The following is a 72,089-nucleotide window of genomic DNA, read 5'->3' as shown; positions in this document are numbered from 1 at the left end:
TATGCCCAAAGGTCTTATAAATCAACCATGATACCAAAAGACATCCTATTTTAAGGATTAGGAACTTACCTGACAAGCTGTTTCTTTCTCAACTTTGAAAATGTCTTCATATCTGTCTTCTCTATGTGGGATGTTGAAACACCCCTGCTTCTGAATTTATACACTATACTTTTCTGAAAGTAGTGTATGCTATGCAATGTGCATAAATTTCAATGCATGTTATGCAAATGATGGCCAACTAATTCATATTCAATGTATGGTACTCAAGTTTCTCAAGCTCTTTTTCTTGGGCATCATGCCTTTGATTCTTCGAAGATCCAATTACACTGCTCTTCTAAGATCGAACCAGTGTAGCTCATAATTGTCTCTTCCACTCACATTCTTCTTGTAAGAAATCTCTTCCTAGATTCAATGTCCTAATCAGGAGCTGAACATCTCGATTCTGCCTTTTTCACTCTTGACTTATTCAATGTAATGTAAAAATCTTTCATGTTGTTATTCATTCATCTATCATTATTTCAAACTCAAAAAGTAAGAATGCATTTGCACATTTCTTCAATGGTGGGGTATTAAGAAGAAAAGAATCTGAATGTCGAGAAACAGTCATAAGAAAAAGGCATAAAGAATGGAATAGAATGTCTCTTATTAGCAAAATGTTGGTAAACTTTGGTCAAGAAAGAATTACAAGGATAGGTATGAGGACAAAGCCCAAAATGAACAATTAGATAATCATGATAACACATCTCAAAGTTTTTTCTGAAAACTTAACCCTCTGATGTATTTAACAACTTGGAACTCTTTCGAATTTGCTAGTCTCCATATCAATGGACTTTAAAATTTGATACTGTATTCTCCTTATCTAAGCTATCTTTTCAGGTTTTCAACTTAGACAACCCCCTTATGATTCAAACCGCCCTTTTAGGGTTTTCGCCTTGAGTCCTCCTTTTTCATTCATTTTTTTTTTATTTTATTATTTTATTTATTTTTTCTATCATTTTTTCATTTTTTTTAATTTTTTTCAAGCATAGTATTTCTTCACAGCATCTGAATTTATAGGATGGGATAAATCATTTCCATCCATCTCAGTCAGTATCAACGCTCCACCCGAAAAAGCCCGTTCCACCACATACGGTCTTTCCCAATTCGGAGTCCATTTTCTTCTACTATCGTGCTGGATTGGGAGAATTCTTTTCAAAACTAACTTTCCTTCTCGAAAGCAATGGGGCTGAATCTTCTTATCATGAGCCCTCATCATTCTTTTTTGATATAACTGACTATGGCACAACGCAGTCAATCTCTTTTCTTCTATGAAATTTAACTGGTCATAACGTTCTCGAATCCATTCAACTTCTTCCAACTCGACTTCTTTTAAGACTCTCAAAGAGGGGATCTCTACTTTTACTGGTAGTACAGCCTCCATCCCATAAACCAAAGAAAACGAGGTTACCCCAGTAGAAGTGCGAACTGACATTCGATATGCATGCAATGCGAATGGCAACTTCTCATGCCAATCTTTGTAAGTCTCGGTCATTTTCTCTAAAATCCTCTTTATGTTCTTATTGGCTGCCTCAACTGCCCCATTCATTTTCGGACGGTATGGTGTCGAGTGATGATGCTTGATCTTATATTGAGTACATATTTCTTGCATCATCTTACTATTTAGATCTTGGCATTATCTGAAATAATTCTCTCTGAAAGTCCATATCTACAAATGATCTCTTTCTTTATGAACTTACAAACCACAGAGCATGTCACATTTGCATACGATGCTGCCTCTACCCATTTTGTAAAGTAATCTATCATCAAAAAAATGAATCTGTGTCTGTTAGAAGCCTTTGGAGTGATCGGACCAATGACATCCATGCCCCACATTGAAAATGGCCATGGTGGTGCCATAACATATAAAGCAGATGGTGGAGCATGGATCTTATCAGCATATATCTGGTATTTATGGCATTTACAAGCATAATCAATGCAATCATTCTTCATTGTCAACCAGTAATATCTCGCTCTCATGATCTATCTTGCCATCATATGTCCACTAGTATGTGGCCCACATATTCCATCATGCACCTCTTTAATGATTCTCTTCGCTTCAGTCTCATTTAGGCACCTCAATAATACTTGATCCTTGCTTCTTTTGTACAGGACATCTTCATCCAGGAAAAAGCTCATAGCCAATCTTCGGATGACCCTTTTATCACTTTCTGTTGCTTGAACTGGATACTGCTGATCTTTGACATACTGTAAGATATCATAATACCAGGGCTTTTCATCTTCTTCTTCCTCTACATTAGAACAATAAGCCGGTATATCCTTAACATCTAACTTGATGGGCTGAATGTTGGTATTATCATTAATTTGAATCATCGCAGCCAGAGTAGCCAATGCATCAGCAATCACATTCTCTTCCCGGGGTAAGTGATCAAACTGGATATCTTTAAATTATTTCGTCAGCTTTATAATATACTTATGATATGGAACGAGTTTTGAATCTCTCATCTTTCATTCTCCTTTCAACTGATATATGACTAGAGCTGAGTCTCTAAACACTTTCAGTACTTTCACTCTTCTATCTATAGCAGTTTGCAGGCCTATGACACATACCTCATACTCAGCAATGTTATTTGTGCAATTGAAATTTAACCTCGCTGTTACAGGATAGTACCGTTCTTCTGAAGAAATCAGAATTACCCCAATTCCACACCCCAAGGCATTAGTAGCTCCATCAAAGTACATTCTCTAACATTTTTCTACATGCTCCCCTTCCTCCAGTTGGGAAATAGTCATTAAGTCTTCATCAGGAAATTCTAGCTTCATCGGCTCATACTCTTCAGTAGCACGATCTGTAAGAAATTCTGTTATAGCGCCTCCTTTTATTACTTTTTGGCTCACGTATATAATATCATATTCTGAGAGCATTACTTGCCATCTAGCGATTCTCCCAGATAAAGAAAGTTTCTCGAAGATATACTTAATTGGATCCAGTTTTGCTATGAGCCATGTAGTATGATAAAGCATATACTGTCTGAGTCTTTTCGCAGTCCACGCTAATGCACAACACATTTTCTCCAATGAAGAATACTTGGATTCATATTTCGTGAACTTTTTACTCAGATAGTAAATAGCTCTCTCCTTTCGGTTGGCCTCATCTTGCTGTCCCAGCACACATCCCATTGAATTTTCACATACGATTAAATATAAGATTAAAGGTTTCTCTGGAACAGGTGGCACCAATACTTGAGGGTTCGATAAATATTGCTTAATTTTATCAAACGCCTCTTGACATTCTTCATTCCATTTCTCAGGATTATCTTTACGGAGAAGCTTAAATATGGGATCACATTTGTAAGTAAGCTGAGAGATGAATCGAGAAATGTAATTCAATCTCCCCAGAAAACCTCGAACTTCTCTTGGTGTGCTGGGAGGTGACAAATTCTGGATGGCCTGTATCTTATCGGGATCAACTTCAATTCCTCTTTCACTGACCACAAAGCCTAGCAACTTCTCTGACTTTACCCCAAAGGTGCGTTTGGCTGGGTTTAATTTGAGCTGAAATTTTCTTAACCTCTCAAATAACTTTCTAAGGCTAGTAACATGATCTTCATCCTCATAAGACTTTGCAATCATATCGTCTACATACACCTCAATCTCTTTATGCATCATATCACGAAAGAGTGTTACCATGGCCCTTTGATATGTTGCCCCAGCATTCTTTAACCCAAAAGGTATGACTTTGTAACAGAAAATTCTCCATATGGTCACAAAAGTAGTCTTTTCCATATCATCTGCAGCCATTTTTATCTGATTATACCTCGAGAAACCATCCATAAAAGAGAAAATTGAATGCTTAGCTGTGTTATCTATCAATGTGTCGATATGAGACAAGGGAAAGTTATCCTTGGGGCTAGCTTTATTCAAATCTCGATAGTCTACACATATTCGTACTTTTCCATCTTTCTTAGGAACTGGGACTATATTGGCTACCCATTCTGGATACTTGGCCACTTATAGAAAACCTGCATCAAATTGTTTCTTCACCTCTTCTTTAATCTTTAGCAGCATTTCAGGCTTCATCCGTCTCAATTTTTGTTGAACTGGCTTACATTCTGGCTTTAGGGGCAATCTATGCTCCACTATCTCTATGCTCAGTCCTGGCATATCCTGGTAAGACCAAGCGAATATATCTATAAATTCATGAAGTAGATCTACCAATCGTTGCCTATCTTCAGATGTAAGTGAAGTGCCCATTCTGACCTCTTTCTTATCTTCTTCATCTCTCAGATTCACTAAGTCCACCACCTCCTGATGGGGCTCAATTGGCCTATTCTCTTGTTCAATCATCCTCATTAGGTCTGGAGGCATACCATATTCTTCAGAATTCTCTTCATTATCAAGTTCATCAGAATTGATTGAATTCTCAAAGCTAACCTCTTGATTGTTATCATGATTATCTTCATGTTCATTTAAAGACCTGTAATTGAATGAAATGGGGATATGTTGGCAAGATGTGCTTGGAGAGATGGAAAAAATGAAGACACAAGAAGAAATGAATGAAAATGCATACTTCTTAATTTTTATTAAAAATAATAAATGATGAATGGCCCGAACAAAAAAGATCACCCCAATGCCTTGGGCAATAGCTATTGGAATGTTACAATTACATTGCATCTAAATCAAAAGTCAGAGGCATTTCGATGGCACTCTAATTGTTCAGCTCAAAATCTGGTGGACAAAGGCGAACCCACTCTTCTTGATTAACCCTCACTTTATTTTCGACAGCATTAATGGCTAATTGGGCAAAATCATCTTTCACACTTTTCCTTGCATCTGGGTACATGAATCCTCCAGGTTTGAAGGTTTCATACAAGTGTGGGATAAACATCAGTCTGGCTGTTTTTCTTGATGGCCTTCTTTTGACTTCTCACTCTACCATCTCATAGCCTAGGCCCACCCTATCGCTATTGTCTATCATTGTTGGAGGTTTTTTAATTCACTGCAAGTTTTTACCCAGCCCAAGTCTTGGATACCAGTCTTTGTTGATGACTTGGCTCACCACTATCTTTGAAAAAGGCTGACTTTGAAATCTTTCACCTACAATATTAACCAATTCAAAAGATCGATAGGAGCATTTCAATGCTTCTTCGGCAGCCTCTACATATGGAGTGTTCAATGGTTGGGTCACTAGCATATCTTCTTCCCCAACTACCACTACTAATTGACCTTCCATATTGAATTAGATTTTTTGATGCAAAGTAAAGGGCATAGCTCCTGCCATGTGAATCCATGGCCTTCCTAACAGACAGCTGTAGGATGGAGAGATATCCATCACTTGAAATTTTATATTGAAGGTGCATGGCCCAATTTGTAAGGGCATCTCAATATCCCCCAGGACTTCTTTTTTGGTTCCATCGAAGGCTCTCACAATCATCTGACTGTCCTTCATATGTGAGTAATCAATAGGTAACCTTGTCAAAGTTGACATAGGCATGACATTGATGGCAGAACCATTATCGATAAGGACTTTGGCTATGATATGGCTCTTGCACTTGACTGTGATATACAGAGCCTTAGCATTTCTTTTTCCCTTCAAAGAAATCTCATCATCACTGAATGAAATGTGATTTGGCATAACTAGATTTCCAGCCAAGTGGTTCACATATTCGATAGACACGTTATGTGCCACGTATGCCTGATTCAACACTTTTAGCAGGGCATTTTGGTGTGGCTCTGAGTTCAGCAGTAGTGATAATAATGAGATTCGAGCTGGCATTTTATTCAATTGTTTAACAACTGAATACTCACTATGTTTTACCAGCTTCAAGAATTCACAAACCTCCCTTTCTGATACTGGCTTTGACTGATCTTCTTCAGGCTCTATCTCCAGATTATTTCGTCTTTCTCATTCTTTAGCCTTCTCCCTTCTAACTTTCTCTAGCATTTCTGGGGTGTAACATCTCTCACTTCGAGTAATGCCTCCTACACTAGTAATATTGGAAGCATCGGCCTTAGAGACCTTTTTTTTTTGCCCCTGCACTATAGTGTCGCAGCCATATCTTCAGGGTACAACTTTATCATCTTTGTATGGAAAAAGAGTTGGGACTTTAAAAGTTATCGACCTGAGAAGAGCTTGTCTATGACTGACTTTGGTTTGTTCCCACACTGAATTGTCACCGATTTTAGAAACAGCATTTCTGGCCTATCAGTCATGTGCACTTCAACATTCTTCAAGTTTTCTTTTCCTTCATAAACCTCCATCTGATGTGAATCCAAGAGCCTTTGCACCTCTTGGTGAAACTGTTCACAAGTCTCAATGGAATGGCCCATTGCCCCACTATGATACTTACAACTAGTACCAGCTATATATGTTCCATGATAGCTATGTGGACTTACCAGTTGTATCATGTCTGCTCTTCGTAAAACATCAAACAATTGGTCGAGGGGTGTCTTAATATCTGCCACTTCCTTCCTCACATGGCGCTCCTGTTCTTCACCTATAGCATTCACATTATGATTTGGCAAAGGATTGCCACTAACATTTGGCGCAGTCATCCCTCCAGTGTCAAAGCAAATCATCCCATCCTTGATCAACTGTTGCACTTTGTGTTTCAGGGTAGTGTAATTTTCAGTAGAGTGACCAGCAATCCCATAATGGTAGTCACAGTGGGCGGTGGGATTATATCACTTGGGGTAAGGTGGCTTAAAGGGTTCCAATTTACTTGGAGCAATCAAATGATTGTTGTAGAGCTCCTTATACAATTTCGTATAGGTCATTGGAATAAGGTCAAAAACAGGTTTCTCACGAGTGGTTCGTTGCTCCCACGAGCCACCAACATGGTTAGTTGGGCGATTTTATGATCTTTGTAGACACCCAATTGGGTCCGGGCCCAGATCAATTGGGTCTGGCCCAAACGGGTAAGGCCCAATTCAATCCTGTATTTTTTTTTTCTTTTTTTTCTTCTTTTGTATTTTATTATTATTATTATTATGTATATATATATTTATTTATTTATTAGATTAGATTTATATGTATATAGTTATATATTTATTATTATTCTTATTATTATTTTTTTTTTTTGTAATATATACTTGGGTTTATCTTATTTTATTATTATTATTATTATTATTATTTTTAATTATCTGTTCTGATTTTTCCTGATTATCAGATATATTTTTTTTAAATATCTTTTGATTTATCTGATTATTATCTAGTATTTTTTTTATTTTTGATTTTGGAGGGCTAAGATTGAAGCTGAAGAATCCTACCGGGAATGGGAATTCAATCAAGAGAGTCCAATTGGATTCAAAGACTGAATTCCCGTTCAAGGAGGAATTGGGATTGATCAGAAACTCCTGATCAATCCCTATATAAAGCACCTCCTGGAACAGTTCAAGGACACACAGAAAACAGTAAGCAAAGCTACTGATTTGAGAGAAAAGGAGGCGTATAGGAAGCTAGGAAAAGTTTAGGAGTGGTCTGGGAGTGAGAAAAAATTTCTAGAAATTTTTGGCGAAAAAATTTTCTGGAAATTTCTGGGAAATTTCCAGATTCCGGCACAAATTCCGGCGAAGTTTGAATTTTTCGGCGATAGTTTCGGCCAAACTTGAAGTTTCCGGCAACCAGCCCAATTTCCGGCAAGAATCCCAGAAACCGGCGATCTTTCGGTAACTTCCGGCGAACTTCCGGCGAAATTTTCCAGATTCCGGCGAGAATTTCCAGAATCCGGCGAAATCCCACCGGTCTTCTTCAGTCTTTAGAGAGAAGGCAGAGGAAAGAAGGAAGAAGAGAGAGAGAGAGGAGGGGCGGTCTGCCGAAAAACAGAGGGTAGTGCCTTTTATACCCTCCCAAAACGACGTCGTTTTGGCTTTAAGTTAATCAGAGGATCCGCGCGTTTTGCCGAAAATCCGACCCGACCCGGGAGTCGACCCGCTTTCTGACCCGCGCGTGCAGCCCCTCCGAGCCGAGCCGAGCCGAGCCAAGCCACCAAGCCGCTTCCCCCGAGCCGTTTTCTCTTCCTTGAGCCGAGCCGAGCCGAGCCGCGATCCGAGCCGCTCCAGTTTTTTTTTTTTTTTTTTCTTTGTTTATTTTATTTTTTATTTATTAGATTAGGTTTATGTAATATTCTTTTTATTTATTTTCTTTAAATAAAAATAAAAATTTTCAAAAAAAAATATTTTTAGGGAAAAGTTGAAAGTATCAATTTTCCTTAGAAATAAATTTCCAAAAAATATTTTTGGGGAAAAGTTGAAAGTATCAATTTTCCTTGAAAATTAAAATTTTCAAAAAAAATATTTTTAGGGAAAAGTTGAGAGTATCAATTTTCCTTAAAAATAAATTCCAAAAAACCATTTTTGGGGAAAAGTTGAAAGTATCAATTTTCCTTAAAAATCAAAATTTCAAAAAAAAATATTTTTGGGGAAAAGTTGAAAGTATCAATTTTCCTTAGAAATAAATTTTCAAAAAAAGGGTTTTTGAGGAAGAGTTGAAAGTATCAATTTTCCTTGAAAATCGAAGTTTCCAAAAAAATATTTTTAGGGAAAAGTTGAAAGTATTAATTTTCCCTACAAAAAAAAAATCATTCTTTCCTTCCTTTCTATCTTAATTTTGATTTTGTTTTTTTCTTTAAATAATCCGACGACGGAGCCTCTGTAAGTGAAACAGTAGTTTTTCTTGCATACTCTTGAGGTGAGGGAATTTTCTCAATTTTCTGCTAAAAGTATTAGAGTTAATTGAGAAAAGTTTCCAATAATTAATTACTTGGTAAAATTTTAAGGCTTTTGGATAACACAAATTCAAGCTGGTACCATCTTTTGATGGGCGTTGTGAGGGTGCTATAACCTTCCTCACACGTAACCGAACTCCCGAACCTTGTTCTGGTTAGCAGACCTGAACCTATTCTTCTAGGGACCCTTAAACTTAGGTGTTCCCTAAAAGGACAGATTCCTTAGGTGACCAATCGCACCTAGATAAAAAAGATTGGTGGCGACTCCCTAAAGTCAATGTCTAGCGATAGATCCCCGGATCTAGACGTTATGACAGTCTTGAGATAGGTTGAATGTTAGGACTGTAAATGGTATTTTGGGGTCTAGGAAGCGTTTAATAGGTTTGGGGGTATGGTGGTTGTGTAAATGGTTGGTATGGGTGAAAGGAAGTGTTATTTACAGCGGGGGGATATGGCAAATATTCTGGTGGTGGGTAAGGTGAATAACCTTTGATTTGTCGTCTATCAAAGCTCATAGCTTAAGCTTCGGTTTCTTTTTTTTTCGGGACTCTTTTGCTAGATGCTTCATTTCCTTCTAGCTTGCCATTCTTGATGGCACTCTCAATGATCTCTCTCGAGATTACCATATTAGTAAAATTTTTTATTGCATTCCCTATCATTTTTTCATAATAGGGAGGTTTTAAAGTGCTAACAAACAGCATTGTATTTTTTTCTCAGTCAGAGGAGGTTGTACCTGAGAAGCAACATCCCTCCACTTCTGGGCATACTCTTTAAAAGACTCGTTTGCCTTTTTCTCCAGATTTTGTAAAGACAAACGATCAGGGGCCAAATCGATGATATGTCAATATTGACCGATAAAGTCATGTGCCATATCGCTCCAAGAGCGAATGCGAGTTCTGTCCAGCTGAACATACCATCTGGCCACAGAGCCAGTAAGACTGTCTTGAAAAACATGCATCAAGAGTTTTTCATTATGAGCATGAGCTGTTATCTTTCTGTAATACATGGTGATGTGGGTTTTGGGGTACTTTGTACCGTCATATTTTTTAAATTTTGGTACTTTGAATTTATGGAGGATAACCACATCAGGAACTAGACAGAGCCTAGCAGTATCAACTGACCCATAAAAGCTAAATCCTTCCACAGCCCTTAGCCTTTGCTCTAGCATGCTAATCTTGGAACTTTTCTCAGCTTTCACTCTCATCTTTTCCTTCTTCTTCTTTTTTAAATCATGTAAATCAGGAATCGGTTCTGCTACTTTTTCAGTGAATACAGGATTTATATAGCTATTATACTACCCTGGGTTGAAAGTTGATGGCATTCCAAGATATGTTGGATATGCAAAGTGTTGTGGCGGGGCCTCTTGAGCAGACTGGGCTTGAGGTGGGCCAAAACTTAGAGGGTACAAAAGGTCGCCACTTCTTGTAATGGGGGAACTTGCTGGCTTGTATTTCTTTCAACTTCTTTTCTCTTATTCATGTTATTAAGAGCCTCCAGAATCTTGCTTAGCTCACTTTCAATCTTCTTTTGTGCTTTTTCTAACTTTTTAAATCTATGGGAACTTTTCTCCTCCATTTGCCTTGCTTTGGATCTTGTATTGTATCGATGGACAGGATTTTCATTAGATGGAGCTATCCTGGGACCTTGAGTACCATATCTCAAAATTAGTAAATTTGCATGATCATCACATGATTGCTTTGTTAAGTGTAATGAATGAGAATGCAATGAATGAAAAATGCATGTATGCAAAGAACATTTGTCTTAAAACGGTATTCAACTAAAAAATTTCATTTATTCCAAAAAAAATTTTAATCTACATTGAGTTTATCATCCTAGAATTATAGCCATAAAATTATTTGATCTGTTCATATTGGGCATTGGCTTCTTCTATGAAGTTCAGGAGATGTGTCCATGTTCTCCTACTGGGGCCACCACTTATCTTAATGCCTCTGCCTCTTCCACCATCTCTCTTGCCTTGCACACCCCTTTATGAATTTGGGTTGTTAAGTGCTCAATGTATTTCTACCTTCCTAGGTTCTCTCTTTTACCACACCAAACTTGGTATGATAATTTTCTATGTTCTCTAACCAATGTAGCGATGTGGTCTCCTTGTTCATCCAACTTTTAACTTAGTCCGCTCAAATAACTGTTCAGCATGTTAATTTCTGCTTATGCTTCGGTGCTTTCTTCTTCCAGTTCGACATACTCTTGTTTCAATCTTGTATTTTCCTCAGTCAGCTCGACAATGGTTATTTTTTTGGCCCTTTCTCTCACACACAGCCTCTTATGCTCCTAGTGTAACTTTGCTAGATCTTCAGAAGCTGAATCACGTTCTCTAGCAATCTTGTGAACTTTAACTTCATACTTTTCAGCTCTACCTTTCCACTGGGCTTTTTCTTCTTGAAGTTCCTGAATCTCTTTCTTTAACTTGATCCTTTCAGACTTAAATTCTTTTGTTGCCAACTCTAACTCTGATGGTGCCTCTTCAAGTTTTTCTTTTATTGGTGGTTGAGAGATTTCATAAGTGAATACCATTTTTTATCTTCTTTTTGTTCTCCAAACCGAGTAACCTGGGGTGAATTTTTGGTGAATGGTCCAGGACTCACTCTTTGGGGATTTTTTCATGCCTTGATCATCTCATTCATCCTCTAAAATACTTTAGGCTCACTGTAAAAGAAATCTAACTGATGAAGCCATAAGTCATAGGAATGAACTGTTCTTCCCCCAATTGCCTTCTTACTAGGAGCGGTGCATAATTCGTCACTCCCTATAAACCCAGAAGTGGAACCACTATACTATCCTCACATTGGTATAACATAAGCTCACGATTCATCCATGGGGCTAACCATCTCACCTTGGCATCTTTCAACTTTTGTAAGAAAATTATCCATTCTGGTTTAGACTTCCGCTTTGACCATCCACTTTCGCAGAATTCTTTGATCGAAAAATGATTACAAATGTAAATCTTCGAGAAAGCACCATTTCCTTGTTCAAAATGACTTTTCATCCACAGGTACAATAATTGTATACATCCTATGAAGCGCCCTTCATTCCGATGACAATAACTCAAAGATCTGATAGTCTCTGTTAATATTACCGTTGAAGGATTACAGCCATTGATCACACTCTCGAAGAAATCAACTACCGCTATCTCAATATGTCCTAAAACCTTTAGAAAGATCACCAGTCCATATATAGCCAAGGCAAATATGTCTAACCCCTGTTCTTCATTGGCGTGTTGTATCAGAAACTCATGAAAGAACTTCTAAGGTAGGCAAACATGTTCTTGTTTCTTCTTTGCATGAGAATCCATAACTTTCTTATCTATCCCCATGAGTTGAGCCAGACTTTTACGCAATCTTGACTTATATTTTTTGACATATATCTTGTTAGGAGTCTTGAGGTGTAGACCCAACAAAACCGAGTATTCTTCTATGGTGGGAGTCATATCAGCTTCGTTAAAGATGAAACACTTGTATGCAGGATCCTAGAATTATGTTGCAACTCTAATTAGTTGATCATCAACAACCACTGCTAGAAGGTGTGCTATATGCCCATGTTTCTGACAAAACTGCTCTTGTCTTGACGGACTCATTTTCTTTCAGATATCAACCAAATCCTCTAAATTATTTTGTTTGAGGAGAATAGATGTTTCTTGAGACAGAGTAGAATCATACCCAATTGGCAAGCAATCTTCCATCTTCAGTTGAGTCTTTTCTGATAGAGCCCTTACTTCATTAGGTGTCCCACAAGGTGCTAATACTGATGAAGAGCAAACTAAGCGTTCATTGGTGTCCATGAAAAAAATTTGTTGAAGACCGTTTTTCAAGCAAATGTTCTTTATGCAACTTTATGATATACGCATGAACCAATACAAAAGAAAAAAAAGGTTAGTATACCCAGAAAAAGAATAAATAACTAAATAAATTTAAACATCACACAAAGTAAAAGGGATGAATCCTATGCTTTTGGTTAATTCTATAAGGGAAAAGTGATGGCTCTATCTATGGGTTAGGCACTCTTAAAGTTCACTATATGTGGTTTTAAGGGTCAAAGTCTAAAGGTCCTCAAATTGTTCCTTACATCCTTGTCCATCACAGACTAGTAAGGCACCATAATCCTCACCCATTACAGGCTACAAGCGAAAAAGGTTCAATTTGAGTGGGAGTATTTCGCTAGCCACTGCAGAGGCATTAGACCTCACGAAAGCAATAGGTACTTTACTCTCTCCTAGAGGGACGGAGCTCGGGTGTAGAGCTCATGTTATGCACATGCATATGAATGACATAATTAACACGGTAAATAAATGAATAATAACACATATATACAAAAAGGTTCAATTTTATTAGGCTTTTGGATAACACAGATTATTTGTTGGCCTGACTCTCAAAATTCCCCAGCGGAGTCGCCAAGCTGTCATAACGTCTAGATTCGGGGATCTATCGCTAGACATTGACTTTAGGGAGTCGCCACCAATCTTTTTTATCTAAGTGCGATTGGCCACCTAAGGAATCTGTCCTTTCAGAGAATACCTAAGTTTAAAGGTCCCTAAAAGAATAGGTTCAGGTCTACTAACCAGAACAAGGTTCGGGAGTTCGGTTACGTGTGAGAAAGGTTATAGCACCCTCACAACGCCCATCAAAAGATGGTACCAGCATAACTTTGTGTTATCCAAATAGCCTTAAGATTTTACCAAGTAATTAATTATTGAAAATTATTCTCAATTGACTCTAATACTTTTAGCAAAAAATTGAGAAAATTCCCTCACCTCAAGAGTATGCAAGAAAAACTATTGTTTCACTTACAGAGGCTCCATCGTCAGATTATTTAAAGAAAAATCAAAATCAAAATCAAAATCAAAATAAAAAGGGAGGAAAGGATGATTGTTCTTGTACAGGGAAAATTGATACTTTCAACTTTTCCCCAAAAATATTTTTTGGAAATTTATTTTTAAGGAAAATTGATATTTTCAACTTTTCCCCAAAAATCCTTTTTTTGAAAATTTATTTTTCGGAAATTTTGATTTTCAAGGAAAATTGATACTTTCAACTTTTCCCCAAAAATATTTTTTTGGAAATTTTGATTTTCAAGGAAAATTGATACTTTCAACTTTTCCTCAAAAACTTTTTTTTTTTGAAATTTTATTTTTAAGAAAAATTGATACTTTCAACTTTTCCCCAAAAACATTTTTTTGAAAATTTATTTTTAAGGAAAATTGATACTTTCAACTTTTCTCCAAAAATATTTTTTGATTTTTATTTAAAGAAAATAGAACAAAATAAAAGTGAAAATAAATTAAAAAAAATAAAGAAAAGTAAAACAAAAATAAAAATAAGATAAAGATAAAAAAATATTGAATAAATCTAATCTAATAAATAAATAAATAAAACAAATAAAAAAAAAAACCTGGAGCGGCTCGGCTATCGGCTCGGCTCGGCTCAAGGAAGAGAAACGGCTTGGGGGGGCAGCTTGGAGCTCGGCTCGGCTCGACTCGGCTTGGAGGGGGGCAAGCACGCTCAGGTCAAGAAGCGGGTCGACACTCGGGTCGAGTCGGGTCACGACAAAACACACGAATCCTTTGGGTCACTTAAGGCCAAAACGACATCGTTTTGAGAGGGTATAAAAGGTATTTCCCTCTGTTTTTCGACAGAATGCTCCTCTCCTCTCTCTCTCTTCTTCCTTTTTCCTCTCCTTTCTCTCTAAAAGGCCGAAGAACTCCTGTTGAAGATTCACCGGATTCTGAGTTTTACCGTCGGAATCTGGGTTTTTTCGTCGGAAGTTCGTCGGTTTCTAGGATTATTCGCCGGAAACTGGGCAAGTCGCCGGAAACTTCAAGGTTGGCCAAAATTTTCGTCGAAAAATTCAAACTTCGTCGAAAAATTCATCGGAATCTGGAATTTTCCAAAAATTCCTAGAAAAAAAATCGCCAAAAATCTGTAAAAAATTTCTTCTAGCTCCCAGAACACTCCTAAACCTTTTCTTAGCTTCCTATACGCCTCTTTTTCTCTCAAATCAGTAGCTTTGCTCACTGTTTTTGTGTCTTGCATCTGTTCCCAGAGGGTCTCTTTTATAGGGATTGATCAGGAGTTTCTGATCAATCACAATTCCTCCTTGGATGGGAATTCAATCTTTGAATCCAATCTGGACTCTTCTGATTGAATTTCCATTCACAATGGGATTCTTCAACTTTTAATCACAGCCATAAAAAAAAAAATATTAATCAGATAATTGGGAAAAAATCAGATAAAATTAACAGATAATTTAAAAAATAATAATAATAATAATAAATAAAATAAGATAAACCCAAAAATATATTACAAAAAAAAATAATATAATAATAAATATATCTATAACAAAAATAAATAAATAAATAAATAAATAAATAAAGATATACATATATTAATACATAATAATAATAAATAATAAAATACATAAAATAAAAAATAATAATAATACAAGATAAAAATTGAATTGGACCTTACCCATTTGGGCCAGGCCCAATTGATCCGGGCCTGGACCAAATTGGGTGTCTACAATACATATACTTCAAATTTAGGATGTAAATGATAGATTAGTGTTTGTGAGAATTTTGAGTTTGATTCGAATAAAATTTAAATTTAATTTGATTATTATCAATTGGAGTTTGATCTTAATTCTTGATTTGAATAATTAACTAGCTTAATTTAGTTTTTTTATTATTTTAATTAAAATTATTATTTTATTTATATATATTAATTTAAACTTGAATTTAAATATATAATGGAATTCAAGATTGAACATGAAAATTAAACTTATTTTTTTATTAAAATTAATCAAAAAAGTTTGAATATTTTAATTTTTATATTGAATCGAATTTAGATTTAAAAATTAAATTTTGATCAAATTTCAAATTAAATTCAAGATCAAATTTATCTCTTTGAGTAGAAGGAAAAACATAATAAAAATAAACCTTAGAACTCTTGAAAAAATAAAATCAAGCTCGCACTGAAATGATCAAAGAAGCTTGGAAATTGATAAGAGAATCTTCACTTATGTGATTGAAAAATTAGAACAAAAGAGATTGACAGAACACTCAGCGTCCGTTAGCAAAAATGGGATTTTTTTTTTTTTTTTGAGGTTTTACGGGCAAAGGATTTGTTTTAAGATTATCATGTAAAATGTAGAGAAAGGAAGACTTACTTTTATCTAGGTCTTCATCTTTTTCTTTTAACATACCTTATTAAATTCCATAGTGGCCGACAAAAGCCATCTGACTCACAAAAGCCATGATCCATCACTTCTTTTCTTCTCGGTGTCTTATTTTTTTATTCCGTCTCTTTTTATCTAGGTAATGGAAGACAGCCCAATTCTGTCGTTTACGGGTGGGAAACTTTCAAAAAGTAACAAAAATATTTATTAATTGGTACCATATTAAAAATAATTAGTAAAAAAATTATAATTAATAAAATAAAAAATAAAAAATATTTTTATAATCGTAATGTTCAATAATCTTAATTCAAAATTATAATATATGTATATTTAGTTAATATATATGTTAATTATTTTATAAAATATGTACTTACAAAAAATAAAATAAAATAAGTACATTCTAGGATATTAAGATTATAAAAATAAATTTTTTTATTAATTTAAATATAAATATTTCTTTCCAATTAATTATTTTTTATTATAATATCAAATAATAAATATTTTTTTTATTAAAACACCTTTTATAGTGCCTCATTGTTTATGAAACTATTGCTTCATCCTCTCCTAATTCACTATAAGAAACAATTAAAAAGGGAAAAGAGCTCGGCCTGAAAATATTTACCCGTGTTCACTAATTAATAATTAAATTACTTATCATGATTCATTACATAAAAATGAAAATTAATTTAAAACCAAAAAAGGAAATTTAATTACTAATGCACTTTCGGTGAAAATTTTAGATATGTCAAAAAAAACAAACTATACAAATAGCTCAAAAGTACAACGAAGTTATAATCATAATTTTCAGACATTTAAACATTTCAGAACTAAGTTATTATGAAACAAACACACAATAATAATACCAATGAGAGGGAGAAGCTTTAATCCAAGGCAAGCTTGGCTATTCATTACGCCTTTTATGAAGGCTACGTGGACAGATTTCATGATTTTATCCATAAAGGTTACATTGTATGATTAAATTTCATGATACTTGATTAATGTTTTTTAAGTAGAAAAAAAGACTCTACCCATCATCTTTGCCTCAATTAACTTCAATAATAAAGTGTGAAAGAAAGAATTCAACACAGTCAAGAGAAACAATAGTTAAGGACAGAGTTTTCATGTCTAATAGTCGACAAATTAATTGGAACAATATTAACTTAAAGTTATCCATGAGAGATTTCTAATCTGTTGATTATTTTCTATATTAATTGCAAATTTACTTGTTGCAAATGATTATACTATGGCAATATAGCTACTCATGGATATCACTTTTTTATAATTAATTATAGTATTTGAATTAAAATTTCATTGTAAACATTTATGTATTATATATCTTATTATATTATTTATCTTTTTAATATAATATTTTTTTATCTATATCCATAATTGGGGAAGAAAAAAAAAACAAAAAATAAAAGGTAAGTAATGAATTTAACAAGTATCCAATTTTTACAAGGAGGTATAGGGGTAAACCATTTTACTTAATTATTTGAAGAACAAAGCATTGACAAGTTATACATGTACCAAGTAATCAAAGGTTATAGAATAATCTGATTCTAATGGTCAGCTTTAAAATTTACTACTTTGTTTTCATGTGTTTCTTATTATAGAGACTCATCAAATTTAGAGATATAAATGATAGATCAATGTTTGTAAGATTTTTTTTTAATTCAATTCAAATAAAATTTAAATTTAGCTTAATTATTATCGATTTAAGTTCAAGCAATTTGATAAATTTGAGTATCTTAATATCCAACTTGAATAATAAACTTAATCGAGTTTTTATATTTTAGTAGTTTTTATTATTTAATTAAAATTTCTATTTTATCTTTATATGTATCAATTTGAACTCGAATTCGAATATATAATCAAGTTTAAAATTAAATATGAAGATCAAATTTATTTTTTATTAAATAAACATAATCGAAAGACTTTAAATATCTAAATTTTTATTTCGAATTGAACTCAAACTTAAAGATTAAAATTTAATTAAATTTGAATTGAATTTTGAATTGAACTCAAAGTTGAACTTCTCTTTTTGAGTTAAAGGAAAAACAGAGTAGAAATCAAAGTTAGAACTTTCTGCCAAAAAACAAAAAGAAATCAAGCTCGCACTGAAATGATTGGAAATTGAAAGGAGAACGTTCACGTATCTGCATGGAAAATTTGAACAAAAGGGATTAATAAGACACTTAACTTCTGATAGCAGCAATGGGTTTTTGCCCCTTTTTTTTTTTTCCCCTTTAAGGTTTTATGCCAAAGGATTAGTTTTATGATTATTATGTAAAATGTAAGAAAAGAAGACATCTAAGTCTTCTTCTTTTTCATTTAATATAGTTATTTCCTTAATAAATTCCATAGTGGCCGACAAAAGCAATGACCCATCACTTCTCTTTTAATTGGGGTCTTCTTTTTTTAAACTTCCTTTCTTATCTACGTAATGGAAGACAGCCCAAATATCTGTCTTTGTGGGGAAATTTCTGAAAAGTAACCAAAATATTTATTAATTGGTACCATATTGAAAATTATCAGTGAAAATTTATTGTATTAATAAAATAAAATAAAAATTAATTTTATAATCGTAATGTTTAATGATCTTAATTCAAAATTATAATATATGTACATTTAGTTGATAAATATGTATAATTATTTTATAAAATATGTACATCCAAAGAATATAATAAAATAGGTACATTTTTGGATATTAAGATTATAAAAATAAATTTAATTTTTATTAATTTAAATAATATTTCTTTCTAATTAATTCCTTTTACTAAATATGAAATTCTCCCTCTTTTTTGTTCCTTTTTTTAGATGTCACAAATTCTATCTTTTTTTTACATTTAAATTTAATTTTTTTTATATTTTAAAATTATTTTTTATTGTTTATTTTCAACAATAAAAATCATAAAATTTTAATTTTATAAAAAATTTTAATATTAAATATATTAAAATCAAAATTTTTTAAAACTCTGTAAAAATTAATACATAATAAATATTTTAAATTCAAAAAAATAATAAATATTTTTTTATTAAAACACCCTTTATAGTTCCGCCCTATTTATGGAGCTATTGCTACATCCTCTTTAACTCCAATAAACGGAATTCACAACCAATCCAAAAGAATTTCTCATTGGTAAATTAGATCATTCCTAATTCACTCTAGGAAACAATTAAAACCGCAAAAGAGCTGGCCTAAAAATACCTGCCTGTGATCACTTATTAGTAATTAATCCAACAAACAGTCAAAACAAACAATAGAAGATGGAGCTCTCCTGTTCATCGGTCAACATATTAATTGAAACAATACTAACCTAAAGATATCCATAACAGATTTCTAATTTGTTGATTATTTTTCCGAACAGCCCTACTTCTCACAGATGACTATGTAGCCAGTCATGGATATCAAAGTTTTATAATTAATTATAGCATTTGAATTAAAATTACATTGCAAACATTTATGTAAAATTAATCTTATATACTATTTTTCTTTTTAATACATATATATATTATCTATATCAATCATTGTGGAAGAAAATAAAAAGCAAATAATAAAAAGTAAGTACTGACCTTAACAAGTATTCAATTCTTAACAAGGGGCTATAAGGGTAAACCGCTTTACTTAATTACTCGGAGAACAAAGCATTGACAACTTTTAGATTTGCTAAACCAAATAGGATTTATAGTGAGGTGATAACTATTGGATTCTGAGTAATTCAATAGCCATAGAATAATCTGACGGTTAGCTTTAAAATTTACTACTCCATCTTCATGTGTTTCTCATCATAAAGACATGGTGTGAATGATACATTAATTTTTGTAAATTACTTGAATTTTATTTGGATAAAACTCAAATTCAATTTATTCATTGTCGATTCCAGCTTAACTTATCGAATTAGTCGAGTTCGAACAATCTAATGCATGATTTGAGTGGTTTGCTAATCTAATTAAACTTTTATATTTTAGTGTATTTTTATCTTTTTAATTAAAAAATATTATTTTATCTTTATATATATATACACACGAATTGAATTCGAACATATAATTGAGCTTATTTTTTATTAAGTAGATCTAATATAGCAAACTCGAATAACTTAATTTTTATTTCGAGTCAAATTTAAGTTTGAAATTAAAATTTGATCAAACTCAAACTTAAACTTCTCAATATATCCATTTGATTTAACTCTATTGTACCACTAGTTAAACCTCAAAACAAATCCAAACAAGGTAAAAAACAACAAATTTTAAAAAGAAGCCCAAACAAATTTAAGAAAGAAAAACAAGCCCAAACAAGCTGAGAAACAACAAACCCAAACAAGGTCTGGGAAAAAAAAAAGACTAAAAAATTACAAGATAAAGATTTGCTTTTAATTCTCTCCCATTGCTTACTTAATGAAACAAATGGCAAGAATCACTGCTTCTTAGAACCTATGGTAGTTAGGATGCGTTGGTGTCGAGATGATGACTGGAAACCACCATGGGATTCTATCAAAAACCTGAAAGACCTGGCGGTGCCATCGCATTGACAAGGGATTTCTTGTCAAAGGCAGCCAAAGATTTCTTGATGGGGATCCCTGTGAACATTGGACTGCTTATAGGCTACTCTGTCCTCGTTTCCTCTTTCCTGACCAGACATCATTGGCACCGCAAAGAAGTTTTCTTCAAGATTCCTTGGTAGAAGCTTACCAGCGCTTTGTAAGACTAACCAGCTGTTTTCTAGCCGCAGATGTGCGTCCTCTTAAAACTTTTTTTTTTCATTCTTGTAAATTTCAGAAATTATTTGTAGAAATTCTCAAGAATTTAAAATGCGGTGGCGACCGTGTTTTTGATTATGTCACATTTATCATGGTTACAAATATAATGGATAAAATAATAGTAGTGTATTCATTGTGATTATGAATTTTTTTAAAATTTTCATAATTTACCATATAATAAAGTAAAAGAATATTTTGATATAATAGTATTTATTTTTTATATTTAAAGTAATTTATAATATCTTAATCTTACATTTATAGTCTAAATAATTTTTTCACATATTTTTGTTATAACTTAGAATTAATATGCTATAAAATTCTTAGATATCATCTATTTATATATAAAAGTGTGAAGTCTAAAAGTGTTGTTTAACAATGATCAATTTAAATACTCTTATAAATTTTTAAATTAACAAATATATCCTTAAATAAACTTTTATTGATTTATTTAAGTTTCATTTAAATCAACTAAAATTAAAATTAGAGTTTATGTAAAATTAAATTACCTAAAATTTTATTTTCAAAAGTGTTAAAATTGATTGGCTAAAATATTCTTAGCAAATGTTTAATAAATTTAATTTAAATAAATTTTTTTACAATAAGACTTTTTTATAACTAGACTAAAAAGTGCCAAAAGTGATTGATTAAAATATCCTTGATAAAATTTTAATTTCAAAAATATTAAAAGTGATAGGTTAAAATACTATTAGTAATTTTTTATAAATTTTAATTTAAATGACTTTTTTTTTATTACTAGAATCATTTTTTATAAGTAGAATGATTTTTCATATCAAATGAAAACATAATAGAATGAAATCAAAGTTTAGTGTGGATCAGAATTAAATAATTGTATGGAGTTTGTTTATTTAATTGTTATAAAAGCAATGATATATGTAATTTATGTTGATAAATAAATTCATTAAAGATATAATCATAATTAAGTCATTTAAGCATTTTTTTCTATTTTTTGCCTTTCAAATTTTTGTTTTAATATTTTGCTATATACATGTTAATAATTTTATTATTTATATGTTTTATGAGTTGATTATTTAATCATTGATAATATAATTAAATCTTTTTTGTATCTCAAAATAATTTTTAATATATTATTCTTGTAGTTTAGTATGACTTCTATCATTAATTTTTTTTGTATTTTTTCTCAAAAATTTTATAATTGTTATTCCAATGAACAAAATCTAATATCAAATCCAATGCAAATAAATTGCATCTCATTCATCAATAATTAGCACTATGTTATTCATTGAACATTTTAATTGAACTTTTTGCCTATAGAGTTAGATGATTTAGGAAATGATGGAGTTATTGATAATTAGTGATTAGGTCCCATCAAATTGTCATAAGAATTACTCACTTCGATTGAAATAATAATTAATTTAATTTTCTCTCAACTTTTATCTTAATATGCATATATATGATTAATTTATATCTTAAGATTATTTAATCTTTATCAATTATATTAAATTACTCTTTTTTTTATCAATCATGTGATCGAACGACCTAATGTGAATTGTTCTAAGTAAAAAATTATCAAATTAAGTAAAATTAATTATTTTTGGTGAATTCTTTCAAAGTGTGACAAAATTTATTAGAATTATCTTTTGAATGTGTTTATGCCAATGTTACATTCATTCATAAAAATTTATGTTGTTCATCACAAAAATTTATGTTGTTAATGTTGAAACTAATATCATTATAAATTGTATATGTATTATATAATAAGTTTGTTGTCTTAGAATTAACATTTTCTTAAGAAAACATGACAAGCACCATGTTAGGAATTTATTTTATTTTAATTTTTAAAATTAGGTATTTTAATATTTTATACCATAAAAATTTATGTAAAATAAAATTTTTAAATAAAAGAAAATTTATACTTTTAATTGATAGAACGTATAATTACATTAAATGGAAGATCATTCTAAGAAGAAAAATGGGACAAAAGATTGATTAGTTATGCATAATTATATCTTCTTCATAAGACAAAAAGGGTTAACGCTATATAATGTTTTAATGAAGAATAGATAAATGTATTGATTTCAAATTTTTTTAGAATTAATATAAAACTCTTTTATTTGGAGAAATATTATATACTTATTCATTTTTTTATATCAATTAAAAAATATTCACTATTGTATAAAAATTTTTAAGGTTGTCACATTAGGTAATATTTACTCAAAAAAATTGAAATTATCAAATTAACTATCACTTTACATCTAAAATAAAAAATTATTATAAATTACAATTTAACTAAACTTAAAAATGATTTAAAGGCATTCATTAGCAAAATTCATTTGATAAGCAAAGAATATTACAAGGGATCATAACAACCCAAATAATATTTAACTTTGTGCTATCTTCATGAATGAATTTGAACTATGATATGATCTCTTTTAAATGAAATATTTGAATTGTTTCTCTCAACCCATAAAACATTAACTTGATTAATAAATAAATGATTATAAACTCTTTGATCTGAATTAACATTATGCAATATGAATTTCAAAATTCTCAAGAAAAGATATATCATTTAATCTCTGCAAAACTTGTACATAAAGATTTTCTTTTAAAATTATCGTTAGTATTTCCTTCACTTTTGCACTAAAATTTTCATTATGTTGTGTTCTCATTTTATTTTGAAATTTATTATTAATGTCATAAAAGTATAGCTAAAATAACATTGATTAATTAACTAAAACTTGAAACAATTCAAAACTCAAATTGAATATAAATAAATTTCTTACTCATTTTAAATTTTAATTTAATTAAAAATAATAAAATACACATAATTATAAAAATGAACTAACTTAAAAGGATTTTGTTTGATTTTTAAAACTCAACAACTTAGTAGTTATTTAAAAATCCGACATGATTGGGCATAATTAAAATTCAAATTAAAATAGTAACCCCATCACAATCAAATATTATTTATTCGTCTTCCATAACAATTTAAAAGTTTTTTATTTAAGCTTTTTTTTTTTCATTTCCAATGGTTTATTTTATTGTCTTTGTGGTTCACTTAGTTAATTAATTTTAAGAGTATTTCTAAATTAAAATTGCAATTATAAGTACTTAAGTATAATTTCTTTATTGAATCTTAGGAAGATTTGAATCCAACTTTTTAAACAAAGAGAAGTATACACCAATTATTGAATCAAATTTGCTCAAGTGTATAAGTGAATAATTAAATACACTATGAATAGAAGTAAATGATAAAACTTGACTTAAACTAATTAGTCACTGATTCTAAGTCTAAAATCTAACTTGTCATTAAAATTATACCATTTTTTTGCATAGTAGAAGAAATTTTTTATGGAGAATGCAAAATATTCTTAACTCTTTCCAAAAGGAGATGTAATTGTTTGCTTTAAAAAAGGTATTTTGAATGATTGTAATAAAAATGAAACAACAATTAAAAATATATCATCTTTTCATTTAATAGAAGAAATTTTTTATGAAGAATGTGAAGGTAATTATTATGACTTTAATATTTTTTAAAATTATTTTCTATTTAATTTTTATAAATTTTATTTAGAAAATTTGTTCTAATTACTTTTGTCATATATATAACAAAATTTATACCATAAAATTGTATACTTAAAAATAGAAACATAAAGCAAAGTTTATTACTTCCATTGGTGATAGAACAATTCAAAATTTTGTATCCAATTGTTTTTTGCTAATAGGTACGAAAATACATATAATAATATTCAATCAAATAATCAATAAAGTTATCTTAATATATATTATTATACCATGAACTAAAAAATTTTAAGAATATTTTAGAAATATTGACTTAATATATATGTATATATTTATTTAATTTAGTTTTAATACTTGCATTAGTATAAAAGTTATGATTTTAACTTATTATTACATGTTAAACTACAGATAGTAAATTAAAAGCATTTACTAGTGCTTTTCAAGTCAATTAAACTTGAACAATTATATCATTTAGCATATATTATGGTTATTTTCTTTTTATATATACACAAATTAATGATAACATAGGAGTAGATAATTAATAACTTAGTCATTAATAGCTGAAAACTTAAATGTACTTAATATAACTTAGTAGTAAATTAGTGATAACTTAATAGTAAATGAATGATAATTTAGTAGTAAATAATTAATAACTTTTTGATAAATTAGTAATGATATAATAATATATGCATAATACCTTAATGGTAAATCAATTATTGATAATTTAATAATAAATCAATGATAATTTAATAGTAAATTAGTAATGATTTCATAGTAAATTAGTTTCAATTTAATAGCAATTAATTGATAGTAATAAATCATAAATAACTTAATAATAAATTAATGATAAAGTAGTAGTAAATAATTGATAATTTAGTAGTTAATCATTTAAAACTTAAAGTTAAATTAGTATAACTTAATAGTAAATCATCGATAACATAATAGTTAATCAGTGATAACTTAATAATAAATAATTAAAAATTAAGTAGTAAACTAATGATAAAATATTGCAAATATATAAAAATATAACAGTAAATCATTGATGATTTAGTAGTAAATTATTAATAATGTAATAGTAAAATACTAATAATTTAGTTGTAAATCAATGATAATTTAATATAAATTAGTTAATCATTAATAACTTTATAGTGAATCATTGGTAAATTAGTAGTAAATTAGTTATAATTTTATAATAAATCATTAATAGCTTAATGACAAATAACCAACAATTTAATAGAAATAATTCATAACTTAATGTGAAATTATTAATAAATTAGAAGTAAATCATTGACAACTTAATAGTAACTAAATGATAATTTAATTGTCAGTCATTGATAGCTTCTTTTATATTTGAAATTGCCAAGTATTGAACCTCAGTTACTAGCAAAAATGAAGTTAAAACTTTTATTTTGAGGGTTAGGATAAACCTACCATTAACCTATTCAATAAAAATTAGTGAAACAATTCTAAACTTGCATAAAATAATAATGTTATTATATAAAAGGAAAATTATCTCATATATTATTAGTAGACTTTTTAAATTTAAAGTTTCATAATTATAAAAACATAATATTATATTAATAAATCAATGATAGGTTAATAAAAAACAAATGATAACTTAGTAGTTAATTATTAATAACTTAATAATAAATTAATGATAACTTAATAATAATTAGTTTCAGTTTAGTAGCAATATATTGATAACTTAATAATAAATTAATAATAATTTAATAGTAAATTAGTGATAACTTAATAATAAATCAGTTTCAGTTTAGTAATAATTTATTGACAAATTTAGTAGTAAATCATAAATAACTTAGTAATAAATCAATGATAATTTAGTAGTTAATAATTAGAAACTTAAAAGTAAATCAATATAACTTAGTAGTAGTTAATCATTAATAACTTAATAGTAAATTATGGATAATTTAATTTAAATTAGTGATAACTTGATAATGAATTATGGTTAATTTAATAATAAATCTTTGATGATTTTATAGTAAATAATAAAAAATTAAGTAGCAAATCAATGAAAATATAATAGTAAATGCATAAGAATATATCATTGATAATTTAGATGTAAATTATTGATTATTTAGTAGTAAACCACTAATAACTTAGTTGTAAATTAACGATAATTTAGGTGCAAATTTGTTAGTTATTGATAACTTTGTAGTAAATTATCGATAAATTAAGAGTAAATCAGTTATAACTTAGTAGCAAATCATTAATAATTTAGTAGCAAATTATTCATAATTCATAACTTAGTAGTAAATATTCAAATATTATTAATAAATTAATACTAATTTAGTAGTAATTCATTGATAATTTAGTGATATATCATTGGTAGTTTAATAATAATTTGCTTATAATATAATACTAAATTAATAATAACTTAATTGTCAACTATTGATAAATTTTTTCATACTTAAAATTGTCAAGAATTGAACTTTGGTTATCAGTGAAAATGAAGTTAGAAACTTTATCTTGAGAGCTTAAGATAAACCTATCATGAACCTATTGAATAAAACGTTTAATGAAAAAAATTCTAGATTTAAATGAAACAATAATGTTATTACATAAAAAGAATTAAACTCGTGCTTTCTATGAGAATCTATTGTTAAATATATGATGACATAAATTTTATTAATGATTATTAAAATTATATCATAAGTTACTAGAATATTAGTAACTAAAATTACATCAAGAGGTTATCAAAATTTTATCAATAATTACCAATATTATATTATAAGTTACCAAACTAATATTGAAGGTTATCAAAATTATATCGAAGATTACAAAAATGTTATCAAGAGTTATCAAAATCAAAATTATACAAAAAATTATCAAAATTTATTTATATTATATCAAAATCAAAATTTATTTATATTATATAAAAATCAAAATTAAATTATTAGTATTTATCATCATTATTGTAATATCCAAAAATTATTTATTGAAATCAATTTTTAGATGTAAAAATTACACGAGTCAAGTACATGCCAAAAACTAGTATTAAAGAAAAGCATAAATAAACGTTTTAACATCTCATTATCGCTACAATTTTCCCTTATATCACAATTTGTGGACTTGATACACCGCTATTTTTGTGAATGACAATTCACACCTTCATTACAATTAGTAACGGTGGTGAAGAACGATGCTACTATTAAATAGCGACTGCCATATCGCAGTACGAACATTATGTTAATCCATGGAAATTCTCACTCAACTTTAGTGAAGAGGAAATATTTCAGAATCATCATTGGTTTTATCAGAAAATTTGAGTTTGAACTTTAATTTTCAATTGCTTAATAGCATTTCTGATGGAACTCATGGGATTTGCATAGATTATTTTTCATATTATGTAGTAAATTGTTTTATGATATCATAAAAAAGACATAATTTCTTTTGGTTTTAAACCGAAAGAGGAAACAGAATTCGATTAGAAAAATGGAACTTCTTTCGCTGGATTGGCAATTGAACTCTCTAAAGAAGCTGTTAAGCATCTGCCATTTTATTTGCCTTACATATTTTTTCTTTTCAATGGAAAATGTGATGAACTGGTGTAGTTCATTTGAAGGTGGTTCTTCTTGTTTTATACAGTCTGTTATATTCTGAATCTTTTAATTCGAACCATAACCGTTCCAATGAAACTATTAACACTGAAAACATTATTTATGAAAATAATAACCATTCCAAGACCTTCCTGAAGATCTTGCTAATGGCCTTAGAAACAATAAGATAGCAGCTTTCTCCAAGTGCCTACAGCCATGTTATTTCTGGCAAAATATTGCAAGGGCTTTGCCATTGCTGGGCCAACTTTCTGAAAGTGGGAGGCTATGGCCTTAGTTACTGTGGCTTACATCTGATAACCGTGTTGAAATGGATTTGGATTTGCAACAGAAAGCATGTCAACAATCTCTCTCATAATATATGCCAGCCATTGCAAATCAGGAAACAATTCAATGCTTATACATAAGTATGAATATTGAAAATTACTGTTGCCATCTGCAATTAAAAGATGGGTTGAAACCAGCATTAAGATCTTCTCAGAAAGAGCAAGAAACCCAGAAGTCTTCATAATACATTTTCCTGAGCTCAAAAGTTTGAATATTAACAACTTAGTCTAGAGGAAGGGAAACTGAAAAGTGAAATTGGAATTTGCATACATTTTAATGAACAGAAGTGAGTAACAGAGGGAATTGGTATAGTTACATTCCAGAAAAAGTGAAAATCAGTGTCCAATGTTGGATTTGTTTGCATTTCCGACTCATGGCACCACTGAAGCTTCAGCAACAGGAAACTCACTCATGACAGTGATGATCTCAATCTGTTTGTACATGGTGCCACAGCTTATTTTGTATATCTAGGAATTGATCAGTCTAATTTTGTTACTTGGTTCATACTACATATCTCCCATATTCGATCATTTGTAAATGAGGGAGTGGGTTTCCTTGGTTAGGTTTATTTGCTAATCCATTTGTAGGCCTACTGCAAGGTTCTTATGTTGTTTTCAAAGGGCGCTTTAACTAAAAAATATTAAAATTTCACCATTCATCAACTGTTACATGAATTTCATTTAGTACTTTTGTTTTTAATTTTTTTTTTTTACATATTATTGATCTAGTCTTTGAATTTTATGATCAATCTATTGATTTTCATTGTATTTATATATAGTAAAATCATTTACATAAAAGTTAAAAAAATTAAATTCTACATATATATAAAAAATTAATTATCATTTTAGTATCTTTTTGACAAAGAATCGAAGAGATTTTTTTCAATGAAATTTACAATTTTTATTGATAAAAAAACTGTCATGAGTCTTGTTCAGTCATTTGACAATTTTTTTAATCAAGAATCTTAAGATGTTTAAATTTAGAATAGCAAGGATAATTTCAAATTATATATAAAAGTATATATTTTATTATTATTTTAATTTTATATTTATATATATTTATTATATTAATAAAATTATTATTTAATATTTTAAATTCAATTGGAGTGTCCATGTGGTACTTTTTATAAACTCATTTTCACCTTTTTTTATATCCACAGGTCACCTTTATTAGAACCGACGATTCATGTATACGTACTGTTTAAAATATTAAAATTTATAAATTGATATGTTATTTTATATAAAAATTACGTCTCATAATTCATATCGATATAAAAACATGAAATATGTATATTTTTTACTTTGTTAAACTCATATGTAGTTATTACTAAAATTTTAAACAATGTCACTTTCATATCCATTTTTCATATTGTATTTGTATTATATCACTATGTCATGTTTTAGATTTTCATATCTAACCCTTATGTAGTCTTTTTTTTTTTACCTTTTATTTTTTTAATTGCATAAATTTTGTCAAAAAAATCGATAAGTAAAGACAGCAAAATTAAAAAATTTTTGACCTTTAATAATGAGTGGGTATCTTCGAGTAAAAGTTATAAAATATTAATTTATATATATAAATTAATTATCATTTTAAGATTTTTTGACAAAGAATCTAAAACATTTTTTCAATGAAATTTACAATTATGATTAATAAAAAATTGTCATGAGTTACTTTCAATCAATTATCAAATTTTTTTTTTACCAAGAATCTTAAGATGATTAAATTCAGAGTAGTAAAGATAATAATAGGGACAAGATATAATAATAGGGACAAGATAAGTGCTTAAGGAAAGGACTAATCAAGCCAATCATAAAGTGGTCAAGTTGGGTTAAAAAAACAAAACAAAATACAATGACATCTTGGGTTGGTGTAGAGTAGTTCATCTTTTAAACATATGTACATCTAATAATATGTACATGATTGTTGAATTTGAAAGGTATGCGAAACTTCTACATGTTGAGAAAATATAAACTTATATATTAATTTTCGTCTTTCAAAACACTGATTTAATTAATAATTTTAATAATAATGAAATTTAGATATATATTTAATGCTTATTTAAAATCCATAATAGAAAAATATTATCTGTTATGAATAAACTCTTATTTTTTTTAATACGATCATGAAACAACATTGACATTGAGATGTCATATATATATATATATATATGTGTGTGTGTGTGTGTGTACATATATATATATATATATATATGTGTGTGGATATATTCCATCGTCCCTTGTTACTAACTAGAATATGAATTGGTGTTCACTAAATCCAACTTATAACTTCTCAAAAAATAAAAACTATTGATTCATTTATTTCTTTATTTAGGAATAAGTTAGAATCTTAGTAATAGATGTCCTAAATGAGGTCCTAATATTTTGTATATCTAACAAGATCTTGGCGTGTTATATGACAAGAAGGATGTCGTCATCTATGAAATTAAGGAAAGAGGTGAGACGATTACAGCTTAGCAATTGGGTGGGTTTATTGAAGACAAAATTTTTGCTTTCTTAACAATAAGTTAAAAGATAGTTTGTTGTGGCTAAGGTGGGTCCATAATGGAAAACGTTGAGATAGGATCGATTGTTGACATAATTAATAAGAGACATTTTTGGATTGGTCCCAAAAATATATATATTGAGTAAAGTTTAAAAATTTTTCTGTTGTTTAATAAAAAATAATTAAAAAGAGATTTTCACGTTTCTATCTTAATATTGATATCTTAACTTGAATTTTCTTATCTTTCTTTAGTATCCTCGTCATTAAATGTAAAGTTTTCTTATTAGAAAATTTTTAACAATTGTGTGATTATAATATAAGTCCTTAACAACAGATACTAGTGAGGACGATTAATTACTTGATACATATATAATTGGGTCACACATCAAAAGCAAATTTGTCTTTTACCCCGGTATTATAATATTTAATTCGAATTTATATATTTTCATGGTACTACAAGAAAAAAAAATGTATCCAAGGGGAGAGGAAAATCATTGAATCCTGAATATCTAACTTGGCAAGCCAAATGAAGATTAACTTGGAAATTAAATTATAAAAACTTTAGGCTTATTGTTATTGTTATTTCATCCAAAAATATATATATATATATATATATTGGCCATTTATTGTTATTTCATCCAAAAATTAATTCTATACTTTTAGAGAGAGAAAGATAAAGAAGCATTTCTCAGTTCTATACTTTATTTTACTGATCTTTTCCTAGTGTAATTTTAAATTATAAGACCTAAGTGAAGTTTCTTACCTGCAAATTAATTAGGTTAATTCCCTCTAAAATGTTATTACATGTGTTATAACCCAAGATGGAGGAGTTAAAAGTTTGAAAATTAAGGTGGGTTAATACTTAATATTAAGTCAGCAAATTTAATACATGGTTTGATTTAATTAGGAACTTATATATTGCATTGAGTTAATTACACAAATGTTACTTAGAACAATAAGAAATTAGTATCTAAACAAAAAATATGTATATATATATATATATAATTTACATCTTAAACTTTCAAATATAATATCTTATTAATCCATCCAATAGTATGTTGAGAAATCAACACACACACGTGGCACTTACAAACAAAATAGCAAACTCAAATAAAAAATAATAACACAAATATATTTGGTTCGGCCCAACTCAAAATGACTTACTCCAAATCTAATCTACTAACAAATAAATCTTTACAACTGTGAAACTTTTAAAATGAGAAAAGTCTTCAAAAAACTCCCTACTCAAAATTTAACCCAAAACCCAATTACATCCTTTTAATAGCCTACTCTTCTAGCTATTCTTTTGGTTTCTAACTATTTAGGACTACCAAACTAAAATCAAAACATCTTATTTATAAGGGTGAAACCCCTTATATCTTTACTAAACTCTCGATGTGAGATGCAAGATAAACTCAAAGTTCTTATAACTTTCGATGTAGGATTATGAGATTTAAGGCAAATCCCAATAAATCCTCCCTTCACTTGAATCTCCAAACACTTCAACAGTATCTACAAAGTTGACATGCTTACCTTTTCTTATTTTCTTTCATCATAGGGATCCCAGCAACTAAGCCTCCATCAAGCATGTACAAGTGATTTTTTATCCTATTCCCTTGTAGAATCACACTAACATTCTTGTACACTTTCAACCAACCATTACTATCATAATATGTGTAACCTTGAGAAACAAACTCACCCAAAGCAATCAAATTATAGCTACAACTCGGTACATACCTTACATGATGAAGCGTCCTAATAACACTATTTTGAGATATAAGGCGAGCACTCCCAATGCCTTGAATCTACACATTTTCTTTGTTAGCAACCACAATATCCCCATAATTTTCATTCTTTTCTAACTCCACAAAGCAACTCCTATCATTGTAAACATGAATTGTAGTAGCTGAATCTAAAACCCAACCTTTATCATCTTTCAAAGTCTGAATCTCATCCACACAAATCATCAAAACAACAACATCATCATGAGATACAATAGTAACAGTATCACTCTTTTCTTCATCTGATTTTTTCTCATCATTCGCCCTTTTGAAAGCAGTCATATCCTTTCTTAGCTTCTTGCAGCACACTTGGATATGTCCCTTTTCACCACAATAATAACATTCTATGTTATTGTAATCCTTGTCTCTTGACTTGGATCTCTCTCTTGACCTATCTATCCTCTTTTGAGTCCTCCCTCGATCAAAATCCTCTACAGCTAGCGTACTCCCCCAAGTGAACCTTTCGTTCTCACACGACATGGCAATTACATCATCCAACTTCAAAGTAGACCTACCCACCAACAAAGTTTGAACTAAAGGCCTATAAGACTTGGGCAAAGATGACAGCAAAATTAAAGCCTTCTCTTCATCTTTTAACTCATCAATAGAAATTGCCAACAATTGAGAAACCAATCTATTAAACTCATTCAGGTGATTATGAAGACTCATACCTTCTTCCATCCTTAGAGAATATAGATCCATCTTAAGTGTAATCTATTAGTCAACGACTTCAAAGCATAAATATCCTCAAGCTTATCCCACAAACTCTTCGGAATACTCTCAGTCAACACACTATACTTTACCTCTGGAGCTAGCATCAATCTAATAGTACTAACAACTTTCTTCTGAATCCTATTACAATTAACATTAGACATTCCCTCAAGCTTACCATTCTCTAATGCCTGATCCAACCCCTGTTGTACTAACAGATCTTAAATCATACTTTGTCATAACATAAAATTACTCTTTCCATCAAATAACAGAATCTCAAACTTAGGCATAGGCCTACTAGATGTACCTTTTTTAGATATCTTAAAATACTACTTCACAATCTCTTGCACCCACGAACCTTAAACCTTGAACCTCGCTGTAATACTACTGGAAATCAACACACACACGCGGCACTTACTAATAAAATAGTAAGCTTAAATAAAAAATAAGAACACAAATATATTTTATTCGGCCCAACTCAAAATGACCTATTCAAAACCCAATCCACTAACAAATAAATCTTTACAACTATGAGATATTTAGAATGAGAAAAGTCTCCAAAAAACTCCCTACTCAAAACTTAACCCAAAACCCAATTACACAATTTTAATAGCCTACTCTCCTAGCTATTCTTTTGGTGTCTAACTATCTGAGATTACCAAACTAAAATCAAAACATCTTATTTATAAGAGTGAAACCCTTTATACCTTTACTAAATTCTCGATATGGGATACAAGACAAACTCAAAGTTCTTATAACTTTTGATGTGGGATTATGAAATTCAAGGCAAATCCCAACATAGTAAACATCATTAACTTAGCTTATCTACTTGGCATTTCACTAGTACAACCAGTCCATATGTAGGTCATATATTAAATTTAAATATTGAATTTTTTAAAAAAATTTCATGTGAATGCAACATGGCAACACACTATTGATCCAAGTAATTCACTTTTTTTTTTCTTATTGTGCATTTAAAATAAAAAAGAATTTTAAGTTTGTATAAGTAACTAAAATGAAAAATATGAACATGAAAAAGAATTACCGAAAACTTAAGTTTATTTGTTGAATTAATTTCTGGTTGATTCTTCGGTTTTGATCCGTATTAGAACATAAAAGTAAAAGACTGAAGGTAATTCCAAATACCTAATAAAACAAACAAACCATCATTCAAATTAAGAAAATCTATGCCTAACTTAAGAAAAACCATTCAATCAATTCCATCTCCACTTTTAGTAATCCAAATGCCAACAACATTCTTATTAGGAAAAAGAAACTGAAGATGAAAATAATCCAACCTCTCTATATATTTATTATAATTTCAACTTAAACTTAATACTTTAAGAAGATGATAATTGAACGAAGAGTTATTTCAAATTTTAAAAAAAAAATCAGACTGTTTTGAATTTGAATTTTTAAAATTTGATATTTAAGTTTTCTAAGTTTAGCTCATCGAATTTAGGTTAATTCCTATCAAATTGTTGAGTTTTAAATTAATTATATAATTAAATAAAATCTTATCATTATTCAAATATGAAATGCATTATTAATCGGGAATATAACTAAAATGTTGACAGCCAAATTCTCAAAGAAGAAGTAAAACCCAAGTGGCCAGTGTACTTGAAAGGCATAAAATAGGCTGAATTCCATGCATGTGTTGGGGAACAAAGTGAGGGTCCGGCATTTGGGTCCAAAAGTCGCAAAGCAAGCAAGAGATACCACGAAATGAAAACAGAACAATGCTAAGGTGACATTGCCAAGTAACATAGGAACTCAGCTTCTTTTAGAACTTTGAAAACAGAAATTGAGAGTGAAAAAAGTAAAAGAAAAAAAAAAAGCTGAAAGAGAGGGTCTTGCAGACTATAGGAATGAAAAGAGGAAGAGTGGAGCGAGGATTTGGGCGAGAAATGAGAGACAAAAATATATTCATAGCAAAGCTGAAGATTTGCATGGTTTTGAAATTTATTTTTTTTTTAAATTTGAATGTAAAACTTTTTAGCATATAATTTTTTTGATCCCTCAGACAAATAAGGCTTTTGAGAGAAAATCTGGAACCTTTCAGATACAGTGATCTTCTCTTTCCACTCTCTTTTCATTATTTTAGCTGAAAACTTCGCTAGGCTCATGGGTTTGTTCTCTTGACCACCAATATCTGCGAGATTTTGGGTATCTTTTTCTAAACTTTGTTGCTTCTTCTTGCATATTTTCTCTAGATTTTCCTTTTGTTATCCTTAAATTTTTTATTTGAAAATCCTTGTTTCTTGATTTCAAAGATTTCTTCTCTTTACAAATCTCTTTTCATCAGTTTTTTCTTCTGGAAAAGAATGGAAACACACAAAAAAAGTACACATATAAATAATGACATGCTTGAATAACAGGGTAGGGATTGCTAGCATCTTGTTTCTGACAAGTTCATAACATTTGGGTGTTTCTCTAAAGCTTTATATTCTTGGATTCTTCTTCCAATTTTTTCTTGTGAAAGCTTTTGTGTTTACCATATATATGGAAGCTAGTGAAAACAACGGCTTACGAAGATCAAACCCAAAGGTTTAGCAATAGTAATACTGGCAGTGGTGGTGGAATTGGAAGCAATATTAATGGTAGATCTTCCTAGAAGCAAAGGCCTAAAAAAGTCCCTAAAATTGGGCTTGGTGTGGCACAGCTTGAGAAGATAAGAATAGAAAAACAACAAAAGAAAGATGCAGTTGTAGATGCTGCTGCTGCCTTTCCCCATCATCTGTTATTTCACCACCAATTATTCATCATAAATCATCGTATCTTTCTTTGCCAATCCCAAATTTCCATCCTTCAAATCAATCTTGTTCTTCTTCTGCTTCTTCAATTCTATTCCCTGCTGATATTTCACCACCAAATTAAATCTTTAGAGTTACCTTTATCTGTTCAAAACATTGATATTGTCAGTACATCAAACACTGTTCCACTGACCTGCAGTGGTTATCCAGGTTGGCATCCTGTTGCAGCAGTACTACCAGGGAATGACAGTGTTAATAATGTTCATAAATTTTGCAGTTCTTGTGAGTATAACATTGAAAAAGAGTGTTCTGGGTTGGATCCTGGATTTGCTTTCAGGACAAATTTGAGTTTGCCTTATAAATCTGAGCCCATTTGGCCTTTGCCTAGTTTGATGCAAAGGGCACAACCATAACCTTTTTCTTCAATGGTAGGAAAATTGAATAGTTGGAATCTTTAATTTATTTTTTGGAAAAGATTTTAATTTCTGGTATCGTTGATTGATAAAGAATTAGGTGAATTAATGGAATTCTAATTTTTTATGTAGGTGAATTTGTCATCAAGAACTTCATCAACAATGTACTAAATTTTCAGATGGAGCCCCCTTCAAACCAAAGCTATTATGGAAATTGTACAGCTTTATTGCCTGAAGAGAGAAGGTATATGCTCAATTTTCCTTCAAATCTTCAATCATGAATAGCTTATTATTGATCCAATGATAAATTCTAGTTTTTAATATCTCTTTCCATTTACTAATTAATATGATGTTACTTGTGAAATTCATGAGGTTTATGGTCTGAATTTTACACAATTTTGCCTTTTTTTTTTGCTCTTTTTTTAATTATAGAGGCCTCTAAACATTACCATTCATAGTGGGAAAATTGCCTGCTGAATTAACCTGAAAGAAAAAACTAGATTTATACAAGAGTTACTATCAAGAATTAGGTTTCCTTTCTTTTTCATCTTTACTAGAAGTGATAGGAATGCAGCTTCTTTCTCTTTTAGACCTTGATATATGTAATTAATGTTTTTGGTATGTACTCTATAGTGTTCATGGTAATAGAAAGCTTGATAGAAGTGATTAAGATTAATTTATCAATTATCCATCTAGCAATTTCTATATTCTTATCATCAAAAACACTTTGTGTATTAGTATTATGTTTTACATAAAAATTGGATATTACATTTCATATCAACATGAAAAATGTAAAAAATATTTTTTTTTAGTTTTTATTAAACACATATATGAATTTTATTAAAATTTTAACTCATATTACTTTTGTAACTTTTTTTTTTATTTTCATATCATATTACTATATCGTGTTTTAAATAGTTAAATCTATCCAATACCTTAAAAGATTTGGGTTGTAATATCTTCAATTGTTATAAGATATATTCTTCATAATTAATTATCAATAATTGCAATTTCATATTAGATTATTTTATTTAATAATAAATATATAATATTATGAGATAAACGGATAGAACGTTTGACTAACTATTCATGAATATATTCAAATTATATTTATTTATAAATTTTAACAAACGATTGTAAACAACATTTTAAAGTTTTTTAATTAAACGAACATATCACAAACATAACAAAAGTTATTTATATTTGATTCATTTGTAAAAACTAATATAATGTTCCACGAATAGTTCATGAATATGATTTTTTTTTTGTTTATTAAGTTTAACAAATGATTATGAAAAATATTTCATAATTCATTAATTACATTACCAAAAAATACTAATTATTGATAAAATTTTACCAACGAATTTTTTTCATCAGTAATTACAAATAAAATATCAACAAATTATCAATGAAATTGAAAAATGAAACTATTAATTTATTATCATTGAACTACCAATGTATTATCGACAGAAAATATAGACGTTGATAAATTTTTTGCATGTCTATAAAATTTTGATGTCATGCTTACAAATGAAAAATTATGTAGATAATAATACAGGCACATTTTATCGATGGAATATCAAATGTTGAGAAATAATTTAGGTAAAAAAATTATATTTAAAAAAATTTTTAAATTAATAATAAAATTCTATATTTTTAATTTTTTAAATCGATATTGGAAGTACCGACGAAATTTTTGTCGGTATTCATTTAGGAAAAAAATTCCTAACTCTTCTCTTAAACATTTATCTCCCTCATTCACAGTTTTCCTTTCCCGCCTCTTCTACTAGACTCTCATCCCTCTTCTCTATCCTCAATTCCTCCTTCGACGGCCTTTCTCCTCAACCGTTCACCACTACAACATCATTTGTGACAGAAAACATCTCAAAAACCAGTAATCGAGGAAGCTTCAGGTGAAACTATATATATTTTCAAACTGTTGCTTCTATTAATCTTTTTTAAAGCCACACAAGCACTAAAGGAGAAGAAATGAGATGCATAGGTGATCGAAGATGGGCATAATGGGTTGACAGCCGTGCTTACTTGGCTCGTGGCAGCCTGTCCGTTGCCGTGCTCGAGCAATACCTGTCCATAGACGCTTCAGGTGAAATTTTTTATTTTTTGTTTTTTTTTTTTAATTTTTGTTAAGAATATGAGTTTTTGTATGGCATTTAAACTGAAAAAAGGAAGAATTAAAGAGACATGTTTGAATTTGTCGAAGCTAACAATGACGGTATTTACTGATTGGCTGAACAATTTAAAGAAAAGTAAAATTTCGAGGAAAATGAAATCTCTAATTTCTTTGATACTATGTGTGATGAATCATGCTCTATTTAGAATGTCCAGCATGTCTCAAATTTATATTTTATTTTTATAGTCTCCTTCCAATTTTCAACAAATCAGACAGAACTTTGATGTTTTTCTAGGTTTTGATGTAAAGGTAAAGTTGAAATTCATTTTAACTTTTTAAATTTTCCATCAACTATATTTTCTATGCAATTTTAAACTTTGATTTGTGATGAACTAGAGTCAGTTAGAAAGTCAATTCAATTTGTTGAAACATCAAATCATCTGATTTGAGATACAGTATGGTACAAAGGAAGTGAAAATGCTTGCTTATTATAAGCCAATATATAACATATTTAAATTTACTATGTTCTTATTGACGTTTGTTTGTAATAAATGAGTTGAGAATCTTTTGTTCTGTTTCTAATTAAGGTCACGGCTTTACTATGTTCTTATTGAGGTTTGTTTGTAATAAATGAGTTGAGAATCTTTTGTTCTGTTTCTAATTAAGGTCATGGCTATTTGAATTAATATATTTAACATCATTTAGTGTTAGCAATAAGCCATTTTACTATTTTATGAACCATTGTCAAATGTGAGTTGGTGTTTTGTTGTCTTTGCTTTTTATTAAATTTAACTTTTATTTCTAGTACTTAACTAATTCATCTATTGGTTCTTTGTCTTCACTTGTCTTGCAATTCATCTATTAATTAATGGCTTCTAAGGGACCAAGGTCCAAGCTTCGGCATCAAACAAGAAGTAGGTGTCAAAAGGTAATAGTGTCTGAGGTTTTTATAGCTCTCTTTTTTGGTCTCTTATATTGTTATTATTGTTGTTAGTGTCATCATGCATGAATATACATGTGTCACGGGTCGAGACTTAAGTTTCGAATTCGCGCGGCTCCGAGACCCGGGCATTCACCCTTTCGGTTTCTCGGATCAGCCTGATTGCCATGGTTCACACCCTTGTGAGGTATTGTCCGCTCTGGCCCCCCTGGCCTCACGGTTTTGTCCTACAAAAGGCACCTCACAAGGCGGAGGTGGTGTGAACCCTTTTATACCTCAAGTGTCTCTCCTATTATGTTCGATGTAAGATTCAGGACTTTTCCTTAGGTCCGTGACATTCTCCCCCACCCAACCTCGTGACGCCCTTGTCACGGAGGCTAACCACCCTGCCTACCTCCCTCGAGTTGCTTGGCGTGGATCGAACGGTTTAGGGTTGGCTCTGATACCACTTGTCACGGGTCGAGACTTAAACTCCGAACCCACACGGCTCTGAGACCCGGGCATTCACCCTTCCGACGTCTCGGATCAGCTTGATTGCCACGATTCACACCCTTGTGAGGTATTGTCCGCTCTGGCCCCCCTGGCCTCACGGTTTTATCCTACAAAAGGCGCCTCACAAGGTGGAGGTGGTGTGAACCCTTTTATACCCCAGTGACCCTCCTATTATGTTCAATGTGGGATTCAGGACTCTTCCTTAGATCCGTGACACATGCACATGCTTAACCGTAAAGAAGTTTAAAGATGAAATCTTTGTGGAAACTTAACCTTTTTAAGAGTGAATTTATATTGAGTATTGGCTTAACTGTCATGAACTTTTTGTTGTACCTTAGTTTCTAAATTGCTTTTGGCTGGAAGCAATTAGTTGTTATTTTCTAATACAAGTGAGGTTTTCTTTTGACTTGTGCTTTTTAAGTTTCATTAGCAATTATAGTTTGAATCCATCTCCTAATTGTAAATAAAATCCAGTTTTATAAATGTTCTTCAAGAATATCTACCTACACATAAATGAGTAAATCTTTCAAGAATGTGAAAAGAAGAATTCCATACTCTAAACACTTGGTGATGTGTGTCAATTTGCTTGGCATTAGTGCTAACATGGTGCTTGTCCAAGATGAATTTTGTTTTGTTCTGCATATTCTGCTTGGCATCATTTTGTTTTGTTTCCAAGCCTATCATTTATCTTGGCCTTTTGTTTGCTTAATATGGTTTTGCGTTATATCTTGTATGCATCCAAAAATTATGATTTTTTAGTTCATTTCACATGATTTTACTTTAATATTATTTTTAATAAAGCTTCCAAATTTGTTATGGAAATAGATTGCTCTAGTAATTGAGCCCAAGAATACGGAAGCAAGTCCTATGTACAGACAAGTTTAGGAGGTGTGGCCAACGGCCAATGTCAAGTTCAATTGCTTTGGTTGGAATTTTGTATTGATAAATTTTTTATTAGATTGATTTAGAGTTTGTATGTTCTCTTGGTGATGCTGCTAAAAAATGTTAATTGTTTTGTTTTGTGATAAGGAAGTTAATGATTGAATATGATGGACGAGCCAAAGTTAGAAAGTAGTCCCTGAAGTGAGCAGAGTGTGGTTGCCACTCCAACGAGACCAGAATCCAACAAGTCCTTCTAGTCAATCTTGTTCTACACTTATTTTAGTTAGTTGTTGATATATTTGCTTTAGTAACTATATTTAAGAACTTGAACCGGTGAATATTGGTTCTCGTAGACTGCAAGTAAATGGTACTTCAGGATTGTAAAATATTATTATTCATGTAATTACTTAAAAAATAAATTAAAAAACTAGAATAAAATGAGAGAATTTATATAAAAACCAAGTATTATCAGACGGAAATATTAACTATTACCAATGGAATTTTAACTATTAAAGACGGAGGTTTTTTTTTTTACAAAATTGAAAAGAAAAATTATTAAAATAATATACAAAATGAAAATTTGGTAGGTAAAACAAAAAATTTCATGGTAAATTACAGATGAACTTATATTATAGATTTTGATTATATTGAAGAAATTTTTGTCAGTAAATTTATTGATAATATTATTACAAACAAAAAATAAAATATTATCAATAAAAATTTTTATTGATAATATTTCATTTTTTGATAGTGTTAAACGAACAAATCACAAATATAACAAAAATTATTTATGTTTAGTTTATTTACATCTCTAATAATAGATTTAAAAAAAATAAGTTAAAATTCTTCCAAAATAAAAAAATTTGGAATGTGTTTATGCACTTGGAACTATACACTAGCTTGATAATCAATAATATGATTAACTTTACTCAAAAAATAAAAGGAGTATCAAGATCACCATCACCATTCTCATCAATTCTCTCAAATAACTTATCAGATTCTGTTTAGAGAGCTCTGTAAATGTTAAGACTACATGAAAAGTGATAAGAAGTGCCAGCAAAATGGCAAATTTCTCTTAAATGTCAAGATTAAACTTATAATTTCACAATTTATCTCATTTTCTTATAAAAAAAACAAAAGGAGAGATATTATTTTTTAATTAAAAGTTTCCGATAGCATTCTTTTCTAATATTTTTTAGTGCAATTTAAACAAGTTACACAATTCACAAGAATTACCACTGAATCTTGATACAAACTTGAAAAAATAATAGATAAGAATAACATAATAGAACCTGAGTTTTAATAATCTATTAAGTATCAAATTTAAAATTAATTGATAATTAAAATGTGCGCATTGATGTTTTAAAAGATCCTTGTTTTCAGTCTGCTAGTGGAAAGGATAACAAACTATAAACTTTTAGCTGATAACATCAAGACATAAATAAACAGGAATGCAGTCTTTGTACCCTCATAGAAATTTGCTTTCTAATATGATCGCAATATTTGTCTGCAAGTCTATGAAGTTGGGTGAAAGGTTTGTGAAATGCTGCAGCAAATTGACAACTGCTTCATTCACTTGCATCTCCTGAAACTCACATTCATTTCTTCATCTCCCTCCTCTGAAAAGGTGTGTTATCCACTCCATGGTCTACACCACTCTATATCACTACCAATTGGCCATGTTGTTTGTTGAGCTGTAGTAGAGTCTTCCACTATATTTTCATCAATTGATCGGATTGCCTGCAAAACAAATTAAGGCATGGCGTGTGAAGAAGAAGAAGCATGTATAATTCAGTAAATTGAAATAATAGCGCAATAAGGACCATTGAATGAACCCAATAAGAAAGATTGCCACCCAATAGAACAGGGAAGTAATATTGCCAGCCAATTGCATTTTCAATTTCATTAGGAATTAAAACAAACACTTGGATGACATATTTCAATTGAAATCCATAACAAGTTCCCTTGAACAGACGAGATTAATATTGCATAATCAGTAAAGCTGAAGAGGAAATGAAAGCATGAAAAATGTAAAACAGATGAACCTCTCTGTTCATAAGCTTATACAAGTCCAGCTATACAAAAGGCAGGGCAGCTTTTGATACTTTTATATTGAGAGTTAGGGAGCGTAGCGTACCTCTGTTTTGGCATACCCAGATTCCTCTGAATCAACACTAAAGCTCGTGGATATATTGGGACAACCTCTTATGGCTAAAAATTTCAAAGATGGGAATACGAAATGATAACCCACAGAGCTGAAGCTCACAAGGTTCGGTAGCTTTTCAAGAAGTAAGGTGCCCAATTGAGGTATCTGTATCACTTTCCCTTTTTCCTCGCTACCATTTGCCTCATCTCCTGATTGTTCAAATACTTGTTCTAATTTGGAGACGTTCACAACACGTAGAATTTGTAGTTTTGGAAGGCCATGAGCAACACTCACCGGAAAGAGACATTTCAAGTTTTCACATGAATAAATGTGTATTTCAGTCAGATTGGGGAAGCGTATAGGTTGGAGATGATGACCTCGTGATGAAGTTTGACCATCCTTTTCAATAATTTGCCCCAATTCCTCACACTCAATTATCCATAAAGAGCTCAATTGTGGCAAATTCCGAGCGATGGTAGGTGATAAGATATATCTTAACCTTCTGCAACTATCGACACACAATCGAGTGAGGTTTTGAAAGTTGACAACTTCGACGGGATCTTTCCATGCCACCCGCAATTCAGGTAGATCATACAATCTCAGTAGCCTCAAACTCTGAAAAATTATATCCATCATCAAATAACTCTTCAAAATTAATGAGGGTTAAATATTTCATGTTTGGTAATTTTTGTCCTAATTTAGGAACTATTAGATTGCACGATTGCTTCCTTTCTCTCATTTCCTTAAATTCTAACATACGTAAATATATCATTTAACTGTTAATTCAAAATTGTAAAAAATAACTAAAAACTTATTTATTCTTTATTTTTAAATTTTATATAAAAGTTTGATTTTAACTATCTTATCATTAAATTAAATATTTAGCTTTAAAGATCCATTTAAATCATGATTTAATGAAACGACCAATATAAATAAATCTAATTTGAATTAAGTTTAAAATTTAAATTTTTTAAATTTTTTATTCTAATCAATTAAAATTTAGAAAAATTCTTAATTTAGGATCATATCTCTTATAATTATTATAGTACAATTAACTACTCATAATTTAATATTATGTAGGGCCCATCAAAAAATTGTTTAGAAGCCACATTTTAAATGGTGGCTGCATAATTCTTAATTGTGATTGGTTAACTATAATATAGTAAGAAAGATAATTATAAATGAAATACTCTCAATTCATTAATTTAAGTCAAAGACAAATAATTTAATTAAAATATAAAACAACAGTTTTGAAAAGATTAGTTCTATATCATGAATAAAAATGAATCCATATGAAACGTTTAAAAACACAAAGTACATACTACATATGGCTTTTCAATATATCTAAGAAATAAAGTTTGTTCTAAGAATTATGATTAAAGAAATATATTTTCTTATATGCGATAAAATATTTATAAAAATATTAATTAATTATTTTATTTGGTTTAATTTTTAACTCAAAACTAAATTATTAATTCAATTTGTTTTGGAAAGTTTTTAGCATTAAACTAAACTAAGCCAAATCATCTAGTTCAGCTTGATTTTTCTGTTTTGGCCAAATAAAGCTCACACTACTCTCAATAGTGCTAAATGGTGATATTAAGGGTTTTTTAGTTCATGGTATTAATTATTTATGTTTTTATTAGAAGAAATAACAAATTTCTGTGCTACCATGCTATTATTTCTGGACTCCCTGATATGCATGTCAGGGATAGGGAATCCTTACAAAACCGGAATCCAATAGGGAATACTCTGAAAATCCCTTAGATCTTTTTGGATATTTCATTTGAGTGACTTGAAAAATAATGCATTGAGATAAGTGGGCTAATCAGACAGAAACTCATCATTAAGATATGAAATGCATTCTTTCAATGCATTTCATCAATACAAATGTAATTGAATAATTACTTATTAAATTATTTTTTATTGATTTAAATAATTAAACATTGATTTAGTGGTAAAATAAATTTTCAAAAATTTGATGTTTTAAATTTAAATCTTACTATTTATGAATTTGATTTAATTTTATCTTAATTCTATCTTATATATAATTTATTGATTTTTTAAGTGAAATATTTAAATATAATTATAATTTCTTTGCTATTAATATTTTCATAAAAAATTATATACTTGCAATTGTAATTAGTAAAATCAAAACTAATTTTAATATTAAAAAATAGTAGATAAATAATACTAAATAGTATGAACAATATGTTTTTATGAGAAGAAATAACAAATTTGTGATGTTAATTATTTAAGGCTTTTTTTATGAGAAGAAATGACTATTTAACATTTTACGCAATAATTAATTGAACCTAAAATGAAATCTCCCAGCTTTTTTCAATTTAAGAGTCCATGTGACATTAAAAATGATTTATTCTGTTTTTTTTTTACTTTTTAAGTTGAAATTCTTATCATATGCACATCCATGTGACATTAAAATGGATTTGTTCTATTAATTTTTGAATAATGATTGATGTAATAGATGAATTAAAAATATTTTAAAAGGTATAAATGAAAAAACTGAATTTCATAAGATCATAGATGAAAGTAAAATAATATTGCAAAAAGTTTATGGATGCCTGATGCATTTTTATAGTAACAACTATCTTAAAAGTTCACAATTGAGATTTTAATGATCACTACTTAAGTAGAAAGAAGTAGATTCATATTAGTTTTACCCAAAGTGATACAAAGTCTAACTTTTAAATAATGTAGCACTTGAATTCAATCAATGACACACTATGTAGTCAAATTATTTTACTTAGTGTTTGTTTCCAAAGATAAAAAATTATAAAAAGGGTTTCATTTAAGAAAAAAAGAATTTTCTCTCCCAATTTAAATGGATTAAGTTTCCATTTTTTTTTATGTCCGCTCTCGTATCTATTCTTCCATTCTTTATATTCCTCTTACAAAGTATAGTTGAAAGAGTAAACACAAATAAATAGGCTTACCTGTATTTTAGCTGTAATGATAAAAGGAGTCAATTGTGGACAATCTCCCACACGCAACTCTTGTAAAGATGGCAGCGTGAGTACAATGTCATTTCCATCCCTTCCTTTTAATTCAGGCAAACCTTCCAATGTAAGGTATTTCAGCTGTGGAAGACCTTCAGCCATTGAGATTGGAAAAGTATATTCCAATCGAGAGCAATCCCAAATCATAAGTGTTGTTAATTTGCCCAAACTTTGACCATGCGACAATGAGGAAAGAGATGTCAAGTTATTGCAGCCACTTACATGTACTTCCCTTAGACTTTGGAGATTGATGTTTGTCACTTCCGTTTTGGGAATTATTTCTTCCAATTCCAAGCAGTCGGATATGTTCAGCGTTTCCAGTTGCCCAAGACTTTTAGCAACGGACGTTGGGAAGAGATATCTCAATTTATTGCAGTTGTCTATTCTTACAACCTTCAAACTTTGTAAGCTTACATGATGACTGGGTCCTTGTTGTATGCTCCTCAATTCAGCAATCTGAAATAGCACTTGCATCTCATTATAAATTCAATAGTGCTAAATGGTGATATTAAGGGTTTTTTAGTTCCTGGTATTACTTATTTAAGGCTTTTTTTATGAGAAGAAAGGACTATTTAGCAATGTATGAAATAATTAATTGAACTTAAAATGAAACCTCCTAGCTAGATATTTCCTAAAAACTCAATCTCCTATAACGTAAAAATAACTAAATGAGATCAATTTAAACAACTCAAGAAACTAATTATAGTAATCTCCTAAAAATTGAAAACAAATAGTAATAACATATTTAGAATGGACAACACCTACTTCAAATATAAGGAAAAAGACAATTAGCAAAGAAAATGTCAATGAAAATTAGAGTGAATTACATCATGCATCTATGATTTTTGTATCATATTTCATTTCATTCACGATTTTAATTAAAATTCAAAATTTTCGTTCTCGAGTTTTTAAATTCAAATTCATCAATTTGAACAATCGATCATTAAATTTTGACTAAATTTATCCTCTCAAAATATTTTGTGTGTATGCGTGTATAACTACGTGAACTTAAACGTGATAAAAAAGTGAGAGTTTTTTAAACTTTTTAAGTTGAAATTCATGTCATATGCACATTCATGTGACATTAAAAATGATATGTTGTATTAATTTTTTTAACTATGATTGGTGTAATAGATGAATTTAAAAAATTTTAAGAAGTTTCAAATGAAAAAATTGGATTTTATAAGATTATGGATGAAAATAAAATAATATTACACAAAGCTTATGGATGCACGATGCATTTTAATAGTAACAGCTATCATAAAAGTCCACAGTTAATATTTTAATGATCATTATTTAAGTAAGAAAAAGTAGATTCACATTAGTTTTATGCAAAGTGATACAAAGTTTATCTTTTAAATATTGTAGCACTTGGATACTTTTTGGTCACCAATTTATCAAGAAAAAATATTCAGTCAACGACATTAACACTATGTAGTTAAATTATTTTACTTTCTTAGTGTTTGATTCCAAAGATAAAATATAGAAAAAAAAAAAGATTAGATGAAAATTTATAAAAAAAGGTTTATTTAAGAAAAAAAGAATTTTTTTCTCTCAATTCAAATGGATTAAGTTTCCCTTTTTTTTCGCTCTCTTTCTATTCTTCCACTCTTTCTATTCCTCCTACCAACATAGTTGAAAAAGTAAAAACACAAATAAATAGGCTTACCTGTATTTTAGCCGAAATGATAAATTGTGGACACTCTCTCATTTCCAACGCTTGTAAAGATGGCAGTGTGAGTACAATGTCATTTCCATCCCTTCCTTTAAATGCAGGCAAACCACACAATGTAACCTTATGCAGCTGTGGAAGATCTTCAGCCATTGAGATTGGAAAAGTATATTCCAATCGAGAGCAATCCCGAATCTCAATTGTTGTCAATTTCTCCAAAATTTGACCATGCGACAGTGAGGAAAGAGATGCCATGCTATTGCAGCCACGCACATATACTTCGCTTAGACTTTGGAGATTGATGTTTGACACTTCCGTTTTGGGAATTATTTCTTCCAATTCCAAGCATGAGGATATGTTCAGTGTTTCCAGTTGTCCAAGACTTTCAGCAACAGACGTTGGGAAGAGATATCTCAATTTATTGCAGTTGTGTATTCTTACAACCTTCAAACTTTGTAAGCTTACATGATGACTGGGTCCTTGTTGTATGCTCCTCAATTCAGCAATCTGAAATAGCACTTGCATCTCATCATAAATCCCATAAACAGTGATTAAAATTTGACAAACTATATCATCTCCCAATCATGTGTATGTATGTCCATGTGAATTATCATGTGGTAATATGGTGTTCTTTGACTTTTTAAGTTAGAATTCATGTCATATACACATCTATTAAATTTTTAACAATAATTGGAATAATAGATGAATTTAAAATATTTTAAAAGGTTGTGTTCTATTAAATTTTTAACAATGATTGGAATAATAGATGAACTTAAAACATTTTAAAAAGTCGTAGATGAAACAAATTGAATTTTATAATAACGTAGATGAAAGTAAAATAATATTGCACATAATTTATAAATGAAAGTAAAATAAAGAAAGCTATCATAAAATTTCACAATTGAGCTTTAAATAATCATTGTTTAAGTAGTGAAGAAGTAAGTTTACGTTAATTTTATGCAAAATGATACAAAGTCTATCTTTTAAATATTGTAACTCTTGGACTTGAACTTTTCGAACACCAATTTATGAAGAAAAAAATAAATTCTGTCGACAACATTAATACCATGTTTAATTGGTCGGAAGAAAAATAAAGGGAGGGAAACAGGTGAGGAAAGCAAAAAGAAATGATAGAAAAAAAAATTAATTTTCTTGTTTATTGTTTGGTACCAAAGATAAAAGAAAAAAGAAAAAGGATCAGAAGAAAAACTATTAGAAACAAGGTTTTATTAAGTATAAAAAAATGTTTTTCTCCCAATTTAAAAGGATTAAATTTTGATCGATTTTTTTTTCTTTCCACTCTCTATTCTTCCACTCTTTTCCACTCCATCCAACCAAGCACAGTTGCAAGAGTAAAAGAAAAAAATACAAATAAATAGGCTTACCTGTATTTCAACCGAAATGATAAATTGTGTACACTCTCTCATTTCAAACTCTTGTAAAGATGGTAGCGTGAGTACAACGTCATTTCCATCCCTTCCTTTAAATTCAGGCAAACCTTCCAATGTAACCTTATTCAGCTGTGGAAGACCTTCAGCCATTGAGATTGGAAAAGTATATTCCAATCGAGAGCAATCCCGAATCGTAAGTGTTGTCAATTTCTCTAAACTTTGACCATGCGACAATGAGGAAAGAGATGTCAAGTTATTGCAGCCACTTACATGTACTTTCCTTAGACTTTGGAGATTGATGTTTGACACTTCCGTTTTGGGAATTATTTCTTCCAATTCCAAGCATGAAGATAGTTTCAGTTTTTCCAGTTGTCCAAGACTTTTAGCAACGGACGTTGGGAAGAGATATCTCAATTTATTGCAGTTGTCTATTCTTACAACCTTCAAACTTTGTAAGCTTACTTGATGACTGGGTCCTTCTTGTATGCTCCTCAATTCGGCAATCTGAAATAGCACTTGCATCTCATCACAAGATTCAACCTCCAACCTTTCAAGACTTTGTGGAATTGGTATTGCACATGTCATGTCCCTGCATTGATCTATCATCAAAGTTTTTAATTTGAGTAAAAACCCTTGCGGTTGATGACCACTGCACAGCTCTTCCAAACCACGCATATTTGTTAAAGATAATTCTAACAAATTAGGGAATACATTGGTTAGCACCTGCTGCTTTCTAGTATCAACGAGACATTTCATATGCTCGCAACTCTCAAGACCCAGATAAGTCAGCTTACCGAATACCGCTTGGCCCCACTCCAAGCTTGGAACAAGATTTTGGCAACCCACAACATTTTTCAGATTAAGAGATTCTGTATCCCCAAATAACTGCTTGCATGCCTCTATTACAGACCACTCAATATTTAAAGATCTCGAGAATGGGCAGATCTCCGAGTCCATCTTCCTTTTATAAAAATCAGAAAAGCCAAAGCCAACACATACATAAAACCTTTGTAATTTACAGAACACAAAGTCTCTTGGAATATCTTCAGAACAAACCTCTAAAGATAATATAATCAAGTTTGACAAGGAATTCAACTCTGATAGACTGGCAAAGATATCTTCTTGAACTGTGTTCTCAGTGGCCCATTCTAATAATGGACAACCATGCAAGTATAGTTCTTCTAATTGGGACAATCTTCGCATTAACTGAGGAGGGATTCTCTGTAGTTGTTCACAATATGATAAATCCAACAATTTAAGATTATCCAAGTCACCTATATCTTCTTGTAATTCTTTGATATCAGACCAACTAAATGAAAGAACCTCAAGTTTCTTCAACTTCCCAAGCACTGAGATGTCCAAGAGTTTGCAACTTTCCAAATGTAGAGTTCTAAGGTTTGTTTGAAATTGAAATGCATCTGGAGATATTAATCTAGAATTCAAAGTGCAAGCTTTTAATGCTTTCATTCCTTCAAAGAATTCAATTGAAGTTATCATGTTCCCATCTCCACCAAGTAAAAGAATTTTGAGATTTGGGCATACCAGTCCTTTAGGAAGTTCAACAATCCGACTAGTCTTGAAGGAGACTGCTTCGTAAGGCTCAAAACTTTCATCCTTTGGCCACATTTCAACAACCTCAGATTTTATCATAAAAGAAAACTCCTTTCTGCGTGATGCTATCCACAAAGCAACGTCACGAACCATGTCATGCATTTTAACATGCCTTTCTCCACAATTTAACAACAAACAAGAATCCTTGAGGCTGCCCATTGCCGCAAGCACTACTCTCCTCACTGCTTCAATTGAGCCCATACCTTTACACAACTCTAATCCCCATGCATATCTCACCAGCTCCTCTACATTAATCTCAAAATCTTCAGGAAATAAAGAGCACAACAAGAAACACATCTTGGTCTCCGTATCATTCAAATAATCAAAACTTACCTCAAGAACTAGGTAAGCATTTTTTTGATCCATGTCCTCTATGTCAACCAATCTACGGTTTTCGAGTCTCCAATATGCTGCTTCCCACCTATGATGATTTTTACCTTTTAGAGCACTTCCCAAAGTGACTATAGCTATGGGCAAACCATCACACTTTTTGATAACTTGAGATGCCACATGTTTAAAAGCTTCATCAGAAGAGTTATCTAGACCTGCTTTCGCCTTAAATAAATTCCAAGCTTCATGGTCATCTAAACAACCAAGTGATATTGTCTTTTGACAGTCCATAGCAACACATATTGGAAGACGGCGTGTTGTTAAAAGAATTTTGCTTCCTTCATGATCCTCAGAAAATGGAATTCCTATGTCCTTCTTTAAGTCAATTTTTGCCCAAACATCATCAAGGATTATTAGAATCCTTTTCTCCTTCCGCAGTTTCAACCAAAATTCTTGGATTGATATTCTTCCTTGGTCATTCTTCATATCGAAATCTAAGTCTTTTGCAATTGCATCTTGAATTGTTTCAAAGTTTGGCTTTTGAGACACAGTAGCAATCGCAACTTTGTCAAACAGATTTTGTCTTTTGGCATAAGTTCCAACTTCATGCACTAGGGTTGTCTTGCCCACCCCTCCCATCCCCCACAATCCAATCATGCTGACATTGTCATCTTGTAGGGCCTCAATGATCTGCTTGGAAGCTGTTTTTGAAGATTTAGAGGCCATAAAATCCTTGGATAAGTGGAATTCTATTGTGGAAATTGAACCAGGTGAACGGTAGCCCACTCGTCCAGGTTGACCAAATTTGGTAGTCTTCTTTAGAAGCTCACAAATAACAAGAGTGTTCCTCGTTACTTTCTTACTTAAGCGATACCGCCAAATCCAATCAGGACACCAATTGAAAAATCTCTTATTTTGTTTTATTTCATTTTCCAATGTTTCCATATTTGATAGGATTTCGTCCACCTTTGATACCAAGCCTCCAACAGGATCTTCAATTGCCAGAAGTCGCCTGTCAGCATCCTCAATCTCATGTTGCAGCCGAGCTCGAGCGCTTATCAGTTCGTCTTTTCTTTCCTTGAGCATTTCAACATTGTTACGGAAACAACAAATGTGATTAAATTGACGTCCTACTGGCTTCGCCACCCAATCCACGAGCAGTTTTCCCACACAATCAGAAAGAGCTGACTCGCAAAACCCACAATCCATTCTTGACAAGCTCAAGTTGAAGAAACTTCTGCCAAGCGAAAAAATATTAGCTATGAGATAAATCATGGTGATGATAACAAACATAAAATTAAAGAATAATGAAGGCGAACTCTCTAAACATACCAAGCAAGGTGAAGATAGTCCAAAGTGTGAAAACCAACTGCTTTTTCTTCAGTTTTCTGCCAAGTAACCCTTTCTAAGTACGTAGCAAAGCAAGGTGAACACAAATCAAAGTATCAGAACCAAATGCCGTTTCTTCAGCACTCTGCCAACCTGAAAACACGAGATAAAAAAGTATTTTAAATAATTTACAAGGAAATATTACTCAGAAAATAGGAAATAAAAAAGTTAGTATTGATATGATAGAAAACCAAAAATCATATCATACTACAACAATTAAGCAACAATTTTAAAAATGAATAATTACAGGTTTGGTCATCTAATTTTAGTTGATTTTTTATTTTGGACACAAAACTATGAAAAGTAATGATTTAGTCACCAACATTATAAAGATTTGTTTCTTTGATAATAAAACCGTTGGATGCTATTACTGCAAGAATATATCATTTATAATCATATTATCTATAATATTTATAGTACACAATTAATCAATCATAATATATAATAGTGTGAGATGCATCAAAATTTTATTTCATAAGTGGATCCTACCTACATAATTTTTATTAAGAAGTTATTACCTATAATTATTGTAGAACAATTAACCAATTAAAATTCAATATTTTTGTAGGGTTCACAAAATGTAGAATCTATACTTATAAATGATAGACTTTGACATACATTTTTTTTATAACAATTAGGATTGTAATAAAAAAAAAATAGATAATATTCATTTTTTATTGTAATTGAATAATTATAAGATTGAAGTATAAAGAAATGGTAGGGTCCCTGTCACAGCTACACTTATATTCCCACATGACCTAAAGCTCAATTGCCCCATGGTTATGCCTGAGTGAAATTATTTATTTAAAAAAAAATAGCTCCTTATCAAAAAAAAAAAAAAATCAATTTGTTTAATTTTCCAACTTCTCTGGACGACCCTACTTCATTTAAAAGCACCCCATAGTTTTTTAAACTCCGATGTCGGACCATCATCTGCTATCATCGTACGCCGCTCGCCGGCACCGTTTTTCTTAAAAATCACTCAAGTCTTCTCCTTGATCCTCCCTTTGCTTATATCAGATCATATTTTCCTAAAACCTCCTAGAAAATCCTAAATTTAAAACCAAACCCAAGACCTTAAAAACTAGATACGCCACCCTCAACCACTTATCACCACCAACGGCACGGTTTCCTCTTTCCTCTCATCCGGCTCTACCCCGTAACAACTAGAGAAGCTCCAAAACCCCAAGATCAAGACTGTAGAACCCAAAACGGCTTCCTGCATCTGCCTTTCTCCTCCACTACAACCAAATTTTTTTAAATATTGACAAAAAAAAGTTTAAATGAATATTCCAGCCTTACCACTTCCAGATAGAAGTAATATATCCGAAGCTTTCAAGAGAAAATTTGCTTGAGAAATAAATCCAAACCTTTTCAGATCCGATCTGCTTCACTGAAAAAATTGCAAATTAGATCAAAAATACGTAAGAAACAAACCTTATTTGTACAAAGAGAAAGCGATAAAGAAGTTGTTGCATTTACCTTACTTGGTGCCTTCTAGATCTGAAAGGATTTATTCATGACGGATCATTGAAAACAAAGAAAAGAAATTTGAAGGTCGGATTTTTTTTCTCTTTTTTTTTTTTGTTTTTTTAGATGAAAATGACAAACAAAGTGGAAACTAAAGACCAAGAAAATATTGAACTGTAGCTCTTTTTTTTTTTTTTTTGAAGTTACAAGGACAGAAAGGTATAATCAAACAAAATTCAACTGAAGTTTTTTTTTTTTTTTCTCTTTTTGAGTTGAAGGAAAAGCCAACAGAGTAGAAATCAACCTTAAAACTCTTAGGCCAAAAGAAAAAAGAAATCAAGCTCGCACTGAAATGATCCAAAAGCTTGGAAATTGAAAAAGGAACGTTCACTTATCTATCTGAAAAATTCGAACAAAAGAGATTAACAGATCACTCAGCTTCTGATAGCAGAAATGGGTTTTTGCCTTTTTGTTTTTCTTTTGCAGGTTTTATGGGCAAAGGATTTGTTTCAAGATTAGTACGTAAGATGTAGAGAAAAGGAATGCTTATTTTCATTCTAAGTCTTCTTCTTTTTCTTTTAATATTGTTATTTCATTATTAAATTTCGTAGTGTCCGACAATAGCCATGTGACCGATAACAGTCATTGCCCATCACTTCGTTTCTTGTCGGGATCTTCTTTGTTTTATTCTTCCTTTCTTATCTAAGCAATGCAAGACAGCCCAAAAATCAGTCCCTTTATTGGGGGAAATTTCCGAAAAGTAACACAAATATTTATTAATTCGTACCATGTTAAAAATAATTAGTGAAAATAAAATAATATATTAATAAATAAAATTGAAAATTATTTTTATAATCGTAATGTTCAATGATCTTTATTCAAAATTATAATATATGTATATTTAGTTAATATGTATGTATAATTATTTTATAAAATACATACATCCAAAAAAAAATAATTACATTTTTGGATATTAATATTATAAAAATAAATTTAATTTTTTATTAATTTGAATATAAATATTTCTTTCCAATTAATTATTTTTATTAAATATCAAATAATAAATATTTTTTTATTAAAATACCTTTCGTAGGTCTTTTTTGTTTATGGAACTATTGTTTCATCCTCTTTATCGTCAATAAACGAAATTCATAACTAATTCAAAAAAATTTCCCATTAGTAAATCAGATTATTCCTAATTCGTGATAGAAACTATTAAAACTGAAAAAAAGCCCGGCCTGAAAATATTTTTCCGTGTTCACTAATTAATAATTAGATTAATAATCATGATTCACCACATAAAAAATTAAATTAATACTAAAAAAACTAAATTATTAATATAATTCGAGTGAAAAATTGAAACATATTAAAAAATATATGATATAAATAGCTAAAAATACAACAAAAATATAATCATATTTTTTATACACTTAAGAATTATATCATAAGTTACTATGAAACAAACACATAATAATAATACCATTAAAATGGGGAAGCTTTTATTTAAGACAAGCTTGGCTATTCATTAAGCCTTCTATAAAGGCTACGTCGGCAAATTTCATTATTTTGTCAAAAATAATTACATTATATGATTAAATTTTTTGGAACTTGATGTGGACATCAATTTGTCCAGAAATACAAAATATAAAATAATATTATAAAATACAAAATACAAAATATAAAAAAAATCGAGAATAATACAAAATACAAAACAAAATAAAATAAAAAATAAAAAACAAAAAAAAAATCGAGGATGGCAGTGGTGCCATCCTCAGCACCACTACCACCATACCTCATCATGTCCTACCCCCCATCACCTAACCCTACCATTGCCAAATATGACCAAAAAAAATAAATGAGGCATGAGGCTTGTGCTTACACCCCATGTCGAGCCCCATGCCCTTCCCCCCAAACACGCATAGCTGGAGCTCTATAAATAGAGCTCCTAGCGAAGCCAAAAGACAAAGAGAAACAGAAGGAAAGAAATGCTGCCAAAGGGCCAAAAAATAAAAAAATAAAAAAATCAAACAGTCATTCCCGTAGGGAGAAACCCAGCACTGAGCTTCTTGCACGAAGAAAAAAAAAGGGACAGTTTCATAAAAAAAATTCTCACTGAAACTTTGAAAACAGATCTAGGAAAGTGGGGACTATTTTTGTGAAAAGGACCTCGGATCTGAACTTAGGAGGCCGAGATGAACATTTTGGTATTTTTTGGAGAATTTTTTGACCACTGGTGATGGTGACTGGTGACCGACGAATGACCGACGAACGACGACGATGGCAGCGGGCCTGCAAGGCGTTCGGCTGAAGAAGAAATGAGAGAAAAAAATCATTTTTTTTGGATAAGAAAGGAAAATTGACCGAAAAATTTTTTTTTGAACATTTTATATAAACGGTGAAAACCAAAACGACGTTGTTTCTATAAACGCCCAAAACGACATCGTTTAGGCCAATGAGGATCCGCGCCTTGACCCGTACCTGACTCGGGGTCCGCACACCCGACCCGATGACCCGCTTCTCCATCAGCATCTGACCGATCGACTAGACCAGAACTGAACCGCCTAGACCGAATTGAACCGGTACTGAACCACTGAGCCACTCAGACCATGCCCAAATCGAGCCGAATCGTCGGACCGAACTGTCGAACCGAACCGTTCGTTGATCGGTCCGGTTCAAGTTAAAAAAAATTTTTTTTGAATTTTTTTGAATTTTTTATATATTATTTTATTAATATTTATGCATATTAAAATATTTATATTTGTTAGATTAAATGATGAAATATATGGTTAAATTTTTTTATAATTTTGATAATTTTTAAAATAAACTTAAAAAAAATAAAATAATAAAAAAATAAATTTAATAATAATACTAAACTAATAAAAAATGTAGGAAAAGAAATTTTGTATCTAACGATGAGATTTAAAGGTATTTCAAGTAGTGATGCCTACAAAATCTCTAGGTGAGAAGATTTTTTAAAAATACTACCAGTGTATTGGAGTATTTATAAAAAATTTTCAATACAGTAAAATTTTTTTTAAATAATAAATAAAAATTGATTAATATATTAAAAATATAAGTAATAAAAATGAGAAGAAAAGAAATTTTATCCGATGATGGGATTCTAAAAGTATTCCGAGTAAAGACGCTTTAAGAAATCCCTAGGTGAGAAGATTTTTGGTAAAATATTACCAGTGTATTGAACTATTTATAGAAAATCTTCAATATAATTAAATTCCTTTTTCTTCAAAATTTCAATTAAAAATAAATATTAATAAAATAATTAATAAAATTTCTAACAAAGGAGAATAAAATGTGTGCATAAACATGGTAACATTTTTGCATTGCATGCATGACATTTTTTTACGAAAAGTAAATTTGAGTCTCGAGGATAAGATTCTAAGGTATTCCGAGAAGCGATGCCTAAGAAATCTATAGGTGAGAAAAAGTTCTTATAATGTTACCAACGTACTGAAACATTTTAAGAATTATTTCAATAAAAAGGTTTTAATTTATTTTTCTCGAGAATAAATTTTTTTTCTAATAAATAAAAAATCAAGGAAATTATTTTTCGAACACTAAAAATTGAACTATTTTTATCAAAACCAAAGGATAACACGTTATTAATTGATATCATTTTTTAATGGGCGCTGTGGGGGTGCTAATCCTTCCTCATGCGTAACCGACTCCTGAACCCAAATTGTTTCGCAGATCGTAAAATTATCTTTTTAATAAATTTTAATTAATTTTAAAACTTATTAAAAGGATATGTTTTAGTAGGTGGCCAATCGCACCTAGCCAAAAAAATGATTGATGGCGACTCCGTTATTTTTTATTTCGTTTTCAAATTCATCGGGCGAACACAAAATCATTACGACAGCTTGGCGACTCCACTAGGGAAGCCTTTTGTTTTCGAGAGTCAAGCCAAAATTAACTACTTGTTATCCTCAAATTTTGATTTAAACAATCTTAATTAATTTCTTAGATTTTTATTTTTCATTTTCAATAAAAAAGGTAAAAAGGCAAAACAAAAAACAAAACAAAACAAATCAAAAATAAAAAGTAAAAATTCACACACATTTCTTTTACTATGCCTCTTATGTTTTATTTTTCTGTATATATTGCTCTCAATAAATTAAGATATATTTGCACACAATGGCATGATGCATCTCATACATGAGCTCTATACCCGAGCTCCATCCTTTATAGAAGAAAGTAAAGTACATATGCTCTCGTGAGGTGATAACCTTTGCAATGGCAAGCGAAATACTTTCACTTGAATTGAACCCTTTCCGTTCGTAGCCTGTAATGGGTGAGGATCGGGGTGCCTTACTAGTCCAACATAGACGACAGAGAGAAACAATTTGAGAACCTTTAGACACTGTCAATCCAAACTCAGCACATAATAAGCCTAGGAAACCAACTTTATGTAGAGCCTTGTCCATCATCTTGTAGGAAATACCTAAGAATAAAAGTTATGTATAATACGAAATAAAACAAAACAAACAAAAAATCTCAAAACAAAAAAAAAAACACTAAAAAACCAAAAAAATATTTTTTTCTTAAACCACATCTTCACACTAACTCAATTTTGTTTTATTTTTTTTCTTTTTGCATTAATCATATCATACAATTTTGCATCGAGATATTTGCTCTAGGACATTTCTCCTAAGAAGTTTTCATGGATCCCATAGAACTACAGATTTGCTCATCCTCAGTCAGTGTGCCATGTGAGTCTTATAATGAAGTACATGTTTGGTCGAAAGAAGCTCAACAAAAGAATGTAGATTGTTTGCCTACTGGTTATTTGTCTGAATTACCCGAAAAAGTGCATTTAGATATCACACAGAATGATTTAAAAGAGTTTGTTATTGTTTGGGATCAATTAAGTGAAGAAAAAAAAGCTTTTGTAAAAAGTATGGGTAGATTACATCCCTCATTTCAGTAATGATCGATGAACAGCTAGTCAAAACAGCTATACAGTTTTGGGATCCATCCTATAAATGCTTCACTTTTAATTAAAAAGATTTGGTACCAACGATTGATGAGTATCCGATTTTACTCGGGATAGAACTATAATGTCCAGATAAAGTATTTACCCGAAAGCCAAAATCAGGTTATCGTAAAAAATTAGCCAAGCTTATGGGGGTTAAAGTAAAAACCATTGATTCCTTCGCAAAGTCTAAAGGTGAACATCTCGGCATTCATTGAGACTTTTTTTAAAACTTTATTCAGGAGCATTTAAATGATGATCAAGGTATGGCTGTGTTTGCTCTAGCATTGTATGGCATGGTAATCTTTTCGAAGATTTTGGGTTACATTGAGATAACTGTGATAGACTTTTTCGAATAAATTAAAACTCAAGCAATTAATCCCGCTCTAGTAGTCTTAGCCGAAACCATCAGGTTATTAAATTTTTGTCGATGAAATGGAAAATGATGATTCATAGGATATGCATCTCTATTATACGTATGGGTTAGAAGTCATTTCAAGTGTGGGAAGAGTGCAGTTTTGAAACCATATCTTCGAAATAAGGGACCAATCGAAGAGTTTTGTAAAAGCCAATGGCCAACATTGAAGACTAAAAAAGATTGGATCTTTTTCTTACGAAAGCTTACTGGGGATGAAATCGAGTGGATGGCACCTTGGATGCCTCGTGTGCCCTTGTTGTATCGTGGAGGAAATGAGCGTGGATACTGTTGTTATGATTATAGGGTATTATAAATTACGCTCCATTAATGGTACTTAGGCAATTTGGTGCAAAGTAGTTTGTTCCTGCTACAATGGATTGGTCCAAGTAAAATTCATTTATAGAGAATCGAATCCATTAAGAACCTAGGAACAGTTGATCCAACCATAAAAAAAAATACAAAGAATGAGGTTAGGGCCTCTCATCAATAAAGTCACTTCTGATTACCAGATTTGGAAAGTAAATTGACCTAGAGACATAGTACTCCTTCCTGATGATAGCTCATATCAATTGGTTAATCTTTCAAAAAAGGTGCAATTATCAGAAGTTAATCTTGTCAAGAAAGAATTAGAAGCTGAAAAAGAAGAAATAAGAATAAAAAATATAAGACTTCATGAGAAAATAGGATAATTAAAATATAAAGCAAAGATACAAAAGAGCAGATTAAAAAAAGTCATAAAAGAACAAGATCTGGTCAATAGTGATTTGAAAGATCTACACTAGAAAAATAAGAGGTTACGAGTTCAATTCAAAATTGAAAAAGTCACCAAGTCTTACCTTAGTCAACAACGTGAAATAGATGAGCTCTGAGAGGGAATAAACGAATAGAAAGGCAAAGCTCAAAAAAAGTAAGAGGAAACCACCAGAATTTCTCAAGAATGTCAGAATTGAAAGGGATTATACTCTACAACCTCAGCAAGATTGGTGGAATGCCAAAACGAAAAGGAAAGGTTGAAAGTCATGCTCGTAAAAAAAAGAAAAAAGTACTTCGAAGTATTAAATGAAAAAAAATCACTTCATCAGGTGATCCAAAGGTTAGAGATATAACTATAAGACCATAAGAGCCATATTTCAGCAATGATAGATGAGTAGCATAGAAGGGAAAAAGATTGGATCTTCACATATGATTTAGAAAGGGATGCTCACATAAGATAGAAAGCAGAAAGCTTAGAGAGGCAACAGTATATAGAGCACTTGACTAATCAAGTTTGCAAGGTAGTGAAGAAAGCATGGAAGATGGTTGAAAAGGTAGAAGTATTAAGAAAAGAAGTCAATCCCATAATGGAATATGGACAGCGCCTAGTGAACTTTCTAAATAAGGCGAAAGATCATTATGAGCAAGTCAAACGCTTCTATGGATATAACTCTAAAATGGTAAATCTTATATAATAAAAGTTGTATGGGATCATTAAAAATTTTTAATGTTAAAATTCGTCCAAGAACAAATATCTCCCTCTTGCATTCATGCATCATGTATATCTTTTTTCATAAAATAAGTAAAAAATAAAATTTTCAACATATAGCATTCTAATTTTTTTTCTTTCTTTCTTTCTTTTCAAAATAAAAACTTTGTGGTAATAAAGGTTCAAGAATAGCTCGTCCATCAAAAATTTTAACCCAACCTACTCGTTATTAGGGGTGTAATCGAGCTGAGTCAAACCGAATAGTGAGAAGCTTAAGCTCGAGCTCGACTCAAAACTCGGGGCTCGATACTCGGCTCGAGCTCGATCGAATTTTATTTTTCAAGCTTGAGCTCGATTCGTGATCAAATTTGAACTACTCGAGCTCACTCGATTAAGCTCGATTAATATGTAAAAATAAGCTCAATTCGTATATTCGACAAGAGTTCGATTATTCATGCTCGAACTCGAACTCAAAATATTTTATTAATTAAAATAATAAAAATATATTTAAATATAAAATCTCGATTAGGCTCGCGAGCTACTCAAGTTGGATATAAGAATACTCGAATTTGGTTCGATCGATAAGTCGAGCTACTCAAGTTTGAGCTCAACTCGATAATAATCGAACCGAATTTGAGTTTTTTTTTAATCGAACCCGAATAGCTTGCGAGTACTAATGTATAATTTACACCCCTACTCGTCATTCATACAATACCAGGACTCAGACAAGAATCATGGAGCAAGAACAGGCCAGTCGATTTGAGAGAATTGAGAAAGCTCAATAAGAACTAAGAGAAGATCTTAGTACAATAATGGATATGCTCAAGAAACTTGACAAGGAAAAAGCAGTGGAAGAAAATCCTAGCTTTCAAGAACAATCACCAGATATGATAGATCCTGTCTACCCTTCAGGGATTGAGCCACGACTGACCCAACCTTTTCAAGGAACTAGAGTACTAATTCTTTGTTTCGGTGGATATCCCAATCTTTATCCAGAAATAACATTTACACTTGCTCCAGAATAATTTTAAAATTTTGTTAATCCCGTTATGATGGAAAAACCACCTGAGCCAATCTTAGTTTTTGATTTGGATGATCTCAAGGAAAGAAAAAAGCTAGGGATGTAGACACCTGAAAAAGTAAAAGATATCAGTGCTCGAGAGAAGATAAAGTTATTGAAAGAAAGGTTTATGGCTGTAGAGGAAATGAATTTTTATGGCTCCACAAATGCAACTGACCTTTGTTTAGTTTCAGATGTGATCATTTCGCCTAAATTCAAGGTCCCTAAATTTGAAAAATATGATAGCATAAAATACCTCATGACCCATATCACCATGTATTGTCGAAAGATGACAGCACATGCTCGTGATGAAAAGTTGTTAATGCACATATTTCAAGATAATCTTACAGGTTCTACAGTTAGATTGTATGTTCAATTAGATAGGACTCATATTCATTCTTGACAAGAGCTTACAAAGGTAGTTTTTACATAATATTGGCATGTCACAGATCTGGTTCTAGACCGTTTATCTCTACAAAGTATGAAAAAAAAAATAACTGAAAACTTCAAGGAGTATGCACAAAGATGGAAAGACGTGGTTGCACAAGTTCAACCTCCTTTCACTAAGAAAAAAATAGCTGTTTTATTTGTGAACACCCTTAAAACTCTGTACTATGAGAGATTGATAGGTAATGCAACCAAAAACTTTATAGATATGGTGATATCAGGCGAGATCATTGAAAATGTCATAAAGAATGGTAAGCTCGATGCATGAGAGACAAGTGGAGCAAAAAAAAATGGAGCTCCTAAAAAGAAATAGAATGAAGTTCAAGCAGTGAACTATATGGGGTAACAATTCAAAAGTTTCACACCTTATCCTACACCAGTTTACCAAACACATTATCCTTCTATAAACCATGTTACATCCATCCCTCATTCATATCGACCATACCAGTCCTTACCACAACTAGCTTACCCACCTTATTTTCAACCATCATTTTAGACACCCACCTACAATCGTCTTACTGCACTTATCAGACCAAAATGGAGACCCAGTCTTAATAGTAGTTTGAGAGCCTCAAAAAATACCTAAGAAAAAATCACTTTCGATCTCATTCCCATGACATACACAGATTTGTATCCTAGACTTGTTGAAAAAAAATTTTCTTGCTCTTGTTATCATTGAACCCTTGAAACCTCCGTTTTTAAGTGGTATGACCCCAATGCACATTGTGATTATCACTATGGGAATTCAGGTCATTCCACTGAGAACTGTACTACTTTGAAGCGTAAAGTACAAGGGTTAATCAATGAAAGGGTATTAAACTTTGATACCAACCAACAAAAGACTCCAAATGTCAATGGGAACCTTCAACCAAATCATATCGGACCATCAATAAATACCTTAATTGATAGGTAAAAAAGCCACATGAAGGAAAAAAATAAATAAAGTTAAGACTTTGATGGCTAAGGTGTTTGAAGTGTTGGTTAAAACTGACATGTTAAAGCCAATAAAACCTCAAAATTGCTTTAAAGTAATTAACTCAACTGAAAGGTACAATTATCACAGAGGTGTTCCGGGGTATTCTATTGAGAATTGCCATCAATTCCATCAAGAGGTGCAAAAATTGATGGATTAGGGTCGAATAAAGTTTTACTAAGAGAGAGAATAGTTAGTGAAAGTTGAAGTGTCTACCATTAATTCAAAGAATAAGTTTATGCGTAGACTGGTAACTATCTATTATGATGAGAAGCCAACATCGAAGCTAGAAAAGTTTATCTCCCGACTAGTGGTGACAATTAAAGTTCCTGGCCCTTTCGTATATCAGAATGATAAAGTAGTACCTTGAAAGTATGACTATGATATCGTAGTCAACCCAGATACTACCAACATAACGGGTGTAGGAGGCATAACTCGAAGTGGCAGGTGTTATACCCCAGAGGCTCTAAGAAAAGCTAGAAAAGAGAAAGCTAAAGTAGGAAAAAAAATAAAACTCAGAGTGGTCTTGACGCAGTACCAAAAAAAGAATATCAGAAGTCAGTATCTGAGAGTAAAGCATGTGAATTTCTAAAGTTAATAAAACATAGTGAGTATAGCGTGGTAGAACAGTTTAACAAGATGCCAACTAGAATTTCGTTATTGTTATTATTGCTCAGTTCAGAGTCACACCTTAATACTTTGTTGAAGGTGCTAAATCAAGCATATGTATCTCACAATGCTTTTGTTGAATATGTGAAACAACTTATTGGTAATTTGACAATTTTAAATTATATCTCTTTCAGTGATGAAGAGATTCTTTCTGAAGGTAAAGAAAGTATCAAGGCTCTTCACATTACTGTGAAATGTAAAGGTCATATAATGGCTAAGGTTTTGATTGATAATGGTTTATCCATCAATGTTATGCCTGTGACTACTTTGGCAAAACTTTCTGTTGATAGATTTTACATGAAACCTAGTCATATGATAGTGAGAGCCTTTGATGAAATCAAAAGAGAGGTATTGAGAGATATAGAAGTGCCATTACTGATTGGCCCATGCACTTTCAACCTGAAATTTCAAGTTATAGACATCTCTCCTTCATACAGTTATTTATTTGATAGGCCGTGGATCCATATGGCAGGTGTTGTTCTATCCACGTTACATCAAAAAGTCAAATTCATTGTTGAAGGGAAACTAACATGTGTGGCAAGAGAAGAAGATTTATTGATAACTCAACCAATAAATACTCTTTATGTGGAATCAGTAGATGAAGCTCTGGAATGCTCTTATAGGTTTTTCGAGATTGCCAATGCAACATATATAGCTAAAGGATCTAAATTGTATTCGTCACACTTGTCTATGACAACTAAAATGGTAGTCAAATAGCTTACTAAGATGGGATGACGACTTGAAGCTGAACTTCGAAAGAACCTACAAGAAATCACAAAACCATTGGCCATATATAAAAAGAGAGACAGATTTGGCTTGGGATATAAGCCAACAAGAGGGGACAAAATAAGAATGATGAATGAGAAAAGAGATAAGAGGATAGCTAATCTTAGAGGATATGAGTCAGAGTCAGAGCCTATGATCATTTCATACCTCTATGATTCTTTTCACTATGGAGGATATATTTATTCAGATTTATCGGAAGCCCTAAGTGCAGGATTCGTGGAAGAAATTTTAGAGCTGGCCATTCAAATGGTGGATGATGAAGAAAAGAAAAGTCGAAGTGAAGAGCTGTTCGTGTACCTTTATCCTTTAAATTTTGAGCTGGATAATTAGAAAATTACAAAGTTGCCTGTTGTCTTTAAAATTTAGAAAAGTAATGTACTGTGAAACTTTAAATCCCTAATTACTTTCTACGAGTATTAAGAGATCTTTTATGGTGTGTTTATATTTGTTGTTTTAATAAAAAATTTAGAAGATGCATCCGTATTTCTTCTATTATTTTCATCTTCATTTTACTTTCCATTCTTTTTTTTTCATCATTTTCTTGCCATTCCATTTTTATGTGCCAATATTCTCTTTATTTTACCCTTTGCAAGGTCTCAAACAATGAATGTGAAGATAATCATGGCAATAATCTCGATTTTGATTTTGAGAACTTAATTCATGTTGATGAACTTGATAATGAGGAAGATTCAGATAACTACACACTGCCTCTTGATTTGTTAAAATTAATAGAACATGAAAATAAGCCAATGAACCCCATCAAAAAATTATCGAATTAGTGAATTTGAGAGATGGTGAAAACAGAAAAGAGGTTAAAATTGGTATATCTCTTTTACCAACTGAAAGATAGAAGCTAGAAGAGCTACTCCGAGAATATATAGATGTGTTCACATGGATTTACCAAGATATATCAGGACTCAACACTGATATTATAAAACACAAGTTACCTTTAAAACCAGGATGTAAGCCGATGTAGCAAAAGCTAAGGCGTATGAGACCAGAGATGCTACTGAAAATTAAAGAGGAAGTGAAGAAACAATTCAATACTGAATTTTTGGAAGTGGTAAAATATCCTGAATGGGTAGCCAACATAGTGCCAGTTTCTAAAAAGGATGGAAAAATAAGAATGTGTGTCGATTATCGAGATTTGAATAGGACAAGCCCTAAGGATAACTTTCCTCTACCTCACATCAATACTCTAGTGGATAATACTGCTAGGCATTCCACATTTTCCTTTATGGATGGTTTCTCAGGCTATAATCAGATCAATATAGCTCGAGATGATATGGAGAAAATTACATTTGTGACCATGTAAGGGACATTCTGTTACAAAGTCATGTCTTTTGAGTTAAAAAATACTGGTGCCACTTATCAAAGAGCAATGATGACTCTCTTCCATGATATGATGCATAAAGAAATAGAGGAGTATGTGAATGATATGATTGTGAAATCTCGTGAAAGAGAAGATCATATAGTCAATCTCAAAAAGTTATTTGACAGGTTGAGAAGATTTTAGCTGAAGTTAAATCCTGCTAAATATACATTTGGTGCCAAGTCAGGAAAACTATTAGGCTTTGTGGTTAGTGAAAGAGGAATTGAAGTGGACCCGGATAAGATACAAGCCATCCAAAACTTATCTCCTTCTCGTACCCCAAAAGAAGTATGAGATTTTCTAGAGAGACTGAACTATATTGCTCATTTCATTTTTTAACTCACCTATAAGTGCAATCCTATTTTCAAGCTTCTAAGAAAACATGATCTAGGAGAATGGAATGATGAATGCCAAAAAGCTTTTGATAAGATCAAAGAATACTTATCAAATCCACCTATGTTGGTGCCACCAATCTCAAAAAAACCTTTGATCTTGTACTTAACAGTGCATGAAAATTCAATGGGATGTGTGCTGGGGCAAAGAGATGAAACTGACAAGAAAAAATGAGCAATATACTACTTGATTAAAAAATTCACTGATTATGAGTCCAAGTATTCATCATTAGAAAAGATATATTGTGCATTAGCTTGGACAGCTCAAAGGCTCCGACAATACATGCTTTATCATACCACTTGGCTTATAGCAAAGTTGGATCTTATTAAGTATATCTTCGAAAAGCCCTCATTGACAGGAAGAATAGCACGGTGGCAAGTTATGCTTTCAGAATATGATATCAGTTATGTGACTCAAAAAGCTATAAAAGAAAGTGTTGTAGCCGAGTTTCTTGCTGATCGTACTGTCGAAAATTATGAACCAATGAACCTGGAGTTTTTTGATGAAAATGTGATGGCCATTAAAAAAAATGAACCTGTTGAAGAGTCTTAGAGGATGTATTTTGATGGAGCTGCTAATGCTTTGGGTCATGATATTAGGATAATTTTAATATCTCCTTATGGGCACTATTATCCCATTACAGCCATGTGAAATTTTAATTGCACAAATAATATGACTGAGTATGAGGCCTGTGTTATGGGTCTGTAAGCAGCAATTGATAAGAAAATCAAAGTATTAGATGTGTTTGGAGATTCAGCTCTAGTCATCTATCAGTTACGAGGAGAATGGAAAACTAGAGATTTCAAGTTGATACGGTACCATAAGTACATTTCTCAGTTGGTTAAACAATTTGAAGAAGTTCAATTTGAGCATTTACCTAGAGAGGAAAACTAAATTACTGATGCACTGACTACTCTAGCTGCAATGATTAAAATAGAGGTAAATACTAAAATTCAACCCATCAAGCTGGATGTAAAGGATGAACCAGCACATTGTTTAAGTATTGAAGAAGAAGTTGATGGGAAGCATGGTATCATGACATCATACAATACATTAAGAACCAGTAATACCCAGAACATGTAACAAAAAATGATAAGAGAACTATTAGAAGGTTGGCTATGAGTTTTTTTCTTGATGGAGACGTTCTCTATAAAAGATGACGAGATCAAGTACTCTTAAGGTGTGTGAATGCAGTTAAAGTGAAGAGGATTATTAAATAAATGCATGATAAAGTTTGTAGGGCACATCCAAATGGTCATATGATGGCTAGACAAATTATGAGGGCTAGATACTATTGATTGACAATGGAGAGTGACTGTATTGATTATACCAAAAAATATCATAAATGTCAGATCTATGCTAACAAGATCCACACTTCTCCAATAACGTTGCATGTTTTGACTCCTCTATGACCATTCTCTATGTGGGGTATGGATGTCATCGATTTCATCACTCCAAAAGCTTTAAATGGACATAGATTCATCTTTGTGATGATTGATTACTTCACAAAGTGATAAAAATCGCATCATATGCTAGCATGACCCGATCTGTGGTATGTAAATTCATAAAAAGGAAGATAATATGCAGATATGGGCTTCTAAAGATAATTATTTCTGATAATACCAAAAATTTGAATAGCAAGATGATGAATGAAGTTTGCACTTAGTTCAAGATTCGTCACTATAATTCGACATCATATTGTCCAAAGATGAATATGGCAATAGAAGCTACAAATAAGAATATCAAAAGAATCTTGGAAAAAATGACTGATACTTATAAAGATTAACATGAGAAGTTACCTTTTACTTTGCATGCTTATAGAACATCAATCCGAACATTTACTGGGGTCACTCAGTTCTCTTTGGTATATAGAATGAAAGCTGTGCTATCGGTCGAAGTAAAAATTTCTTCGCTGAGAGTCCTAATGGAGGTAGAATTAGAGGAAGTAGAATGGGTTCAAAATTGCTACGAGCAGTTGAACCTTATTGAAGAGAAAAGACTTACAGCATTTTGTCATGATCAATTATATCAAAAGAGAATGATGAGAGCACATGACAAGAAAATTCATCCCCATTGTTTTAGGGAAAGAGATTTAGTGCTAAAAAGGATCATTTCAAATCAACATGATAATCGAAAAAAATGGACACCAAATTGGGAAGGCCCGTATGTAGTGAAAAATGCCTTTTCTGATGGGGCATTGATTTTGGTAGAAATAGACGGAAGTGATTTACTTGCTCTGATAAATTCAGATGTTGAGAAGAAATATTTTGCTTGAAAGAAAAAAGAAAAAAAAAGAAAAAAAGTAAAAAATAAAAAAATAATGACTCATCTAAAGCTGAAAACCTGAAAAAGGTGGCTTGGATGCGAAAAAAAAGCATTATTCCACAATACAGGGGCAAGTGTAGTTTGATGAACTCTGAAGGATCAAGGAAGTCATCTAATTTAGTTTTAGAAAAAGAATCTGGGAATATTTTGTTCATGATTATCTTATGATCATCATTTGGGCACTTTTGTTTCAACTCAAATACTTTGTCATGCACTTTTTACTAGTCTAATAAAATATGCTATCTTTTTTTTAGAAATAACACCTATCCATTCCTTTATTCTTATTTTTGTCCATCATATGAATAGATGAAATGTGTGATTGCATTTTATTGGTCTTGGACTTAAAATGATGAAAAAAAAATAAGATCTTAGCATTACTTTTTAAAAGTTGACAAAGGCAAATAAAAAAGGATGAGAAAAGCATGACAAGATATTGATGTTGCAAACTTTTGAAGAAGAAAAATATTGTTGTCAGATGTTAAAAACAGATTGGTCGTATAAGAATTCTGATAAAAGAAGCCAAAAGCGAGAGATTTTAATAACCTTTTTACCACAATGAATAATTTTGATTACATTACATGTATTGCATTTAGAGCACTCAGTACATGCATCCATGAGCAGTTTTAATAAAGACAGAGACTTTTCATTTCTTGATCAAACAAAGATTTCAAAAGAGAAAAATTTACTTGTTGAAAGAAAAGAACTCAATTTTAAGAAAAGATGAGATTTTAAAGTTATTGAGCCTCTGCTAAGAGGAGCTTTTCAAGATAGATTTTAAAATTGTTGAGCCTCTGCTGAGAGGAGCCCTTTTCCAAATGAGATTTTAAAGTTGTTGAGCATCTGCTAAGAGAAGCCTTTTTTAAGATGAATTTTAAAGTTGTTGAGCCTCTATTGAGAAGAGCTTTTTCATATGAGATTTTTAAAGTTGTGGAGCCTCTGCTTAGAAGAGCTTTTCTAAAAGAGATTTTAAAGTCGTTGAGCCTCTGCTGAGAGGAACTTTTTCCAAGATGAGATTTTTAAAGTTTTTCTAAGATGAAATTTTTAAAGTTATTGATCCTTTACTGAGAGGAGCTTTTTCAAAAGAGATTTTAAAGTCGTTGAGCCTCTGCTAAGAGGAGTTTTTCCAAGATGAGATTTTTAAAGTTGTTGAACCTTTGCTGAAAGGAGCTTTTCTATGAAATTTTTAAAGTTATTGAGCCTCTGTTGAAAGGAACATTTTTCAAGATGAATTTTTTTAAAGTTGTTAAGGCTCTGCTGAGAGGAGCCCTTTTCAAAATGAATTTTTAAAGTCGTTGAGCCTCTGTTGAGATGAGTCTTTTTTAAGATGAGATTTTAAAGTTGTTGAGCCTCTGCTGAGAGGAGCCCTTTTCAAAATGAAGTTTTAAAGTCGTTGAGTCTTTGCTGAGAGGAGCCTTTTCCAAGATGGATTTTAAAGTTATTGAGCCTTTGTTAAGAGAAGCTTTTCCAAAAGAGATTTTAAAGTTGTGGAGCATTTGCTGAGAGGAACCATTTTCAAGATGAAATTTTTAAAGTTGTTGAGCCTTTGCTCAGAGGAGTCTTTTTCAAATTTTAAATTTTCAAAAGTTGTCAAGCCTCAAGTGAGATGAGCATTTTTGATTAAAAAAAAGATAAAAATTCCTTTGGATTCTGGACAAAATTGTTGTATTTATCTTTGCCTTATTACTGATTACAAGCAATGTGCAAAGAGAAGTAGCTGTAGACATCAATTTGTCCAGAAATACAAAATATGAAATAATATTACAAAATATGAAATACAAAAAAAATATCGAGAATAATACAAAATACAAAAAAAAAGATTAAAAAATAGAAAAAAATGGAGGATGGCACCCGGCACCACTACCCCCATACCTCACCATGCCTTACCTCTCATCACCTAACCATACCACTGCTAGATATGGCCAAAAAAAATAAAAGAGGCATGGGGCTCGTGTTTACACCCCATGCCGAGCCCTATGCCCTTCCCCCCAAACACGCATGGCTTGAGCTTTATAAATAGAGCTCCTAGCGAAGCCAAAAGACAGAGAGAAATAGAGGGAAGGAGATGTTGCCAAAGGGCCAAAAAATAAAAAAATAAAAAAATCAAACAATCCCCCCCGTAGGGAGGAACCTAGCGCCGAGCTTTCTGCACGAAGAAAAAAAAAGGGTCAGTTTCATAAAAAAAAAGTATCATCAAAACTTTGAAAGTAGATCTAGGGAAGTGAGGACTCTTTTTGGTAAAAATGTCCTCAGATCTGAGCTCAGGAGGTCGAGAGAAATATTTTGATATTTTTTTTAGAATTTTCTAACCACCAACGATGGCGGCCGGTGACTAATGAACGACTGGCCAACGATGGTGATGACGACTGACCGACAAGGTGTTCGACTGAAAAAGAAATGAGAGAAAAAATAGTTATTTTTTTTAGAGAATAAAGGAAAAATGATCGAAAAAAATTTTGAACCTTTTATATAAACGGTGAAAACCAAAACGACGTCGTTTTGATAAACGCCCAAAATGACGTCATAGGCCAAGGAGGATCCGTGCGTTGACCCGAACCCGATCCGAGGTCCACGCACCTGACCCAATGACCCGTTTCTTCATCAACCTCTGACCAATCTGATTGGATCGAAACCGAATCGCCCAGACCGAATCGAATCGGTACTGAACCGTTGAGCCATCAAGATGAGCCTCTGCTGAGAGGAGCTTTTCCAAGATGAGATTTTTAAAGTTGTTGAGTCTCTGCTGAAAAGAGCTTTTCTATGAAATTTTTAAAGTTATTGAGCCTCTGTTAAGATGAGCTTTTTTCAAGATGAATTTTTTTAAAGTTGTTGAGCTTTTACTGAGAGGAGTCCTTTTCAAAATGAATTTTTAAAGTCATTGAGCCTCTGTTAAGAAGAGCCTTTTTCAAGATGAGATTTTAAAGTTGTTGAACCTTTGCTGAGAGGAGCCCTTTTCAAATTGAATTTTTAAAGTCGTTGAGTCTTTGTTGAGATGAGCCTTTTTCAAGATGAGATTTTAAAGTTGTTGAACCTCTGCTGAAAGGAGCCATTTTCAATATGGATTTTAAAGTTATTGAGCCTCTGTTAAGATGAGCTTTTTCAAAAGAGATCTTAAAGTTGTGGAGCATTTGCTAAGATGAACCCTTTTCAAGATGAAATTTTTAAAGTTGTTGAGCCTCTGCTGAGAGGAGTCTTTTTCAGATTTTAAATTCCCAAAAGTTGTCAAGCCTTAAGTGAGTGGAGCATTTTCGATTAAAAAAAATCTTTTTGGATTATGGACAAAATTGTTATCTTTGTCTTTCCTTTATTACTGATTACTAGCAATGTGCAAAGAGTGACAGTTGTGGACATCAATTTGTCTAGAAATATAAAATATTACAAAATATGAAATACAAAAAAAATACCTAGAATAATACAAAATACAAAACAAAATACAAAAAAAAAGAATAAAAAACAAAAAAAAATAGAGGATGGCAGTGGTGCCATCTCCGG

General features: G+C 31.1%; 1 protein-coding gene and 1 long non-coding RNA gene across 7 annotated transcripts; one reads left to right on the top strand and one right to left on the bottom strand.

Moving 5' to 3' along the window:
• The first annotated feature begins 34,863 nt into the window (after positions 1 to 34,863).
• Positions 34,864 to 41,137, top strand: LOC149514617 (uncharacterized). 5 transcript variants are annotated; one of them, XR_016328143.1, is made up of 5 exons: positions 34,864 to 35,234; positions 36,367 to 36,478; positions 37,999 to 38,338; positions 39,246 to 39,293; positions 40,831 to 41,137. It is a non-coding gene; the product is annotated as an uncharacterized LOC149514617 (long non-coding RNA). The 5 variants fall into 5 exon arrangements; XR_016328141.1 differs by having other exon boundaries at positions 40,827 to 41,137; XR_016328144.1 differs by lacking the exon at positions 34,864 to 35,234 and adding an exon at positions 35,252 to 36,249 and having other exon boundaries at positions 38,025 to 38,338; positions 40,827 to 41,137.
• Positions 41,138 to 41,976: 839 nt separating this feature from the next.
• Positions 41,977 to 54,314, bottom strand: LOC111295799 (putative disease resistance protein At4g27220). Of its 2 annotated transcripts, none has more exons than XM_089744502.1 (8): positions 53,718 to 54,314; positions 53,538 to 53,628; positions 52,179 to 52,328; positions 48,900 to 52,083; positions 47,512 to 48,021; positions 45,780 to 46,298; positions 42,817 to 43,440; positions 41,977 to 42,419 (listed from the first exon to the last, which is right to left on the bottom strand). In XM_089744502.1, the coding sequence occupies exons 4-8, from the start codon at positions 52,053 to 52,055 to the stop codon at positions 42,312 to 42,314; spliced, it is 4,917 nt and encodes a 1,638-aa protein (XP_089600628.1). In that variant the 5' UTR covers positions 52,056 to 52,083; positions 52,179 to 52,328; positions 53,538 to 53,628; positions 53,718 to 54,314; the 3' UTR covers positions 41,977 to 42,311. The 2 variants fall into 2 exon arrangements, with proteins under 2 accessions (XP_089600628.1, XP_089600629.1); XM_089744503.1 differs by having other exon boundaries at positions 53,538 to 53,620; positions 53,718 to 54,285.
• Between the last annotated feature and the right edge of the window lie 17,775 nt (positions 54,315 to 72,089).

The sequence above is a fragment of the Durio zibethinus genome, chromosome 15, assembly GCF_047325235.1.
Source record: "Durio zibethinus cultivar Kanyao isolate XHJ-2024 chromosome 15, ASM4732523v1, whole genome shotgun sequence".
Lineage (NCBI taxonomy): Eukaryota > Viridiplantae > Streptophyta > Magnoliopsida > Malvales > Malvaceae > Durio > Durio zibethinus.
The sequence above is the reverse complement of the archived record's forward strand: the minus strand, read 5'-3'. Positions and strand labels throughout refer to the sequence as shown.

What these genes read in the sequence shown, in the direction of transcription:
- LOC111295799 (XM_089744502.1), bottom strand. Translation starts at nt 52,055, where the DNA reads ATGGATTGTGGGTTTTGCGAGTCAGCTCTTTCTGATTGTGTGGGAAAA. An exon ending in TCATTTCGGTTGAAATACAG is followed by an intron (nt 48,022 to 48,899) that starts GTAAGCCTATTT and finishes GTGCTATTTCAG; the next exon opens with ATTGCTGAATTGAGGAGCAT. An exon ending in CTGGGTATGCCAAAACAGAG is followed by an intron (nt 42,420 to 42,816) that starts GTACGCTACGCT and finishes TTTGTTTTGCAG; the next exon opens with GCAATCCGATCAATTGATGA.